We start from the raw sequence: 72,089 nt of genomic DNA, 5'->3' as shown, positions 1-72,089 counted from the left end.
TAGTGATAGTAGTTATCAATGATAAATAAAATGTATATCTCCGTACTATTACTCACAGTGTTGTGATGACGTGCTTGTTCCTCCCGTAGTGTGCCCTGCACACATTCAAACTTACAAATTAGTTCACTTCTCTTTGTTAAATCCTCTCTTGGTTCAATTCACTTCGAATGAATTTTGCACATGTTAGTAGGCATAAAATGCAAATTCTAAAAATATCCGAGGGTTCAGCACGCAAAACGGAGAAACCTGTATTTTCCCACATGTGCCGCACGTGCGGCGGGGATCCTCGCACGTGCGGCGGCTGGTCCCGCACGTGCCTTTTAGGCAGAATCAAAACCCCAAATTTGTTCTTCTCCCGCACGTGCGGCGATTGGCTCCCGCACGTGCGGCGCACATGCGGCTATTCTGCAATTTCAGTCCGAATTTTGCTTCAAAACCACACTCTTTTGGGACACTTCCACAAGGCTCAAATTAACATGTTTAATGAATAAAACATAACCTAAAACTCATGTTAATAGGATCTCCAAATACATACATATCAATCTAGACATAAACTAGATTCTTGATTCTCAAACATAACTAAACTTTCTTATGCATTCAACATCACATATATATACTCTTCATGACTTTCATGAGTAAATAAGACATAAAACTAGTTCCTCCACAAACATGCATAAACAACTCAATTAAACATCAATCAATTGAGGAAATTACTTTCATCTCTACACACTCTAATTTACCCAATCATTCAAAAAGAGATAATTTGAGAGAGAACTCAGCAAGAGAGGGATTCCAGCAACATACATACCTTGAATCTTGAATTTTACAATCCCTCACAAGATTCTAATCTTCTCTTCTTGAGGATTTCCCCTTCCTCTCTAGTTTCTCCTTTCCAACAATATTTGAGATAATCACTAGGGCTAAAATAATTGTCTAAGGAGGAAGCATACATATATAAATATAGGTGAATAAGGACGAAATTCAATCGTTTAAGCATTCCAAATTGAAATTTCACAAAAATGCCTAATATTACATAAAAATTATGCTGATCACATATATGAAATCATTTTCAAATAATTAAGCCCTTAAGGCCTCCAATTTCTTATTCAAACCTTCTAATGTAACAGATACTTTTCTTGTTGAACAGATAGACATCCTTAAACATATGGTTCACTTACTTAACTTTAATTTCTCATAGGATTTCACAATAAGCATTCGAAATCATAAAAGAGGATCCGAAAACATAAAAGAGAACATGTACGAGGGTCGGGTTATTACATGGTTAGTAGAGGCCGATCTTTGATCGGGCGAGCGGGGGTGCTCATAGCAGACCTTCCCCAATCATACCTAAGTTCCCGAGCCGAGGCAACTTTGGTGATGACGGACACGTGTCCTGAGGCAACGAGTCAAGGTTTCCTAAATTCCCCCAAAATAAATATTTAGGTGGCGACTCTATATCTGGTAAAGCAGTCTATGTTTGGTACTTCTTTCTTAAAAATCTGTTTTCCAAAACGATTTGTCGGATTTGGAATTTTTGGTGATATATCACTCTCACATCGCACATTGTGAGATTAGATTCAGAACCGTGACATATTGAGTCTGAACTGTGGAAAAACATAAAGCCCTCGAGGGCGCGTCCACATCTATCTAGTTTGATTTCATTACGGATGAATTACAAATTGTTGACAAACAAATGTATGGACTATATTATGATAAGGATCGCATGTGGATTGCCAGCAACAGACATGAAGACTACTAAGAACCAACATTCAACTATGGGGCAGGTATGTAGTATAGATGAAGTCGGTTATGTGGGATGTCAATTGATGATTTACCAATTTGCAACTTCTGTGTTACCGTGTTTCGACTTGATGCTACAGGAATTGTTAATCGTGAAGTCTTTGATTATGTACACTACTTGGGAGAAACCTTATGTTTTGTACTTAACTCAGTATTAGCATACCTTATAATTGATACTATGGGATTGTGAGAATTATACATGTCATGTGATTGATTGTTTTGATGTTATCCTTGCTAACTTGGGAATGTGTGTGAACAGGGTGAGAGATCAACAAGATTATGATTTGTGAAGTGTAGGAAGACTTGAATTAGAATTGAACCCCTTATGGTTGTTTAATTGATTATTGGTACAGTTGTAACTCCTTTACTTGGGCCGTTGAAACTTAATCTGGAGTTATTAAAATCAGTGGAATGGAAATGCTTCGATTTGCCTCGACCAATAGTAGACAACCATACTACCTATGGTCAAACATTTGCATAATGATTAATTCAGGAACCGTTCTTTCGTTTCGAACCATTGGGTTATAAATGAGTTGACCGTTGGCTTAATGTAAAGTGTTTCTTGGTCATCCGGAAGGTCTACATTATTAGGAAATGTTATACCATGAATTGGACTCAATGCTTTTAATGTAGATTATTAGAATCTAACTTGCCTTCCATCAGCAACCTGGTCATGACACTGACCATTGTTTTCTCCATCTCCATGAAGTTTGACAACAAATTCATCACCTTACAGGTCCTACAAAGTCTATCGGCACTGGATCAATGAACTTGAGGGATAATGTGGCTGGTCCTGTGATCGGGCATGAACCACCTGCTGATGGCGCTCATTTTACTCTAGACATGGTGGATGGCATGCACTGATTCAGGCAACTTGAGATTGTTGTTTTTTTACTTTCTGATTTGGGTGTTAAGTCAGTCGTATTGTGTCGGTGTGGGTGATTTCGGGGGTGTTAACCTGGACATCACTGTCTTGTTTTTGTTTGTCTTTTTTTCTATCTTTTGAGTATGGTTCTATCTTTGAGCCAGTTGTGCCAGAAGTTCTGAATGAGAGTGCAATAATTTTCACCTACTTCTATACACTTTTAAATCATTACATTGACCAAAGTTTTGCAAAACTTTTTTTCCAAAACTATGGTGAAAACAAAGAGAGAGGAATTCCTCGGGATTTGTAAAAATTGATCGACTAAGAGGAATAGAGGCATGATAAGCCCTTAATGAATGAGGTCATGTCTGTTAATGTGGGTATTGAGAAGGATCCTAGCTTGGTCCAAATTGGTTTTACATTGTCTTCGAAGAAGCATGAGCGACTAGTCGCTTTATTAAAAGATTTCAAAAATATTTTTGTCTGGTCCCACGAAGACATGCTCAAACGTGATCTTGAGATTGTATAGCATAGAATCACTCTCGACCTTGAGACTCGATCCCTTAGCTTTTAAACCTTGATCCAAAATGTTCAACGAAAAATATGAAGCTCACATGGCCGCATGGGAAGCAACCCTTGAACTAGGGGCAATAAGGTCGGATGTAATCGAAGGAAGCTTGCATAGCTGGATTAGAAACAATCCTAGAACTAGGGGCAAAAAAGGTCAAATGTGCTCAAAGATTCAAAACTGGGTCATTTCTCAAGCCAATGGAGACTAGCAAGAAAGCCAAATCCCAAAATTGGATAGAAGAAAAATTTTTGCTGAAGGACAATCAAGTTCCTATCCACGACACTAGGGGAAAGTTCAAACCCAATTGGATGGGCCCTTATATCATCAGAGACTATTTGATCAGGAACAACAACCATTCTCGTGGATTTAGATGGCTTAGAGATTTCACAACCAATTAGCATAGACCAGTTAAAATTTCTATCCTTGAGAGGCTCACTGGGCCAAGAATCTGGAAGGGCGACCCAAGAAAAAGTTAGAGCAAGAAAAAGAAAAAAGAACAAAGAATAAAAAAAGAAAATAAAAAATAAAAAGAAAAGAAGAAGAAAGAGAAATGAAAAGAAAAAATATAGAGCTCGCAAGGTTGAAAACCCGGAAGGGTGGCTTTGGCGAAAGTTAGAACGCAAAAGGAGAGTGTTAATACCCGAGTGCACCTTAACCCATGAATTACGTGAGGCCAAATTCCCATCTTTGGGATATGTAGGCAACCTCATCCTAAAGTTCAGCTCCAACCATTTTCACCCTACTTGTCTCATCCATATTGATCGGCTGATCCTTATTCAACTTGGCTATCCTATTCATGTCTAATTGGCTCATCTTCGCTAAAATTCGATTGTTCTATTCCATTAAAAGATTCAGCTGCAACACAAATCAAGTTCAAATTTGAGGTTGTGCATCTCAAGAGTTAATTTCGCGTTGGTCGGGTAGTTGCCATCTACAAAAATAGTTTGGAGGATTTTTAGTGAATTTGACTAAATTTCTCAAAAATTGTTTCATTTTTCCAAAACTGGACCATTTCTCTGACCCAAAAAAGGAAAAATTGCAGTGCTCACAACCTGATTTACATGATTTCAAATAAGAAAGTCAAACAAGCATGCTAATCTAAACTCTCATGTTGGTCAAAATTGTTTTAGCAGAAAGCTGAAAACAAAAAAACAAAAAAAAAATATGGTCAAAATGTTGAACTAGGGGCACAGTTGAGTTAGATTTTCTATCTTTTCTCCATTATCAGCACACTCACCAGAAAGGGCACAACTGAAGCTAACAACAGGGGCCAAAAACTCTCTCCTCCTCCAAGTAATAAGGTATCAAGCCAAGTGAGAAGCGCGAACAAGAAATAGAGTTGGACATTCGACCCCCCTCGTAGGGTTCCCAACCATACCTAGGATGGGATAAAAAAATTAGAGAGATTAAATAAAAAAAGAGATTTGCGCTGAGAGAAAAAGTAAGAAAAGAGCTTTGAGAGAAAATAGAGATTGAGTGTCAGAGTGATGTGAGAATCATAAATAAGAACGGGTGGGAAACAGTACCTGGAGAAGTAGTGGGCTCCTCATGAATCGAGAGGTCTCCCACTGGTGGAAAGCAAATATCCAAGTGCTGTATTTGTTGTTGTTGTTTGTCTTAGGTCGTTTTGATTTCAGTTAGGTAATTTTTATGATGTTTTCTCTTTGTTGAGTCGTTTTGCACTTCAGTCAGTCATAGGCTCAATACCCGGTTAAGAACTCATTCCCAAAAATAAATCATTTTGTGATTAGATTGTCGTGCCATTCCTAGCGTGATGTGCAAAATAGAATTCTTTCATAAACTGTAGGGTCTAATCCCAATCAAAAGAGAGAGCAGCCGAACGAGGACCTATCTGAAGATACATAGGTTCCGGAGTGCAAAAGGGAAAATTGGAGCATCTTAGTTTGTTTCAACTTCAAGAAAATTTCGAGATTGCATTCTGGATGCACCTTCTCAGATCTTGTCATTTCTTCGGAGTATGAGTGTACCTCGACCTCAAGATCAAGCCTGCTTAGTCAAAATAGCAATCAAAAGTAGTCTCCCTGAACACAATTCCCCACCAGAGGCGTCTTGGCTATGTTTACAATGAGTTCCTAGGAGACCAACTGCGATGGTGGAAACTAAAGTTCGAATGGCGATGCCTAGAACATAAAGGTTCGGAATTTTCGAGACTAAAGTCTGGTTTAAATACCCAGGGGTGTATCCTCAACTTGAAATATATATGGCAGCCCCATAGGTTGAGGTAGCGTATATGCACCTCAATTTTGGATACTGAATCAACCTAGTCTGTCACCCCATTGGAGAAAACGGAAAGTTATAAGTACGATCAGGGAAAAAAGAGGCGTCCATGGCTTCCGCATGCAGAGTTTACCCCTTATCAGCATTTGAGGACCCTTGAACTGTGAGTTGAAGGTAAGATTTTGAAAAACACAAATGGAAGCTCCCCGTCAGAGTATGGCAGTTCATCGCCACTCGTCCCATAAGGTGCTTTCTAAAGAGCTGCTTTGTTTGTTTATTGCACCATCCAGTGCATTACTTGTTACACATACCACATCGTGCAGCTATCGCATGATCATACCACTGTAGACACCCCATTTTTGACCGACCTTAAGACTCAAACGTCACCGATTGAGTGCTTGGTGATATTACATAATGTGCTCGTTCAGAAGTTTCAGAGTCGCGGCCGTGAGCTCTGCCTACGGACTTCCGAACCCTCTTTTGTGCCTTGCCTCGGTTTGCGAACCAGACTCGGTCTTCTCTGTTTCTTTTCCTGAGGGGAGGGAGAGGTCCCGTAGACCATCTCTCAGTAGCCGTGGGCTACATTTTGTGGCTGTAGGCCATTTTTCCCATTTCGGAGCCCGGTTCCCGGTTTTCGGAACCGTCAGGCCGTGTGCCTCTGTTCAGGACCGCTTAACCATCTCCATTTGCTCTGATTTTCGGCATACATCTTATTTTTTCCCTTTTGAGGGACACTGGGGTCTGAGAAACCCACTTCGTGGCCGAATGCCACTTTTGGTGCTTAACAGCCCATTTTCGGGACCCCAAACTGCCCGTTTTGGCCCCCGAACATTCGTTTTGCAACGGTTTTCGTTCATTTTTGGCAGGTACCTCTGTTTTATAACTGGGAAGGCCGTAGAAGGGTGGGAGGCCAGTAATTGTTGCAGCAACCAGTTATATATCCTCTGACGCCCTCCGATGCCCGTTTTTCACACTTCCGGGCTAATGTTGAACACCTTGGGGCCACTTTCTTGAACTTTGGACCACATATTTGTGATGTACACACTTGGGAGGATCCTAAAAGTTAGTGGCCGGCCAGTAATGTTGCTTGACCCTTTTGAACCCCTCCTTCCGGGCTAATGTTGAACAGCCTAGGCCCTTTTTCTTGAATTTTGAGCCATAGGGTTGTGTTGTACACACATGGGAGGACCCTAAAAAGTGGTGGCCGGCCACTATTTCAACTTGACCCTTTTGACCCCTAGCCGGCCGGCTAGGGGAGGTGGCCGGCCTGCCACGTGGAGCTCCAAAAACCAGCCGGCCATGATCCTTACAACATCCACTTTACAGCTGTATAGCTGTTTCCCCCAGAAAATATCCCAATCCGGGGGATATTTTGTGGGGGAAAACTTGCCTAGTTTTCCCCCACCTTTGCCCCTCCTCTACTCCCCCTTTTTTGTCCATATAATCAGCAGGCAACATAGAGTTAAAGGGTTAGAAAAATTGTCTTCAAGTCTTGCATCCAAATCCCCCCTCTATCTCTCTCATTTTCTCAAAACATCCAAGTTCTACACCTCATTTCTTCATCACCACCAAGCACCACCACCACCACTCCATTTCCAGCAACAAGGAGGGCTTCTCAGAGGCTAAAGGTGCTGCAACTTGGTCCAAGAAGCAACCAAAGATTGGTCTACAAGGGTGAGTTGCCATTTCTCCCTTTTTGGTCCATTTCTTGCACCATTTATAAGCCATATATGCTTTTTTCTTTGAGCTCCGGCCATAACTGAAAGTGGCCTTATTTTGAGCTCTTTTTCACTTTTTCTTAAGGGATCAACCCTGTTTGAGCCCCCCATCTTGCACTTGCTTCAATATCTTCCTTGAATGCTATTTTTTTTGCATGCTTTGGCAGCCCATTATGCTTCCATTTTTGTGCGTTTTACAGTACTATAAAAAGTCTTATTTTGGTCCATTCTTCATGTTTCATTAAGGGTCTTTGGCTTTTTGATGAATAGTTTGTATACTTTGTGTTATAGCCACTTTTGAGCCTCATTTTGCATTACATTTCTAGCATGTTTGTATACTGTTTTTGGGTTTTTACAGTTCTGTAAATAGTCATATTTTTGGTCCCTCTTCAATGTTGTAGAAGGGAATTTTTCAGTTTGGGCTTTGCATATACCACTTGCCTCTTTGGCCACCTTTTGGCCCCTTTTCTTGCATAAGAGCTTAGCCATATCTATGTTTGTTTTTAGGGTTTTTACAGTTCTGTAAATGTGCTTATTTTGGGCCCCTCTTCAATGTTGTTGAAGGGCCCTAACCCATTTGCAGTTAGCAGCTGTGAGTTGCTTCATAACCTCATGTTTAGGGCCATTTTTGCATGCCATTGTTGCCCTATCCTTGCTTGCTGTTTGGTCATTATTTGTACTGTAAAAATGCTTATTTTGAGGCTGCCTTGCTTCTGTCTTTTCATCTCATGTACCAATTATGCATGCTTTGTATAGCTGTAGTTCATTCTATGCGCCTAATTTGCATTTCGGGAGAAATTCCATGCATTGGGTATCATTTCGCCTCGTTTCGGGGCTGTTTTGCCCCTCATTTTGCTACTGAAAATTGCATTTTTGCATATCACTTTCCATGTCTTTGCCATGTCTCATTAGAGTGGCATTTCGGTGCCTGAGGGTCGGTCCTCGGTTTGCGTGCACGCGTGCACGCATTTCGAGTTGTTTTGTTTTCATCTGCCGGCCTCTTATGTGAGTGTGGCTGAGGCTCTCTCATGTTAGTATAAGTCCATGTTACATGCTATAAGCCATTTTTGCCAGATTGCATTGCGTATGCCATTGCCTCGGTTTGCGTGCCCGTGTGCACGCATTTCGAGGCCCTCCATTTTCATCCACCAGCCTCTTATGTGATTGTGGCTGACGCTCTCTCATGTTAGTATAAGTCCATGCTGCATTTTATATGCCATTTTAGCCATATTGCATTGCGTATGCCATCGCCTCGGTTTGCGTGCCCGTGTGCACGCATTTCGAGGCATCTCATTTTCACAGCATAGTGCATACTAGGTTGTATCTTAGATCGCATTCATGCATTTTCTCAGTTTGCGTGCCCGTGTGCACGCATCTCGAGGCATCTCATTTTCACAGCATAGTGCATACTAGGTTGTATCTTAGATCGCATTCATGCATTTCCTCGGTTTGCGTGCCCGTGTGCACGCATTTCGAGGCATGTCATTCCATAGCATTGTGTATGTTAGGATTGTATCTTAGTTGCATTTCATGCATGTCATGCATATTGCATCGTGTTCGGAATAGGAGTTAGCCCGGGCACGGGAAACGAGGTGCATTTCGTACTCCGAGTGACGGAATGTGTCTCAATTCCCCAGTCACCGACACTCCGGATCATCCATGATGGAGTTAGGTCTTGTTGTGTTTTCATGTGCATTCATTCTATATTGAGTTGTGCAATTCGACTCCTCGGCCATCATGCCTCGGTATGCGTGATTGGTGGCACGAGGATCAAGGCATGCATATATTTGTAAAAATACATTGCTATGCCCCTTTCCTGCTCTCTATTGCAGCAAAATGAAGAATCAGCAGTCTTCCGGGGCTTGGCGCGCTTTCCAAGAATAAACTTCTAAACATAGGCTAATTGGGGCATCTCGGTGGATTTCCGCGCAAGACAACCCGGATTGCATCATCCATCAGAAGCAAGGCAGTCCCTGGCTTGCATGCCAGTTTTATTTATTTTCTTAGTTGATTTGTTAATTAATTAGGAATTTGTATATTATTTGGACTGTAATATTTGGACTGTAATATTCTTTTATTCGGAACTGTATTATTTATTCGGACCCTCTGCGCGAGGGCACAACTGTAATAAGTGTGCGTGTGTGTGTTGTATGTCTTCCAACCCCACGTCTTTCTCCCATTTATTTACCTGCTTATGATGGTTAGATTAGGGCATGTTTAGATTAGCATACAGTATGACAGCATGTTTGCATCATTCATCTGTATTGCATGCACCGGGCTCGGCGCATCGTACTAACTGCATTGTACTTTCAATTCCAAATTGAATACGTGATAGTTGTAGCATTTCATATGCCATCTTAGAATAGCCGAGCCTGCTATAGTTGCATTTTGCATGTGTTGCATTAGGCATTTCTGTATACTTAGGATCATGCATGATTTCTAATGTAAATTCTGTTTTGGCTTGGAGTACCCGGTGAGTTTTATGCTTTAGCATCCTTGCATGCGTGTGAGTGACTGCCATGATAGCATGCTTACCATGAGGCTATTTGCTTATGTGATATAACTGCCTGAATGCCTGTGGGTGAAGGTTGGGTTATTTGGATTGGAATAAATCATCAACTATTTGTTTTAAGCCCACTAGATAGTGGCAAAACCATCTTTTCTAAGCCCACCCGAGGGTGGCAAAATCTGGATTTTTAGCCTACTTGCGAGTAGCAAACCACCTTTCAAATAAGCAAACATGAGATGTTTTGTTCCAATCCAAGCGACCTGGTCTATACTTGTATGCTGTGTGCATCACATAGTAATCTAGGCTAAAAACCGGAATAAGAACACACAATGTTTTCAAAAATAGATATCATGGTTAGTAGAGGCCGGTCTCTGACCGGGCGAGCGGGGGTGCTCACGAAGTGACCTTCCCCAATCGCACCCAAGTTCCCGAGCCGAGGCAACTTTGGTGATGACGGACACGTGGCCTTAGGCAACGAGTCAGGGTTTCCTAAATTTCCCAAAATAAAATATTTAGGTGGCGACTCTGTATCTGGCAAAGCAGTCCATGTTTGGCACTTCTTTCAAAAATCTGTTTTCTCAAAACGATTTGCCGGATTTGGACTCTTTGGTTCAGATTAAGAACCGTGACACGAATCGAGTCCGAGCTGTAGCGAGGTCCCCCGCGGGCTTGTTACAACCACATCGTCCATCTATCGCACGATCAGATCATTCATGTGCATTTACTGCACAATCTCATCATGCTCTTTGCATCTATTGCATCAACACATCATCTCAAGACCTCTTCTCATGATTTCAGCATAGTTAGAGTGTTCTTCCTTCCTCACATAATCTTAGCATGTTTGGAATTCATCTCGGGGCATGTAAGAACGCGACCTTGAGCTGTTTTCTCAGGACCTCTTCTCACGATTTCAGCGTGGTTAGAGTGTTCTTCCTTCCTCTTCTCACGATTTCAGCATGGTTAGAGTATCTCAGGGCGTGCAGGAACATGACCCTATGCGGTTTTTCTCTTCCTCTTCTCACAATTTCAGTGTGGTTAGAGTATCTCAGGGCATGCAGGAACACGACACTGAGTGGTTTTTCTCTTCCTCTTTTCACAATTTCAGCGTGGTTAGAGTATCTCAGGGCATGCAGGAACACGACCCTGAGTGGGTTTTCTTCTCCTCTTCTCACAATTTCAATGTGGTTAGAGTATCTCAGGGCATGCAGGAACACGACCCTAGGTGGTTTTTTTCTTCCTCTTCTCATGATTTCGGTGTGGTTAGAATATGTCTTTCCTTCTTTCACGTGAAAGGTGTTTGGAATAGGCATTTGCTTACTTCTTTCCGTGAGAAACATGGTTGGACCTATTTTGATTTAAGCTTGAAGCTTGTTGCATATGCTGTCTTTTTGTTATTACTCATTGCATTGTCTTGCATGATCATGGATTTTCAAAAATAACTGACTTCGCAAAGCGTGTAAGTCCAGCTTTCAAGTGTATTCTTGTGCATATCATTTGCATCTTGCCCATGAACTACACTGGTTTGATTCCTTACAAAGGGATATGTAGGCAACTTTCAAGTTCAACCAAATTGCATTTACATTTTGATTGCTTGCCCAAGTCTTATGGCCTTGTCAAATGGGTCGTCTTCAGACTTTGACATTCACTCTCGTCATTTCATGACTTTGAGCTCTGTCAAAGAGAGGCAATTGTAGACACCCCATTTTTTTATTGCCCTTAAGATTTGGGCGCCTTATGTTGAACACTTGATGATAAATTATTACGCCGCATAGTCGTTCAATTTCTTCATCAAAAGGCTTCGGTTTTAAATTTCAAAACCTAAAACCTTGCACCTCCTTTGGGCTAAATCTAATTTTTTCTAGCCTGACCACTCAGAGGCTTGTTAGCCAACAAATGGCCAGCAGGCCAGCCATGTTCAACGCCAGGCACATATTTTGCAGCCAGCTGTCCCCCCATGTGCATGCCTTGCACTAACTGGCTCAACACAAATATTTTCGACAAGGGAGCCTGTTTTTCTATAAATAGATGATCACCCCTCATGGTTTGGGGTTAGAAAATTTTGTCAAGAGCCCAAAGCTTGCCAAACACTCTTCCTCTCTCTCTTGCAATATACATACACTCTATATACACTTCCTAAATTAAAAAATTTGAGGCTTCTTGCTGAGATTATTGAACATAAATTTCAACTCTTGAGGGTGATCACTTTATGGTTTGTGAATTAAAGAGCATCCTCTCTTCACGAGGTATAGCCTTTACCATCTCTTTCCTTCTTTACACTACTCTTTTCCTCTCATTTTATTATTGTTATACACTATTTTGGACTAATTTTAAGTGTTGAAACATGTGATTAAAAAGCTACCAATGATGAAGGGGGTTAATCACCCTTTCTTGAACCTTATTCCATAGCTTATATCCTTATTCTTCACACTTGTTTCTTTGATTTATATACTATTTGTCAGAGTGTTCAAAAGCTAAAATATGTGATTTAAAGGTCCAAAAAATGGAGCGATTAGCCAACCTTCCCTAGGCTTGTCTACTAGCTTTGTTCTCTTCTATTTTTGTTTATATTTTCTACTATTTTTAAACTGATTTCAGCACTATTTTGTGCTATTTAAGGGTTGTTTAGTGTGTTTATCTAGTTTATGCTTTGAATTCTATGCTTGTATTGTTGTAAGTCCTCATAGATTTGGTTGTTCAAGCCATAGACACCAATCGATTTGAGTTGATAGCTCTCTTTACATAGTTTTCATACATATATTCAGACTTGTAACAATCACCTTTGCATAATCATCTCTGTAACCTCCCTCCTTTCTTTGCTTTCTTTGATTAAGAGTTGTCTCAAACACTATGTTGTTGCTAAAGGAATGAGAAAGAGACTTTTCATGTCTAATGGTTTAATCTCTTCGGAGGTTTATTACCACGGCATTACATCTCTCTCATGTTAAGCACAATTTCTTATTTGACACTTCACTTTATTGCTTTTTTTGCACTTAGTGGACGTAATTATCACTCTTGGACAAAATGAAGAAAAGATAAGAAAATGGAAAGGTAATGCAAAATAGGCTAATAAAATTTGAGTAAAATAAATTGAGTTGGGTTCAATCGGACGTTATATTGAACCTATTGAGTCTTGAATCACTATATGCTTCGCAGTTATGTTTAGTGATTCAAAAATCAATGTCTACCGCCTCCCTTGAGATGACTCTATGATAGGGAGGAGGTATTGTTAATCTTTCATTTCTTTTATTGAACCGTTATCCTATCCGTACATAGATCATCACGCAACAAACGTGTGAATATTGATGATTTGTGAACCGAATCTACTCCTCCCTTGATCATCTTCATGATAGGGAGAGGCAAAAAGAATAAACATCTCTTGGCAACACTCTGTTTTTGCTCTGTTTCAATTCTGTGGCAGTAGGGCAAAACCCAAAAACAGTAACCGCCCGGCCACCTTTCTGTCCAGCCGACCACTGCTCAAGCCCAACTGGCCACCTTTTGTTATGCAGGCAGTGGCATTTTCATGGAAGAACAAAGCAGAAGCTAGGGCAAAAATAGATTAATTTTCTGAATACAAACAGAACAGAATCTGGAAGCAAAACAGAGAGGTTTCTAGGAGGATATTCTCATTTGTGCGCGTGCAACTCTTCACTTCTCGTAGACCTTTCAATTTAGTGCTTTAATATTAGTGTGTTGTAAATTAATTAGTTAGCTTAATTCGGTGTTGTAATATTTAGCAAAATAGGACATTTATTTGAACCCTCTTGTATGAGGGCACACTTGTAATAATGTGTATGTCTTCCAACCTCAATTTTTTCTCCCTTTTGTGAGTTCCAAAGTGGGAGAAATAGTCTATATTTGTGTGCCTCACATAGTAATGTTAGCATATTAATAATCAGAACAAGAGCAAATAATGTAAATAAAAATCACATCATGATTAGTAGATTCCGATCTTTGATCAGGTGAGTGGGGTGCTAAATCCATGACCTTCCCCTCTCATACCTAAGTTCATGAGCCAAGACACTTTGGTTATGACGGACAAGTAGCCTTTGGCACGATTCATAGGTTTCCTAAATTTCCTAAAAATATTTAGGTAGTGACTCTGAAATCTGGCAATGCAGTCCATTTTTGCAATTTCTAATTATAAATCGATTTTCAAAAATTTTCCGGATTTCGACTCTTATTTATGTTTTTCTGTTTCATATTGCATTTGTGAAACTAGATTCAGAACCGCAGTAGTCCGAACTGTAGGGCTATCATATCCGATGAGACTTAACCCCTCCGAGGTGCACGAGAAATCAGCCACACTACTGTCCCTCACGTCCATTGACAATGTCAAGATACTCCTATTTCGATTAATCGAGAAATTTTAGGGACATATTGGAGGAGCAAACATGCTAGTGAGAGGCTCAAAGGGTGCTGGCATTGCAGCGGCTAGCCCCCGGACATCGTGCCAGTGAGTAGGTCATAATGCCACCACCATACCTGGCAACGCACGTACTAGTAGATAAAGACTTGGCGAGGCTGAGCGCCACCCTCTTTTCCCTCGAGATAGAGAAAACGCCGCCCGTCGTCAGCTTCCACCAGCTAAAATTCAAGCTCTATGACAGAAAAACAAATCCGTACATGCACGTGATCCACTTCCGACTAATGGTTGGCCACAAACATAACGATGCATTGATGTGCCTCACTTTCCCATCATGTTGGGCGAATTAGACCTAAAGTGGTTCAAAAGGCTGCCAGAGAAGAGTATCGACAGGTGGCAGTAGTTAGTGGAGTCATTCGTCAACCAATTCCAGACAACTACCAAAACACCCAAGGAGGTCGACCATCTTTTGGGAATCAAGATGGAGTCGGGTGACTCGTTAAAGCCATAAAACGCTAAGTATTGGGAAACATTCAATGAGATTCTTCATTTCCCGGTGAACCTAGAAATCACCCAATACAAGCACTGTCTTCCAGTCGGACATAGACTCAGAGACTCGCTTACCATGAACCAACCTTCTATCATGGAGTTGCTCATGCAACGCATTAATGAGCACATCTGAGTCGAGAATGACGCGACTCTAGCTACCATTAAGGCAAATTTGGCAGTAGCGGATAAGAGAATTATAGGGAAAGTTCATGCAGTTAGACATGAGTGAAACCGTCTGAACAATTGTGGAAGAGAATAGAGCTATGAAAACAATCGCAATAATAAGAACCGCAACTCTGACCAAGCAAACTACCCCTGCGATACTGCGGAGGATGCTAAGAGAAAGTTGAACGCCTGAACAAGCATCACCACGATCTTCAAAATTCCAATCTACCACATCCTTAGTGAGATCCGCGATGAGACATACATTCGGTGGTTGGCTAAGCTAGGAGATGTCCAAAGAGGCTTTAATCCGCGATACCGCTTCACCTTCCATGACGAGCACAGGCACCACACAGAAGATTGCGTGCCTTTGAAGTAGCACTTATAAGAATTGGTGGCAATTGGGCGTTTGGACCGGTACATCGAAGGAGGCGTTAAGGCTGCGCCTCAAGGCCAAGATGAACCTAACAGCTTACATGCCTTAGACGCTCCTCTCCAAGGTGTGATCAACGTGATCTATGGGATCATCAAACCAGTGCAGGTATGCTAGCTTAGAGGCTGATTAAGAAGGCCGAACACATGAGAGAAGTTCTGTCTGTCGATCCTGCCATGAAGAAGGGAAAGATCGAAGTAAAAGATGTCCTCACTTTCTCCTATGGAGATCTGAAACAAATCCAAATCACACATAACAACACGCTGGTCATCACGTTGCGCGTCAAAGACTCTGACATCGAATGTATTTTGATCAACCAAGGATGCTCAATTGAAATAATTTACTCTGACGCTTTCAAGAAACTTCAGCTAGAGGACAAAGACCTAGCTCTAGCAACTTCGCCGCTGGTTGGTTTTAACTCACAACCAGAATGTCAGTTGGGAAGATCATCCTACCAATCAAAGCGGGGTCTGTCATGAAGCAAGTAGAATTTTGGGTATTGAAGGTACCCTTGACTTAGAAATTGATCCTAGGCAGTGAATGGCTTCATGCTATACAAGTGGCAGCATCAACTTACCACCAAATGATGATGTTTCCCTCTGTCACTGGGATGATAGAGGAAGTATGTGTAGACACCCCATTTTTGACCGCCCTTAAGACTTGGGCGCCTCAGGTTGATCACTCGATGATAAAAGTTATGTTGTACAAATGTTCGATTTCTTCAGCAAGAAGAGCTTCTAAATCTCAACCTTACACCCCTTTTTTTTACCAAACTATTTTAGACCTTAAAACCCTGGTTTTCCAAAATAATTTTCCAAATGCTTCTACGATGTTCCGAGGCTCACATTGCGTTGAAAAAGTTACACTTTTCGGTAAACTGAGTAAAGACAATGGAAATAAAGGAAAGGGAGGTAAAATCTTTGAAAAACCTTCAAAAACTTCATATTTATAGGTTTGAAGTTGAAGAAAATAGGAGTGGAGGAAAGAAAACTAGTTGGGGAAAAAGTTAGGCATCAATCTGTTAGGATAAAAATGAGCAGCCTTTACTAAATTGGGTATATCTCTTTGCACACTTAGAAGTTAGAACACCTTCATTGGAAATTAGACTTCAGGGGCGTCAATTTAGACTTAAGAATGACCTGAAACCGAGTCCAGATGAATGAGATATGCCCGTTTGAAGTCAGCCCTGAAAGCAGATTTTTGTCTGGCTGGCCACTAGTGACCTGCTGCCCCTTTTTAGTGGCCTGTCGGCCACTTGTGTCAAAAAATAGATTTTTGCAAATATTTGTGCCAGGTGTCCCCCACAAGTGCATGCCCGGCACCAACTGTCTATAGACAAATATTTCTGAGATAGTAACATGTTTTTCTATATATACTTGACCTTCCCTCTTGGTTTTAGGTTAGAAAAAATTCCTTAAGAACCAAAACTTGCATAGCACTCTCTCTCTCTAGCTTGCAATCTACACACTCTCTTTCTACACTTCCTAAACCAAAAATTTAGTTGTTCTTGCTGATGTTCTTAAGCTCAAATCTCAACCCTTGAAAGTGAGAACTTGCGGGTTTGTTAACAAAAGAGATACCTTGCCTCAAGAGGTATAATTTTGAGCATCTCTAAACTATTTCTCTCCTATCTTTTCTTGTTGTTTTTGAACTATTTTTACACTATTTTTATGGGCTGAAACTTGTGGTTTAAGGCTATTAAAGGTAGAGGGGTTAATCACCATTTTTTGAACCTTGCCTCATCAGCCTTTACACTTGTGTTTCCCTTCTTTTTCTCAACTTTTTTAAGCTTTTTACCACAGATTTTTAGAGGTTTTCAAAGGCTAAAAAAGTGATTTTGAAGTCCCAAAAATGGAGGGGTTAGCCACCCCTCCTTTGGCTTGTTTACTAGCTCAAGTTCTCTATTATTTTAGCTTACTCTTTTAGCTTTTTGTACATTAATTTCAGCACTGTTTTTGACTATTTTATGGCTGTTTTAGGTTGTTTATTTCGTTTATGCTTTGTATTGCATGCTTGTAGTGTAATGGTTTAGGCATTAGACGCCAACCTATTCGAGTTGATAGCTTTTATTTCAAGTTTCCCATACTTGTGTTCATCTCTAATCACTTCTGCAACCTCCCTCCTTTCTTGGCTTTTTTCCCTTGCTTTGAGAGTCGTTTCAAACTGATTGTTTATTTAAGCTTGAGATAGAGATCGTTGTGCTTAATGGTTTAATCTCTTCAAAGGTTCATTACCAACGACATGGCATCTCTCTCATGCCCAAAACAACCCTTTGTTTGATACTTCCCCCCTTTAGTGGACTTAATGCTCATTTTAGACTAAAATGACTAGTAAATGGAAAGGTAATTAAAAGAGGTGTTAAAATTGGAATAAAATGGAGCAAGATAATAAAATGGTTTGGATTTCAATCGGACGCTAATTGAACCCGTTGAGTCTTGAAGCATTTCATACTAACTAGTGATGAAAATGGTTCAAGTTTCAACCTCAACCGCTTCCCTTGATCAATATCATGATAGGGAGGGGGTTTGTGAGTCTTTAATTGTGCATTTATTGAAACTGTATCCCTTGGTTCATAAGTCATCACGCAATGAATTTGCGTCGATTGATGGGTTACGAATCAAGCCTACCACTCCTTTGAACTATTCGATGATAAGGAGGGGTAGGGTGGACAAACATCTCCTAAGGATGCTCTGTTTGTGCTTTGTTAGAGTAGCTAGTTGATTTAATCTTGTGTTGTAACTATTTAATTAGCTAGAATAGTTAGTTAAATGTGTTATTGTAATGATTAGTTAAGTAGCTTAGCTAATTCTTTCATTCAGACCCTCATGCGCGAGGGCAAACTTGTAATAATGCGTTTATGTCTTCCAACCTCACGTCTTTCTCCCTTTTATTTACCCGCTTATGATGGATAGTTTTGAGCATCATGTTTCGTTTAGCATTTCCCATGTATAAAGCATTCATTTGTCTTGCATGCATTAAGCTCGGTGCATCATTCTAACAAACCATTGTTATTTATTACTTCTTTGAAAACATGCTTAAACTGCATGCTATCATATTGATTCACATGCCATACTAGTAGCCGAGCCTATTAATTGCATATTGCATGTGCTGCATTAGGCATATTTCATTAGTTTGGATCATACATTTTTCTAACTATTTTCTCTGTTTTGGATCACCTCGGGAATTGGGGTAAGCTTTATTGCTTTGGAATATTTCATAAGTGTGATTGTTGCCATGTCGAGCATGATTACCATGAGGCTAAGTGCTTAAGTGCTGTATCTGTTTGAATGCCTCTGGATTAAGGCTAATTGCTTGAATTGGGATAATTTGAGTAATGTACATATGAGATCACTTTTCCAAGTGGTACATATTCGAAACAATTTTCAAACAAACATGAGATCAAAGCGTTCCAATTTTTGCAAATTAGTCTGTACTTCTGTGCAATGCATAGTAATGTTAGCCTAATAACCAGATCAACAGCATATAATGTAAATAAGATTCACATTATGATTAGTAGAGGCCGATCTTTGATCGGGCGAGTGGGGTGCTCAATTCATGACCTTCTCCTCTCGTACCTAAGTTCCCGAGCCGAGACACTTTGGTGATGATGGATAAGTGGACTTTGGCATGAGTCCCGAGTTTTCTAAATTTTTCAAAAATATTTAGGTGGCGACTCTGTATCTGGTGAAGTAGTCCATTTTTGGCATTTTGATTCAAAATTGGTTTTCCAAAATATTTGCCAGATTTGGACTCTTTTGTGTTTATCTTATTCACATTGCACTTGTGAGATCAGATTCAGAACCACGAGAGTCCGAACTGTAGGGCTAATCGTATCTGAAAGGAGCACGAAAAGTCAAGCTACAGTTTCTGGCGACTCTGTTGGGGACATTAGAGAACTTGACTCGAACTTCATGATGTGAAATTTTATCTACACTTATATGTTCTTTGCATTACATTTATATTGGAGCGCATAAGTCACTGTGTTTGCTATCTGCTATTCCTGGACAGTTTTTCAGAGGCTTGCCCAAAAGCTTGCCAAAAGGTTGACCGGTCGTAGGCTCTACCATATTGGGAACACAACCCTTGGATCTGGACTACCGATGTACCATTTGATCCTCCTTTCACTTCTCAGTGTTAAGTGTGAGAGGTATATTAGGTAGTCTTGCTAAGGTACCCCTATTTTGACCATTTGGCCTAGTTGCATGTAGAAAAGCCATAGAGACTGTGCCAAACTAGGACAGAATGCTCACCCTTATTCAAGATTACATGAAAACCGCTTGCTTGAAATAGTGAATCCTAGTTCATGACGAAACTAGGACGGGGTGACCCTATCCCCTCATAGGGGTGTTTTGGCTCTCTCTTAAACTGGTATGTGCTTTACAGTGAAACTATACAGGAATGTGCATATCAGTTGCAAGGTTAGTATCTATTTTGGGGCGGAAGTTAGTGTGGAGTACAGTCACTCAGCTGTGATCATATCTGTTCCAGTGAAATTGGGTTGAGGTGCTATCTGTTTTCTCTTTTGCTAGGTAATCCTAGAACCATAGCTTCAGAAGGCTCTGATATGCCCTGGGTACTCTAGACTTGTGTCGATAGACTGCGTAAGGTCAGGGACCTAGTTCAGGGGCAACCAGTGTTTGCTTCACTACCGCCGATTACAAGGCGAAGAAGGATTAGATAGAATTCACCAGTCTAGTTCCTACAACAGTCACCCATCGGTTCACCTGTGTCCAGTTTAGTTCAGGAACAAACATCTACTTCCAGCCTAGCACATGACTAGTCACCTATTCCAGTGGTGCAGTATCCCCCAGCCAGTATGGAGGAACTAATACATCATTTGCAACAGACGATCGAGACACTACAGCGTGACGCAGTCCATGATGCCGAGGTTATGGCCCGTCAGGCCGAGGTTATAACCAGGCTACAGCAACCGCAGCCAACAGTGGCCTTTATATCACATGTACCCACCGCAGCTATCCCTGTGCCTGGAGCCACTGCTAATACTGCCAATGTCCAAGAAAACCAAGGCAATCCAACAGAGCTAAGCCCAACACAAGCTTTCACAGCTCCGGTTCATCGGATCAAGGCACTATTTGAATTTGAAGTCAATGAAACTGCACCCAAAGTCAACATATTAGAGAAGTTGTTCAAGAGAACACAAGGGGTTAGCTCCATCCTGGACATAAAAGATAGATACATTGATTCTACAGTTACATTACCGGATCGGTTTAAGATGCCGCACATTAATCATTTTGACGACTCTGGGGATTCAGTGGTCCACCTGCGATTGTTTTCTGATACCTTACAGCCGATGGATTTAACTAGACCACAGAAGCTATCTCTCTTTGATCGCACCATGACGAGTATAGCGGCCATTTGGTATGCTAAGTTGGAAGATTCCATAATTGGGAGGAGATGGCAGAAGTCTTCATTGCTCAATACTCTTACAATACACAGATTGAGGTCACAACTCGTGATCTTGAGGTAACACGACAAGAGCCGAAGGAGGGTTTCTTTGAATTTGTGACAAGATGGAGGGCCAAAACCTCGATGATGTCCATGAGACATTCCGAGAAGGATCAGATAAGAATGGTTGTTCGGAATCTGCATGGAAAATTGCTGTAGAAAATGATTGTTCGACCTCTATTTACCTTTACAGAACTTCATAAAATGCGGGTTCAAATTGAGGATGCTAACAAACAAGGGATCATCGTAGAAGATAATGAGCCTTTGAAGAAGAATGTTTTTTGCAGTTCCAATGCTACTACTAGTGGTAGCACAACTGTGAAATGCTCAGAAATAAACACTGTCACCACTCCCATCAATAGCCAAAAACTAACCACTTCAACTCTGCCCCATGCTTGAAATTTTTATCCTCTTTACATGAGTCTCTCTCAAGCCTTGAAAATTGTGCTAGAAAAAGGGCACCTAGAGCTTCTAGAACCCTGACCCCTCCCAAATCCTCTTCCACCAAGACAAGACCCCGCTAAATACTGTGCTTATCATCAACAACATAGTCATGATACAAATCGTTGCATTTGCCTTTGTCATAAGATTCAAGATCTTATTGACAAAGAGATCATAGCTCCACAGAAAAGACTTCATGCCACCGTTCACCCATTACCTCCACACCTCAACCTAATCCATACACTGCCATCCATCTACAACCCCAACATATACATCATCCCAGTCCATCTACCCATGCTTGAGGTGTTCATTCCAGAAAGCACATACTTGTGTATGATGGATGCACTTGAACTCCAATCATTTCAAACCCCATCAAATACACCGCGGGCACCAATGGCCGAACCCACTACTTCTAAGCTAATGAGCATGATTGAAGATTTGCAGAGAACTGTGGCAGATTTAGCCTTTGGGATTTTGGCTCCATCATCGACCACATCACATGCTAGAAATTTTATGCCAAAAGGCTCCCCAATCTTGGGACGAGTTGCATTTGAAGAAGGCCAACCCAAAGCCATCTCAACTTGGGTGATGACATGTCGACAACAACCGGCCTCCACTCTAATATAGCGACCTAATCCCTTGGAAAAGTGGAGGCAAGGGGCAAGAACAAGGTCGGGGCAAGCATCGATCCCTATGAACATCTTCAGTGGGCTACTAAGGCTTTGATGGTCAAAAGGTTGAACAAATAACAAGTGCTTGTAGTTATTGCAAAGACTGTGGATGACACTTTTATAGTTCAGGTTGGAGGCATTTTGAATCCAAGGATAAACCATGAAAAGGGTTGTCGTACCAAAAACATCCATTTCAGCTCCAATCCTACACTCGTAAGAGATCATCAAACCCAGGCAACACCTGCCGACCCCTCCGTCAATCCGGTCAGGATTGATAACCGCACCTTCTATCCCCTTTACATAACCTTATCCAAAGCTCTCCAAATCCTCATAGGATAAGGCCATCTTAAACCCCTTGACCCTCGGCTTCTCCCTAATCCCGTTCCAGCCAAGTATAATGTTGTTAAGTACTGCAATTCTATCAACAAACCGGCCATGACACTGACTGTTGTTTTCGTCTTCGCCATGAAGTTCAACATCTGATCAACAATAAGGTCATCACTCCATCGAGTCCTACAAAGTCTATCGGCACTGGATCGATGAACATGGTGGATATTATGACTATGTGATCGGGGATGAACCACCTACTGATGGTACTCATTTTAATCCAGATGTGGTGGATGACACGCACTATTTTAGCACTTTGAAAATGTTGTTTATTTTACTTTCGAACTTGGGTATTGAGCCAGTCTTGTTATAATGAGTCAGTCTTGTTGTGTTAGGGTTAGGGTTAGGTGATTTCGGGCATGTTAACTCGGACATCACTTCCTTGTTTGTTTTTATTTGTCTTTTCACTCTTTTTTTTGAGTCTGTTTCTATCATTGAGCCAGTTGAACCAGAAGATCTGTATGAACGGAAGTAATTTTCACCTACTTTTTCTGTGCCTTTAAATCATTACATCGACCAAAGTTTTTCAAAACCATTTCTAACACTGTGATGAAAACAAAGAGGGAGGAATTCCTCGAGATTTGCAAAAATTTGATCAACTGAGAGGAAGAGAGGCCTGCTAAGCCCTTAATGAATGAGATCATGTCTGTTAATATGAGTACTGAGAAAGATCCTGGCTTGATCCAGATTGGTTCTACATTGTCTTCAGAAGAGCACGAGCGACTAGTCGCTTTATTAAAAGATTTCAAAAACTGTTTTGCATGATCCCATGAAGACATTTCTAGAATTGATCTTGAGATCGTACAGCGTAGGATAACTCTCGACCTCAAGACTCGCCCCCATTGCTTTCAAACTTTGATTCAGAATGTTCAACGATCAACCAAAATATGAGGCTTTTATGGCCAAATTTGATGCATCCCTTGAACTAGGGGCAATAAGGTCGTATGTCATCAAAGGAAGCGTGCATAGCTAGATTAGAAGCAACCCTTGAACTAGGGGCAATAAGGTCGGATGTGATCGAAGGAAGCGTGCATGGCTGGATGAGAAGCAGCCCTTGAACTAGGGGCAAAAAAGGTTAGATACGCTCGAAGAGTCAAAACTGGGTCATTTCTCAAGCCAATGGAGATCAGCAAGAAAGCCAAATCACAGAATCTAAAAGAAGAAAATTTATTACTGAAAGGAGTGACACTAAGGGCAAATTCAGACCCAATTGGATGGGCCCTTAAATCATCAAGACTATTTAATCAGGAACAGGAGTCATTCTTGTGGATTCAGATGGCTTAGAGATCCTATGCCCAATCAACATGGACAAGTTAAACTTTTCTATCCTTGAGAGGCTCGGTGGGCTGAAAACCCGAAAGAGTGACCCAGGCAAAAGGTAAAGCAAAAAGAGCAAAAGTTAGAGCAAAAAGAAAAAAAAAGAAAAGAAAAAAAAAAGAAGAAGAAATAGAGAAAAATGAAAAAAGAAAAAAGAAGAAAGAAAGAGAAATATAGCTTGCAAGGTTGAAAACCCGAAAGGGCGGCTTTGGCAAAAGTTAGAGCGCAAAAAGACAGTGTTAATACTCGAGTGCACGTTAACCTGAGATCTACGTACGGCCTGATTCCCATCTTTAGGATACGTAGGCAACTTCATTCTAAAGTTCGGCCCCAACCATTTTAAACCTGCTTGTCTCATCCATGTTGGTTGGCTTATCCTTATTCAAACTCGGTTATCCTATCCATGTGCAAATTGGCTCATCTTCGTTCAAAATCAGTTGTCCTATTCTGTTAGAAGATTCAGCTGCAAGACAAATCAAGTTCAAATCTGAGGTTGTGCATCTCAAGAGCTAATTCCTTATTGGTAGAGTAATGGCCATTTGCAAACACAGTTTTTTAGGGTTTTTAATGAGGTTGAATAATTTTCTTGAAAATTATTCTTTCTTTTTTTTTTTCCAAAACTGGACCATTTCTTGGACCAAAAAAAGGAAAATTTTCAATGCTTATAGCCTGCCTTACATGATTTCAAAGTAGAAAGTCGAATAAGCATGTTAATCTAACTCTCATGTTGGTCAAAATTCTTTTAGCGGAAGCCAAAAAACAAAAAAAATGGTCAAAGTAATGAACTAGGGGCACAGTTGAGTCAAGTTTCCTATCTTTTCCCCAGTGTCAACATACTCGCCAGAAAGGGCATAACTGAAGCTAGCAACAAGGGCCAAAAAACTCTCTTATTCTCCAAGCAGTGGGGTGTCAAACTTAGTGTGAAGCACAAACTACAAATGGAGCAGCATATTCGCCCCCCTTCATAAGGTCCACAACTTCCAGCTTATCCATCAACCACACCTGGGAAGGGATAAAAAATAAGAGAGATTGAAGAATAGAGAGATGTGCGCTGAGAGAAAAAGTAAGGATAGGGTTTTTCAGAGAAAATAGAGTTTGAGTGCCAAAGTGATGTGAGAATCACAAATGAGAAAGGATGGGAAACAATACCTGGAGAAGTAGTAGGCTCCCCGTGAATTGTGAGGTCTCCCACCGATGGAAAACATTCAAGTGTTGTGTTTGTTGTTTTTGTTTGTCTCGATTCTTGTTTTGAGTCGTTGTGAGTGTAAATAGACATGTTTAGATTGTTTTTACTTTGTTTTTCTTTTGTTGAGTTGTTTTGACTGTGGTCAGTCTTAGGCTCAATACCTGGTTAAGAACTCATTCTCAATTCGAAGTTCAAAAAATAAATCGTTTTATGCTCAGAGTGCTGTGTCATTCCCAACATGGTGTGTAAAATAGGATTCTTTCTTTCATAAACTGCAAGGTCCAACCTCAATCAAAAGAGGGAGCAATAGAACAAGAACCAATCTGAAGCTGCATAGGTTCCAGACTGTAGAGAAAAACAAAAGAGGAAAAATTGGAGCATCTGAGTTTGTTTCAACTTCAGCAAATTCCGAGATTGCATTTCGGATGCACCTTCTCAAGCCTTGTCATTTCTCTGAAGCATGAGTGTACCTCGACCTCAAGCTCAAAACTTGCTTTAAGTCAAAATGGTGATCAAAGTGCTCTCCCTGAGCACCATTCCCTGCCAAAGGCGTCTTGGCTGTGTTTCCAATAACTTCCTAGGAGACCAACTGCGACGGTGGAAACTAGAGTTCAAATGGCGATGCCTAGTGTAATGCCCCAAATTTTTAGCCCAAATGATAATGCAACAATCATGGCTCTCTTAAAGGAAAACCAAATATAACTTCTCATACTTGCATTACATAATAATAATAGTTCCTCATGCGATATTACATTGATTCAACAACAAGTAAATAACCAAATAAGCACCCCCAAGGGTTTACAATCTCCCAAGGCTTAAGCCCGGTGCACAAAATGGTTATTCAAACCCACACATACATAGCCCTTGGCTTACAAATAGGATCACAGCAAATGAGGAATTTAGTGCTCTTAACACACACATTTCCACGCCCTCAATTAGGCGGATTCACCACGTCTTTTCCTGCACAAAAATCTGGTAGGGTGAGCATAAAACCCAGTAGAAAATCCTTAACAAAGTATATACATTTTATACAAGTCTCAAGAGATGAATGCACATGCCATGCCATGCCTTTTTGAAAATAAAACACATTTTCATCTTTTGAAAACCATCATGCTCAATGATGTTATGCAACTTCAACTATTCAAAATTTATCAATTTAATTAAAGGGGACGGTAAATATAACTCTAGTAATCCCTAGGTCGTTGTCTGCAAGTAGACTATACGAGTACTACCAATTGTCATTTTTACCGGTATTAACAAGAAGACTCGACACCTATCCGCGCGACTTTCTGGTCTTTCACCAAGGACACTCAGGCCAACTTAAACAATTTCATCTACACCACCTATCAAGACTTACCATCGTATTTACCCCAAAACCATTTCATGAAAACCCATTTCCCAACATCCTTTTCTCAATGCAAATTTTCAAAGCTTAACATAGTCCAATGAATTGAAATTCCAATGTATGCTTAATAATGCAGTGCAACATTACTTCCATATTCAATTGTTCCACACAATATGCCATTGTAATCAAAATTCCCAATCCTCTTTTCAACACAATTCCACAAGATGAAAATATATGTACATACTTTTATATCCAATTCATTCAAGAGAATAACGTAATTCCCACATTTCGAGTAATCTCAACAATTTAGTCAATTCATGACTAAATCAACATTTTGACAACAATTTCCAAAATAAACAACATTTCTGATTTTTTTTTTCCACAAAATTCGTCATTTATATATAAATAAACAATTTTCAAAACATCCATTTATTTTGGTACACAAAATAAATATAACATCTTCCAAGGATTTTCAACATCTTTCAAAGAAAAGACCCAATTTCTAGGTTTTTTCACCAAAACCATTCATCTCCAAGATATTTAGAAGAATCTCCCCAAAATCATCTTTCTTAGATCAATATGGTTCAAAACCTTCAATTTCTATTTTAAAAGGAAAAAAAATTAAACCCTCTTTCAAAATCACTAATCTTCTTGAAATCAACAATCAATTTCTCAAAGCTAATCAAAAGATGATTTCGAAAATCATCTAGATCTTGCAAAAACATATATATAACTCTAAGAAAATCCCTACCTCAAGTTTTGAAGAAGAAATGAGATGAGACCCCAAAAATCAACGATGTCGAAACTCGATTTTCACCGCACACAACGAAGCCCTCGAGATGATAACCAACTTTGGTGAAGAACTTAGGTTTAAATCCCAATGGATTTGGAGAAATCAAAGAGAGAAGATGACTTCCAGAGAGAGAAACTCCCGATCTTGAATTCTAGAGAGTTTTAAAGAGAGAGAGAGAGAGAGGACTGAAAAAAGTGATATGAAATATCAAATTCACGAACTAATATAACATGGTCCGCTCGAGTGTAGAATGCCCCGCTCGAGCGTTAAATACACTAACCCAGTACTTTTGCAGGCAGGTCAAACTTCTGAAACCAAACATTCTTCGCTCGATCACATAAAAGGCCGCTCGAGCGGGCAAGCAACTTCAAATGCATTTTGCATTTTTGTTTTAGGGGCGCTGCCCTAGGACCCGCCAAGGGACACTGCCTCCTTAGACCCCCGCGAGCTGACCGAGTAGCTCAACCCCCGACCAGCCAGTCGAAGTGGCAAATCATGAAAGAGGGATCGAAACCAGGATTGCTACACCTAGAACACAAAGGTTTGGAATTTCCGAGACTAAAGTATGGTTTAAAAACCCAAGGGTGTATCCCCGGCTTGAAATCTATATGGTAGCCCCATAGCTTGAGATAGCATGTGTGCGCCTCAATTTTGGATACCGAACCAACCTAGTCTATCACCCCGTTAGAGAATAGGAAAAGTTGTGAATGTGATCAGGAAGAAAAGCAGCATCCGTGGTTTTTACATGCAGAAGTTACCCCTTATCAGCATTTGAGGGCCTTTGAACTATGAGTTGAAGGTAAGAGTTCGAAGAACACAAGGGGGAGATCCCCGTCAGAGTAGAGCGGTTCATTGCCACTCGCCCCGTAAAGTGCTTTCTAAAGGGCCACTTTGATTGTTTGCTACATTTTCTCAGCATCACCCACTACATTGCTTGTCACAGATATCATGTGCATCTATCGTACAAACTCATCATACTCGGTGTATCTATTGCACTTGTTCACTTTGTGCATCTATCACACTTGTTTACTTTGTGCATCTATCGCACCCACTCACTCTGTGCATCTATCACACCTACTCAATTTGTGCTTTTATCATATAATCTAATACTTTTTACATCTATCTGAGGATGCGTGAAACACGAGTGTAGCTCCCCTTTTTTGCACCCTTTTTCGAAAGGTTTGAAAAGAAAGGCCTCACAGTTCGAACTCCAGCGGTTCTGAATCTAATCTCACAAGTGCAATGTGAAATTGATAAACACCAAAGAGTCCAAATCCGACAAATCATTTTGGAAAATTGATTTTGGATCAAAAATGCCAAAATTGGGCTGCTTTGCCAGATACAGAGTCCCCACCTAAATATTTTTTATTTTGGGAAAATTTAGGAAACCGATGACTCGTGCCAAAGGCCACATGTCCGTCATCATTAAAGTTGCCTCGGCTCAGTGTAGACACCCCATTTTTGACCGTCCTCAAGACTTGGACGTCACCGTTTGAACACTCTGTGATCATCCATGATCATGTTCGTTTGGAGTTCCCAGAAATCTCGGCTCGCGCGCCCCGCCTCAGGATCTCCGAACTTGACCGTTTAGTGTCTGGTTTTGCACCGAACACTTATGTTTTGCCTTGGAAGGGCAGGGAATGCCTTATGAGGCATCCCCACACACCACCGGCAGTGGCTGGAGGCCACCGGATGGTCTTTTTCTGCCATCGGCACTTTTATTTGCCGGTCGGCATACTTTATTGCCGGTCGGCATAATTTGTTGCCGGTCGGCACTGTTTTTTGCCGGAATAGCATTTTTGGGCAGCCGACCACTGTTCATCCACTTTATGGAGATATTTTGTGCCAGCTGTGATAGCTGGCACCAACTCTTCCCCCCACCATACACGTGTATGGAGGGATCTCCCTCTAAGCAAGCTTGTTGAATAAGCTTTGCAAGAGGGAGTCTTATAAGAGGAGGGCCTTCCTCTTTGATCTAGGTTAGCTTCTTGCAACCAAAAACCAGACCTTTGAGATATAGATACATATTATCTCTATACCTCCCCCTCTCTCTTCCTTTGTGTGTGTTTCTTAGCTCAAAAGGTGGTTTTTACCTTACTTTTGCACCATTACACACACCATTGCACCTTACTCCGAGATTGAGGGACTTGGGGGGTTGTTTCTTGAGTTTTTGGACTGGTTTTGATCCAAAGAAGGAGGCTAGACCATTTGTTCTTCAAAGGTTCTTCAAGGGTGAGCATCTTGATTTATATTCCCCAAACTTGCAATAGTTTTTTACCTATCTAGCTTGCTGTTTTAGCTCTTGTGTATAACATAAAAAGGGCTTGTATTTTCCTGCTCTAGCACTTTCATTAAGGTCATTTTGTGGTTTGAGTGCAAACTCCCCCTTCTAAGCCTTGTCTGATCCATTTTGGTGCTTCTTTCATAAGGTTTTGTTCACTTAAGTGTTTTGGTCCTTTGACCACTGAAAATCAGTGTATTTTAGTGTCAAAAAAAAGATGGTTTAAAGTCTTGCATAGGGGAGGGACACCCCTCTCCCTTCATGGTTTGTTTCCATGCTTTTTGGGCTCAAAAGGGTAGCATGTGTGCTTGATGATCCTTGGCCTCATTTCAGATTTTTTTTAGGTATTTTAGGTCATATGCAACCTCTGTTTTTGGCCGGATTTGTGCCTCCTTGTATGCTTGTAATACTTGCTTTGTATTGCTCCATTTTACTTAGAAGTACATCTCATGATTAGGCCATGATTCTTGTGTATGTTGGCTTAGTTCCATGAAGCTTTTAGTATTGTCTTTCCATGCTTAAAGTTTGTTGGTTATCCATTTGATCATGCTTGACATGTTTGTTAGGGTTGCTTTGTATTTTGGCTTGAAAGCTTTGAGCATGTTGACTTCTAGCATGCATGTTTGTGATTACCCTCATGATTTTAACATCACCAAGGACCACATTTTAGCCCAAGACTGATGTTTGCATGTGTGCATGCATGACCTCTTTCATGCCTTGAGGGTGTGTCCTCTTATGCCCAAGAGTGAGCCTTAGTGCATTTGTTTCATGGGAGGTACTTTAGCTGTCATATTAGGAGGTTTTGAGGTCCCATTTTGCATGTAAAAATTCTGTTTTTACTTGTTTTAACCATGCCATGAGTGGTCATGTTGATGAGAGTGAAATGTTTCCCTTTTGTGCCTTAACCATAGGACTTTTGGCTTGCATGTTGGCATGAACATTGGTCCATCTATCGGACACTTTTGGCCACTGTTTTGAGGAGAGTGAGGGTCTGCCCCTTTGCCATTTTAAGCCATCTTTGCATGATTGCTTCATGATTGATGCATGGTTGCTTCACATGTTGTTGTAGCATGATAATTCTATTGCTCAAAGCGTCCATGTTTATATCACATTTGTGTCTTGTATGTCTAATATTGCATGCTTGCCATACTAGTTGCATGATCCTTGGCATACCTTGCACATTGATATCATGTTGCATTTTGAGCCATGTTTTGCATAACATGCATTGCATTACTTGGTTTGGGGTGTCAAACCAAGTGTGAGAGTTGAGGGGCGTTCATACCACAAGTGATGTAACGCGCCCTAACTTTCGGTCCCCGAGGCCTTTGACTTCGCCATGATAAGGTTTCGGAGTTCATTGTGTTTGTTGCATACATCCTTACATTAAGTGGCAAATTTGATCCCTTGAGTCATCATGCACCATTGATGGCTCAAAGATCGAAGGTCATGTTTCTTTGAGTTCAAAACATGATAAGAAGCACAACCATGCTCACATGTACCTGAAAACTCCATGTCATGCACTGACTGTTCTCTGTTTGCTGTCGAATTGTCTTCTGCAGGAAGTTTCTGCCGACTGGCAGAACTTGGTGCCGACCGGCAATCTCTGGAGTGCCGATGAATCCAATAAAATGCCGATGAAAATTCTGGAGTGCCGGTAAGAATTCTGCCTGGCCGGTGGTGTTCTGCAGTGTGTAAGGGACCTGCTCCAGGACTTTGGAAATTTTCAGAAAGACAAGGCAGTACAAACAGAGGCGGCAGGAGTACAATACGGGTTTTCCGGGCGAGACGGATTCGAGCATGCATCATTCGCGCATCCCGAGGCAGAGGCTGCGGCTACCCTCTTCTTTCCTTTGCCACCTTTTCTTTTAAATTAAATTAGAAATTTTTGTAATAATTTTATTTGTTTATTATTTGGGACTGTAATATTCATTCGGACCCTCTGAGTGAGGGTAAACATGTAATAAGTGTGGGTGAGTGTGTGTATGTCTTCCAATCCCCATTTCTTTCTTCCCTTTTATTTATCTGCTTATGATGGTAGATTAGGGCATTTTTGAAATTAGCATACCTTATGATATGCATGCGTGCATTCATGCATTTGTGGACATGCGCCAGGCTCGGTACATCATACTAACCGCATTCGTTTTTTTTAAATTCCAAAATTGAATACATGAATCAGTTGGTTGCATATCGTATGCCATTTTTAGATAACCGAGCCTAACTAAAATTGCATCTTGTATGTGTTGCATTAGGCAAAATAACATGAACTAGGACATGCATATTTGCTAACTAGTTTATTGTTTTGGCACGGAGTACAATGTAAGTAGTTATGCTTTAGCATCCAGCATGCGTGTGAATGTTGCCATAACAGTATGCTTGCCATGCGGCTAAGTGCTTACATGAGATAAACTGCTTGAATGCCTGTGGGTGGAGGTCAAATTGCTTAAATTGGGATAAGGCGTTAAAACTGCGATTTTTTAAGCCCACTGGATAGTGGCAAAACCATCTTTTCCAAAAGCCCACTTGAGGGTGGCAAAATCTGTATTTTAGCCTACTTGCGAGTAGAAAACCATTTTCAAAACAGACATGAAATGTTTTATTCCAATTTGGGCGATTTGGTCTATACTTGTTTGCTGCGCGCATAACATAGTAATTCTAGGCTAACAATCGGTTTAAGAACATATAAAGTTTTCAAAAATGGATATCGCGGTTAGTAGAGGCCGGTCTTCGGACCGGGCGAAAGGGGGTGCTCATAGCTGACCTTCCCCGATCGTACCCAAGCTCCCGAGCCGAGACAACTCCGGTGATGACGGACATGTGGCCTTCGGCATCGAGTCAGGGTTTCCTAAATTCTCCCATAAAAAATATTTAGGTGGCGACTCTGTATCTGGCAAAGCAGTCCATGTTTGGCACTACTTTTCAAAAAACTGTTTCTCAAAACGATTTGCCAGGTTTGGACTTTTTGGTTCAGGTTAAGAATCGTGACACAAGTCGAGTCCGAACTGTAGTAACCCCAAATGAACAGAACGGGACTAACCCTCCCGGGGCGTTCGGGGGACGTCTACACTCAGGAACTTAGGTACGAGAGAGGAAGGTCATGAATTGAGCACATCCGCTCGCCCGATCAAAGATCAGCCTCTACTAATCATGATATTATTTTTTATAAATATTATGTGCTCTTATTCCGGTTATTAAACTAGTTTTACTATGTGATGCGCACAAATAAGTATAGACTAGTTTGCTCAATTTTGAACAATTCAACTTATGTTTGTTTGCGAAAATGGTTTGAATTTGCCACCTCAAGTGGGCTTAAAGATTGGGGATTTGTCACCAAACATAGTGGGCTTAAAATATGATTCGCCACTCAACAAAGTGGGCTTAAAATATATATTTGTTGAATCATTCCAATTCAAACAACAAACCTTCATCCACAGGCATTCAAACAGTTTAGCATTTAAGCATATAGCCTCATGGCAACATTCACACTTATGCAAGTATGCTAAAGCGCAGAAACTCACCTAGTGCTCCGAGCTAGGAAACTATGAGTTAGTGAAATATGTATGATTCCTAACTATGTTAAGTGTCTAATGCAACACATGCGAAAAATGCAATTAATAGGCTCGGCTACTAATATGGCATATGGATCGATTTGAACAACATGCAATAAACACATATTCAAATAAGATATTAAAATGGCAATGCAATTTGAATGATGCGCTGAGCCTCAGTGCATGCAATACAAATGAATGGATGCAAGCATGCGATATGCTAACTTGAAATATGTCCCTAATCTAACCATCAAAAGTGAATAAATAAAAGAGAGAAAGACGTGGGGTTGGAAAACATACACACACACACGCACACTTATTACAATATTACCCCCTCACGAAGGAGTGTCCGAATCAATAAGCTAACCAACTAGCTACGCTAATTAAGCTAACTAATTATTACAAAACTCGAAACCAATTAACTATTCTAGTTAACTAATTATTACAAACCAAAATCAAATAACTAGTTAAACTAACAAATTATTTATAACTCTTAATTAGCTACAACTAATTAATTACAATGCATATTTGATCTATTTCTAATTAAACTAATTAGCTTATCTCGGGAAGCGAGGGATGCATGCATGCATGCTTGATTCTTCACCCGAAAAGCCATTGCCTTGCTGTTGAATGCCTCTGTTTGCACATATGAACACCAACAAAGCTGCCCACTCCCAGAACACCTCTGCTCCACCTTACCAATACACTGTGCAAATTTCATTGGTGTCCGATGGGGGACTGGTCTGCTACCATTAGTGGCCGGTCAGCTACTGGTTTGAACTTCCTTGCTGCAACAGAGAGCAAAAAATAGAAAAATAGTGTATTTCTCAAGGGTTGTTTGCACACTGTGCCTCTCCTTTTCATAGGGAAATCAAAGGAGAGACAAGCTTTGGTTCACAAACCATAAATCAAGAAATCTCATTGCATGATGGCTTGTGAAACCAATTATGCAAGTTTATAAATGCAAAATGAGACCAAAATGACCATCACCCTATCATGCATGATCAAGGGCAATGGAGACCAAGGAAAGTGGCACATTTCATCACTTTTGAGTATGAAATGTCCCATTTTCCTTGTGTTCAAACTAACGTCCGATTTGAACACATGCAATGCAACACAAAGAATGTTTATCTTACCTCTTTTACTTGCTAAATTTTGTATACTCATTTTAATTAACAAATCATTCACTAATCCATTAAGTCCATTGGTGAGTGTCCTCTAATGAAAGGAGGGCACAAACCATAAGTTGCTTTGGGCATGAAAAAGGCATTACACTATTGGTAATGAACCCCCTAAGGGATTAAACCATTACGTGTAGCACCTCCATTTCACACTTAGGCAAACAAGTGATTTGAAACCACTTTCAAAGCAAAACCAAAAGGTGAAGAAATGAGGGAGATTGCAGAGATTATAAGTGCTGAGATAAAGTAGAAAAAGCACTAAAACATGCAATCAACTCACACCAATGATGGTTAAAGCCTTAAAACACTAACCTAGTGAAAGGGGTTACACTACAACTATGCAAAACAAGACTCAAATGAACTAACCAGCTCAAAACAAAGCTAGAACATGTTATTTTAGAGGCTAAAACATGTTGGACTTGAGCTAAGTTACGCTAGAAAAATATGCTAACATGTGAAGCTAACTAGGCATGCAAACAAGACACAAGAAGGGGAGGCTAACCCCTCCAAATTTGGACCTCAAAATAATTTTTTTGCCACTGAAAAACCTTTGAAATTCAGCGGTTAAAAGGCCCAAAAAATTTGATTTGAAAGTGATGAATAAATGCACAAAAGCTATACAAACTAATAAGCAAAAAGCGTGGTCCACCCCCTAGCTAAAAAATGGCTCAAACCAGCACTTTTAGGCCACAAAAACAAAGTTTTTTTTCAGTTCAAAACCAGCCCCAAAATAGTAAGAAAAGATGGTAAAACAAGCTTGTAAAACAAGTGTATAAAGCAAGTGTATAAAGCAGTGAGCTACCTCTTGAACCAAAGGGCAATTCTCGGCACAAAACCAAGGTAAAACCACCTTCAAGAGCTCTAAGAAGACCCAAAGTAACCTCAGCTCAAAGGTAAGAGGATTTGATTTAGGATGTGTATGCAAAAGTGTAGAGAAACTAAGCAAGTAGGCACAAAATTGTAAGAGAGAGAGAGAGAGAGAGAGAGAGAGAGAGAGAGAGAGACATATTTTTGGTCTAAATTTTCTAACCCTCAAAAATGGGGGAAGAACCCCCCTATATATAGAAAAACAAGTCTTGAGCTTAGAAACATCCTACCATACACGTATAGGGAGATGCAGCTTAATGTGCAAACAACTGGCACAGCTGTCAACAAATATCTGGAAAAAGAGACTGGTGGCTGACAGGCCACACCAATGGCCGACAAGCAAGGGCCATGGCCAACAGCCTCAGGTGGGGGCCGACAGGTCACCACAAGTTTCAGGCACCAAGTTTTGATCCAAAACAAGGCACAGAAAGGACAAGGTCTAAAGGCTCAAAGACAGGGCGTTCCGCCGAGGGCTTCGAGCACTCAAAATGAACACATGCAACCATAATCATCAAATGCACAAGTGATGACGTCCAAGTCTTGAGGACGATCAAAAATGGGGTGTCTATAGTTGCCCCTCTTTGACAGAACTCGGAAGTCATAAAATGATGGGAGTGAATGTCAAAGCCCAAAGATGACCCGTTTTGACAAGGCTGAAGACTTGGACAAACAAACAAGCAAGACAAAAACCGTTGTGCCCGCAGGCTACCTACGTATCCCTTTGCAAGGAATCAAATCAGTGTAGTTCTAGAGCAAGATACAAGCGATATGCATGATGCAGGAACATAACTTATTGTGGACTCGCCTTTTTCTGCGCCCCACCTTTCGGAAAGGGTTGAAAGAAAAGGCCTCACAATTGGGACTCCCGCAGCTCTGAATCTAGTTTGACAAGTGCAATGTGAAACTGATAAACACCAAAGAGTCCAATCTGGCAAATCATTTTGGAAAATCGATTTTAAATCAAATAATGCCAAAATTGGACTGCTTTCCAGATACAAAGTCGCCACCTAAATATTTTGTTTTGGGGGAAATTTAGGAAACCCTGACACGTGCCAAAGGCCACGTGTCCATCATCACCAAAGTTGTCTCGGCTCGGGAACTTGGGTATGAGGGGGGAAGGTCATGAATTGAGCACCCACGCTCGCCCGATCAAAGATCGGCCTCTACTAATCGTGATATGTTATTTTATAAACCTTATGTGTTCTTGTTCTAATTATTAGCTAACATTACTATGTGACACGCACAAGCAAGCATAGACTAAATCGCAAGAATTGGAACATTTCAAGTCATGTTTGTTTGTGAAAATAGTTTGATTTTGCCACCCTCAAGTGGGCTTAAAGATGCGGATTTGCCACCAAACATAGTGGGCTTAAAACATGATTTGCCACCCAACAAAATTGGCTTAAAACACACATTCATTAAATTGTTCCAATTCAAACAATCAAGCCTTCACCCACAAGCATTCATGCAGTTAAGCATTTAAGCACATAGCCACAAGGCAAGCATGCGAATCATGGCAATATGGCAATCACAGTCATGCAAGTATGCTAAAGCATAAAGACTTACCGAGTACTCCAAGCCGAAATAGAAACTAGTTAGAAAATAATGCATGATTTCTAACTGTACAAGATGTCTAATGCAACACATGCGATAATGTAATTAATAGGCTTGGAGCAACGAAGTATTGACATTACAATGCAGTTTGAATGATGCAACACATGCAACACATGCGATAATGCAACACAATGAAGTATTGGCATAACAATGCAGTTTGAATGATGTGCTGAGCGTTGGTGCATGCAAGACAAATGAATGGATGCAAACATGCAAGCATCAGGTATGCCAATTGAAAATGTCCCTAATCTAACCATCGAAAACAATTAAATAAAAGGGAGAAAGGCGTGTGATTGGAAGACATACACACACGCATGCACATTTATTACAACATTATGCCCCCGCGAATGAGGGTCCGAATGAACTAGCTAAGCTAACTAGCTATGTTAATTAAGCTAACTAATTACAACAAAATTGAAACGAATTAACTAACTATTCTAAGCTAATTAAATATTACAAAATGAATTAATTAGCTAAACATTTTAACTAACTAATTACAAAGCAAGAAAATTAGCTACCACTAATTAACTAAATAAAGCAGTTAAATGGCCTCCAGGGGCGAGGGATGCATGCATGCTCGTCTTCTTCGCCCAAAAATGCCGCCGCCTTGCCATTACAACCTATGTTTCCACATCTCTGACCACTAAAAATTGTGCCAACTCCCAGAACACTTCTAATCCCCTTTTCCAGCACTCTGAGCAACTTTTTCATTGATGGCCGGTCGGCTACCAATGGTGGCCATCGGTTATTGCCAGTGACCGTCGGCCACTGTAGACACCCCATTTTTGACCGACCCTAAGACTCAGATGTCATCGATTGAGCGCTCGGTGATTGCGCATGTTGTGCTCGTTTCGAGGTTTCAGAGTTCTTGGCTGAGAGCCTCACCTCCGGACCTCGGGACTCTTTATACTTTGACTCGATCTGCAAACTAAGTCTTGTTTTCTCTTTCCGGAGGGAGGGAGAGGTCTTGTAGACCATCTCTCAGTGGTCGTAGATTACTTTTCATGGTCGTAGACCACTGTTCCCATTTGGAGACTAGTTTCCGATTTTCGGAGCCGTCGGTCATGCGCCTCGGCTCGGGACCACTTAACATTCTCCGTTTGGCACGATTTTTGGAACACGCCTTTTTTCCTCTGTCTAGAGGGACATTGTAGTTTGGGAGACCACTTTTCTAGCCGTACGCCACTTTCTGGGCTCAATAGCCAATTTTCGAGGCCCCCGGTCGCGCGCTTTGCCTCCCAAACTCTCGTTTTGCATCCGTGTTGGTTCATTTTTGGCATGAACCATGTTTTCCTTGTTTGGGAGGTGGTACAAGGGTGGGAGACCACCTTTTCCCCTTGGACACCACTTTCTCCCTGCCAGCCGATTTTCTTGTCGGGAATCTGGTTTTCTTGGTCTTTAGGCCACATTTGCTGGTCTCCCACCACACCACTAGCTTGCTTTCAAAGTGGAGACCCCCAAATGGAGCCACCGACCACTTTTTTCTGTGGGAGACCACCTACCCTGGTCGGCCGACCACCTCTTCTGGTCGGCCAGCTTCCTCATATTTTGTCTATTTGAGTGGGTACCAGCTGTGCCAGCTGGAAGGCACAGACTGTATCCTCCATGCATGTGTATGGAGGATCTTGAGCCTTATTTTTAGCTTCTTGAAGAAGCTTTGGCCTTGTTTGTCTACAAGAGAGGCCCTCCCCCTCCTTGAACCAGGTTCAGAAATTCCTTAAGGCAAAACAATACATATCTCTCTATATCTCTATATTTTGGCTCATAAGCTGCATGGTTCTTGACCCTTTTCAACTACACCTCATAGACATACACTTCCACCATTGATTTGAGGTTCTTGGAGGTTGTTTTTAGAGGTTAAAGAGCTGGTTTTTGGTCCCAAAGTTTGCTGGTTTTGCTGAGCTTCAAGGGTAATCACTTTTCCCTCTTTCAAGCATTATTTTGATCATTCTCTTAGCCTCATTCGTATGTTTATTTGATCTTTGTTGTCAACTGAAAAAAGGTTCATATTTAAGTGATTTTCATGTTTGTTTAAGGCTCTTTTGGTGTTGGGGGTCATCTACCCTCTTGCATGCTCTATTTAGCCTTGTTTTGAGCCATGCCATGAGACCTTTGAGTTGATCTTTGCTTGGCCTTTTGGCCACTGAAATCCAATGGATTTTCAGTGGTTGGCATGTGGCTTTGAGGGCCTAAATCAGAGAGGGCAGACCTTCTCTCTTTTGGTCTTGTTTGCTTGTATTTTTGGCCTATCAAAGGAGCATATGTTTTAATAGTTTCAAGGCTTGGTTCAGGCACTTTTTGGTGACTTTTAGGGCCTGCCTAGACTCTATCTATGGCTGGTTTGGTCACCTTGGGTTTGCCTCTTGCATGTGTAGAGTAATCCCTTTTGTGGCTTATCAAAGTGGCATGTCATTCTTGCATGTATTGGTCATATTTTAGTGGGTTTTTGGCCATCATTTGGCATGACATGACTCTATTTTTGGCTGGTTTGGTAGCCTCTCACATGTTTCATATACTTGTAGTGTAAATCATGTTCACTAGCTTAGAAAGCATGATGTTTTGGCCCTCTATTCTAGCATATTTTGGCCATGCTCCAACCTGGTTCTGTTCATATTTTGGGCTGCCTTAGCTCTTTTTTGAGGCCTCTTGGTCGAAAGATGCATACTCTTTTTTGATGCCTCTTGGTCGAAAGATGCTTTCCATGCATGCTTGTAGTGTAAATCCCTTAAACTAGCTTTATATGCTTCTTGCCTTGACATGTCATTCTAGCTTGTTTTCTTCCCATTTTAGCATGTTTTTGCTAGTGTTTTACCATGTCATGACTCTTTTTTGGTTTGGCTTGGTTGGCCTTTGCATGCTCCATACACTTGCCATGCAATCCCATGAGATAGCCTAACATGCATCATGTTGGCACATGTCTTTTTAGCATGCTTTTGGCTTGACTTCAAGAAGACTTTGTTCATGTTTTTCCATGTTTAAGGTCAGATTTTGGTCATCTTGGTCATCCATGACTTGCTTTGTATTGGTTTTGTTCAACCTAACTTGTTTGCTTTGTGCATCGGGTCCACTAGCATGCATTACTTGGCTCATTTCAATGATTTAGCATCATTAGTTATGCTATTTCAGTCCATGTTTCATGGCCATTCACTTGCATTTGTCACTCAATCAATGGGTTGGAGGGTTCCCCCTTTATGCCTTAACATGAGCCATTGTGTATGCATTCATGCCTTTGCTTGCGAGCCATCATTTCAGTGCTTATTTGGGGTTATTTTGCCATTATATAACTCTAATTTTTATTGGTTGAGTCATCCCATGCTTGGTCCTAATATGTGTAGTGTAATCCACCTTATTTGTGTTGTATGCATTATGCCTCATGCCCCTCATGCTAGCACATTTTGGCTTCCATCCATGCATGTTTTAGTCTCATATTAACATGTACTAAGACTGTTTTTGGTTGCCTTAATCACATGCTTCATGTTTTCTATACTTGTAGTGTAAATGCTCTTGCTTGCCTCAAGTTTTGAGCACCATTGCATGCTTTATTTGTGTTGTGTACTTGATTCGGCATCACTCAACATCACATTTCAGAACATATAGACTTGCCATGTTCTCACTGCATTCATGTTTTGAATGCCTTTGATGGTTATGCATTGTTGCCTAGGTCATGCCTTAGTGTGTATGCTTGCATGCCTAGGACTTTGGGCCCTCATCTTAGCACATTTTGGTCTTTGTTAAGACCTATTTCAACTCTGTCCATGCTTAGTTCATGCATATTGGTCATGCATTGCATGCCTTATATGTGGCCCTCTTTGATAGCTCTCATGCCTTAGGACCCTTGCATGCTCTACTTGCTTTGTTCGAATGATTTTGCATCATTTCTTACTTAATTTCAGTGCACTTAGTGTCTTTACACTTACACATTTGCCACTCTTTGAGCACTCTTGAGAGTTGTGCTCTTGGGCCTCTTGTATTGGCCAATGCATTGTGCATGGATGCTTTGTATTTCGTGCCTTCATTTCATCCCAATGGCCACTGAGTTGGGCATGGCTGAGGCCTGTCCATTGTTGCATTGTGTATGCCACGTCATAATGCGTTGTGCATGTCATGTTATTGTTGCATTGAGCATGCCATGATCATATTGCATTGAGTATGCCATATTGTCCATAGCATTGTGTATGCCATGTAGTTACATTGCATGTTTGCCATGTTACTTGTATTGTGTTCGGAATAGGTGTTAGTCCAAACACGGGAAACGAGGGACATTTCATACTTCAAGTGATGAAACGTGCCTTACTTCCCGGTCAACGACACTCTTGACTACACATGATGGAGTTTAGGCATTTATGTGTTCATATGTGCATTCATTCTATATTAAGTTGTGCAATTCGGTTCCTCGGCCATCATGCATCAAGATGCATGATTGGTGGCCTGAGGATGAAGACCTACACTCCCTTGAGCTTGTACAATGATGGGGAGAGTGGTCGTGCACACAAATGTTGAAAATACCTTGCCATGCCTCTCTCTTGCTCCTTGTTGCAGAAAACCAGAAACCAGAGACAGAAACTGGTCGGCCCACTAGCTTTTCTGGCAGGCCGACCACCCCTTTTGGTTTCTCTCACAAAAAGTGGTTGGCAGGTGGTCTCCAAGGCCAATAGCTGGTCGGCAGCCTTCCCACATATTCCCAGGGTAGAGTTTCAACCTTCTGGTGCTTTGTGCAATGTTGTAGGACCAGTTGCAAATAGAGGTAAGTTGGGACATCGCGATGGATTTCCGAGCGAGGCGATTCGAGCGTGCATGCATCCCTCGTCATGAGGCCATTTCAGCGTTTTGTTAGCTTAGAATGTATATTTGTTTTAATTTTGGTTGTGTAATAATTAATTAGCTAGAATAGTTAGTTAATTAGTCGGCTCTGTATTATTTATTCGGACCCTCCGTCGAGAGGGCGAATTTTGTAATAAGTGTGTGTGTGTGTGCTACATGCCTTCTAACCCCACGTCTTTCTCCCTTTTATTTACCAGCTTACGATGGTTAGTTTTAGGGCATGTTTCAATTAGCATCCTTATGCCTCGCATGTTCGCATTCATTCATCTGTCTTGCATGCACCGAGCTCGGCGCATCATACTAACTGCATTGTATTTCAATTCCTAGTTGAATACATGTTATCTGTAGCATCTCATATGCCATCTTAGAATAGCCGAGCCTATCTTAGTTGCATTTTGCATGTGTTGCATTAGCCATCTTAACATGAAATAGGATCATGCATTGATCACTAACCAGTTTCTGTTTTGGTTTGGAGTACTCGATGAGTGTTTATGCTTTAGCATCTTTGCATGTATCTGAATGACTTCCATGATAGCATGCTTGCCATGAGGCTAACTGCTTATGTGATATACGTGCTTGAATGCCTGTGGGTGAAGGTTGGATTACTTGAATTGGAATAATTCATCGATTGCGAGTTTTAAGCCCACTTGAGAGTGGAAAATCACCCTGTTTTCTAAGCCTGCTTGAGGGTGGCAAATCCACGTCCTAGCCTACTTGCGAGTAGCACCATCAAACCATTTTCAAATAAACAAACATGAAATGTTTTGTTCCAACTCAGGCGATCTAGTCTATACTTGTATGCTGTGCGCATCACGTAGCAATTCAAGGCTAATAAATCGGAATAAGAGCACATGTTTTCAAAAACAAGATATCATGTTTAGTAGTGGCCAATCTTTGATCGGGCGAGCGGGGGTGCTCATTGCATGACCTTCCCCAATCATACCCAAGTTCCCGAGCCGAGGCAACTTTGGTGATGACGGACACGTGGCCTTAGGCACGAGTCAGGGTTTCCTAAATTCCCCCAAAATAAAATATTTAGGTGGCGACTTTGTATGTGGCAAAGCAGTCCATGTTTGGCACTTCTTTCTAAAAATTAGTTTTTCAAAACGATTTGCCGGATTTGGACTCTTTGGTGATTTATCAATCTCGTATTGCACTTTGCGAGATCAGATTAAGAACCGTGACATTGAGTTCGAACCGTAGTGAGCCCAATGAACAAAACGGGATTCTCCCGGGACGTTCGGGCGCGTCTACATTTTTTGGCGACTCTGCTGGGGAGTTAGAGAACTTGACTCGAACTTATGATATCTTGTTTTGACTACACTTATGTGTTTCTTTGCATTGCATGTGCATTGGTATGCCTAGGACACAGTGTTTGCCATCTACTATTCCTGAACGGTTTGTCAGAGGCTCGCTTTGAGAAGCGTGCCATAAGGCTGACCGGTTACGTGCTCTGCCACGATAGGAACACAAACCCCGATTTTTACCGGGGCACCCTTTTGACCATTCGACCTAGTGCATATCGGAATCCATAGTGACTATCCCAAACTAGGACAAGTTACTTACCTGATTATAGGTTGTTTGAAACCGCTGTGTGCATAACCCTAGCTCCTAACAAAATAGGATAGGGAAACCCTGTCCCAACATAGGGATGTTTTGGCTCTCACTTGCTTGCTATGTCCTTTTAGAGTGTGTTTCTACAGGAATGCATGTATCAGTTTGCAAGTCTGGGTATCCGGCCTGTGGGCCTCAGTATCAGTATTTGGGAATCGATTATATCCGCAGGTATCAGATTCAATGTTCGGGCAGTAATTTGGGGAACAGTGATCAGTGGTCGAATACAGTTATTAAGCTATACTTATGTTTGTTTAGGTGAAAATTGGGTTGAGGTGCTGCCTATTTTCTCTTTCAAGGTTCAGAGATTCGGTTCCGAGCAACCAGTGTTTTCCTTCGCTGAGGCAAGGCAAAAAAGGACCAGTCAAGGCTCACCAGTTCATCAGATCCGCCAGCCACCAGTCACATCACCTCTGTTCAGTTCAGCAAACTCGTGATGACACAGAATTCAGAAGAAATTGTGGTCATGACAGTATCACTAAACCAAGGAATCACCATACAGGGTGAGACCGATGTTGAAGTACAACACCCACCCAGGTCACCGGCCGCACGTCCAATCTGGGAACCCCAGTTATTTCAAACCTGTGAGCCCACTACTTTTGAGTTGATCAGAATGATTGGCGATCTCCAGAGATCTATGGCTGATTTAGTCTATGGAATATTGGCTTCACCACCAACTGCATCGTATGCCGGGAATTCCATGCCTGAAGAGTCCCCCGCTATTGGGGCGAATTGTAATTGAGCTCAAACAACCTGAAGCCATCCCAAGTTCCGACAATGGCATGTCAACAACAATCGGGTTCCGCTCTGATGTAGCAACCCAAACCTTCCACCAAGCTGAGGCTAGTGGAATGAACAAGGCGAAGGAAGACACTGATCCCTATAAACAACTTCTGCAGGCTGTTGAGGTTTTGAAAGTCGGGGGACTAAATAAGCAACAGGTACTCGTAGTTGCTGCAAAAACTGTGGATGACACCTTCCCTACTCAGACCGAGGGCAGTTCAAGCCAAGGGGAAAATCGGGAGAAGGACCATCGTACCAGAACTGCTTCTTCCAACCCTAATTCTGCATCCGGGAAAAATCAGCAGACCAAGCCAGTGCCGGCCGACCCTTTTGCTAGTGCGTCCAGCAAAAATCCACAAACCTCGAAGTATCTACCCCGAGGTCGCAGGGTCTTCCATGCCCTCTATATGCCTTTGTCTAAGGCTCTTCAAATCTTTGTTGAGAAAGGCCACCTCAAACCTCTTGAGCCTCACCCCCTCCCGAATCCCCTTCCAGCTAAGCATGATGGTACCCAGTACTGTGCGTACCATCAACAAACCGGTCATACCACTGAAAAGTACTTCCGACTTCGCCACGAAGTACAGGATTTGTTTGATAACGGGGTTGTCCTCCCACCTAGCTCAGTAAAGTCCATCGTCACTGGGTCAGTGAACTTTGAGGATAATACAAGTATGTGATCAGGGAATGAACCACCTGCGGGCGGTGCTCAGTTTGCTTCAGATGTGGCGTGTGGCACGCACTATTTTGAGCATTTGCGAATGCTGGGCTTTGTAGTTTCTGACTTGGGTGTTAAGTCAGTTCTGTGGTCTTGTTTTGACTCTGTCTCTTTGTTTTGAGTCAGTCTTTTTTTTATTAAGGGTCTGTCTTGTTGTATCGAGTCAGTCCTGTTGAACAGAAGTCGGGTGATTCCGGGTGTGTTATTTCGAATGTCACTATTTTGTTTCACGTTTGTCTTTTCGTTTTCTTTTGAGTCTGTTTCTGTCGTGGAGCCACTTACACCAGAAGATCTGAATGAAACAGTAGTAAATTTTCATACTCTTGTGTTTGTTTCTGCCTTATGCCGGTTGTGCTAGAAGTTTGGATGAAACGGCAATGCTTTTCATCTACTTTTTCTGTGCCTCGAAGTCATTACATCAACCCAAGTTTTTCAAAACCTTTTGAACATTGTGGTGAAAACGAAGTGGAAGGAATTCCTCGGGTTTGGCAAAATTTGATCAATTGAGAGAAAAAGAGGCGTGCTAAGCCCTTAATGAATGAGATCATGTTTGTTAATGTGAGTACTGAGAAGGATCCTGGCTTGATCCAGATTGGTTCCGCACTGTCTTCAGCACGAGCAATTAGTCACTTTCTTAAAAGATTTCACAAAATGTTTTGCGCGGTCCTGCGAAGACCAGTATGGAATCGCTCTTGAGATTGTGCAGCTTTAGGATCGCTCTCAGCCCCGAGACTCGACCCCTCACTTTCAAACCTTGAACTTGAATTCAAAATGTTCAACGGTCAACTACAATGTGAGGCCTGTGTGGCCAGATTTGAAGCAGCCCTCGAACTAAGGGCAAGAAGGTCAGACGTCGTCAAAAGAAAGCTTGCGAAGCTAGACCAGAAGCAGCCCTTGAACTAGGGGCAAAAATGTCAGGTGCGCTCGAAGAGCCAAAGATAGATCATTCTACAAACCAATGAAGACTGGCAAGAATGCCAAATCCCAGAAGGGAGGAAAGAAGAAAGTATTGCTGAAGGACAAATGAGTTCCTATCCACAACACTGGGGGCAATTCAGCTCCTATCGGATGGACTTTTACATCATCAGCGAACATCAGCCATTCTCCTGGATTCAGACGGCTTCGAGATCTCAAACCATTTGACATGGACAAAGATACACTTTTTACCCTCGGGAGGCTCGCTGGGTCGAAAACCCGAAAGGGCGACCCAGGCAAAAGTTAGAGTAAGAAAAAAAAAAAGAAGAAGAAGAGAATGAAGAAAAGATGAAAAGAAAATGAAAAAAATGAAAGATGAAAAAAAAGAAGAAAAGAAAAACAAAACTCGCAAGGTTGAAAACCCGGAAGGGCGGCCTTGGCAAAAGTTAGAGCGCAAAAGGAGAGGTTAAATACCCGAGTGTGCCTTACCCCGAACTACGTAAGGCTTGATTCCCATGTTTGGGATACGTAGGCAACTTCATTCTGAAGTCCATCCGTAAAACACTTCAAATTTGACTATGTCCATGTGATGGTTCTGGTCATCTTTGTCTTCTCTGTATCTGAGAAATTGGTCGTAATTGTCACTGTGAGGACTGGTTGCCATATGCTGCGGCGCTATTCAGACAAAGGGAAACTTTCCATTGCCATGCAGTGCTGCGGTGCTATTCAGACTAGGGGCAACTTTCAATTGCCATGCAGTGCCGTCCAGATAAGGGGCAATTTTCCATTTGTTTTGGATCTGAGGTTGTGCATCTCAAGAGTAAATTCTGCACTGGTCAAGCAGTGGCCATTTGCAAAAATAGTTTTTTAGAATTTTTAATGAGGTTGACTAATTCTCTCAGAAATTATTCCATTTTTCTAAAACTGGACCATTTCTTGGACCGAAAGGAAAATTTTCAGTGCTCATATCCTGATTTGCATGATTTCAAATCAAAAAGTTGGACAAGTATGTTAATCTAACTCTCATATTGGTCAAAATTGTTTTAGTAAAAACCAAAACAAAAAAAAATGGTCAAAATAATGAACTAGGGGCACAGTTGAGTCAGGTGTTCTGTCTTTTCCCCGTTGTCAACATACTGCCCAGAAAAGGGCACTCTACTTGCCAGAAAAGGGCATAACTGAAGCTGACAACAAAGGGCTGAAAGCTCCCAACATCCTCCAAGCAACAAGGTATCAAGCCAAGTGCGAAGCATGAACTGGAATGGATCAAGTTATTCCACTCCCTCGTCTGGACACATTTGATCATGTCCAAACTCCCTAGCAGAACATCGTCAACCAATGTCAGCTGCAGATTTACTACACACCCAATTGTAGAGTAACCCCTCTATAGGAACTTTCACTATTGTGAGCAGAAGAAGAGAATCTTACAGAGTGCTAGGGGCAAGTGCCCGCAACTTCCTATTTATCCATCAACCACCCAGGGGAGGGATAAAAAATGAGAGATTGAAGAGTAGAGAGATGTGCGTTGAGAGAAAAAGTGAAGAAAATGGCTTTTTCGGAAAAATAGAGCCTGAGGACCGAGTGATGTGAGAATCACAAATGAGAAAGGGTGGGAAACAATACCCGGAGAAACTGGCTCGCCATGCACTAAGAAGTCTCTTGCCATTGGAAAACGTTTGTGAGTCGTGTCAGTCGTTTTGTTTGTCTCGATTCTTGTTTTGAGTCGTTTCGGGTGTCTATAGATTTGTTTAGGTTGTCTTACCTTGTCTTTCTCTTTGTTGTTGAGTCACGGTGTGCTGTGTCCGATCGTAGGCTCAATACCCAGTTGAGAACTTATTCTCACTCTCAATTTCAAAAAATCATTTTGTGCTCAAAGTGTCGTGCTGTTCTCCACATTTGTGTAAAATAACGTTTTCTTCTTTCATAAACCGCCGGGTCCAACCCAGGTCATGTCAGAACAATGGAACTAGGACCTATCTAAAGCTATGGGTTCCGGATTGTGAAGCAAAGGAAATTAAGGAAAATTTGGAGCATCTGAGTGTGTTTTGACTTCTGCAAGTTCCCTCTTAACATCCCGTGTGTTCAAAATGAACATAATACTGTGTTATGAGCTATGTGTTCAGAGCGAGCAGTGTTCAGAATGGGCGGTATGTTAGAATAAGTTGTGAGCAGAATAAACCAAGTACCGTGTTATGGGCTGTGTGTTTAGAGGGAACAGTGTTCAGAATGGGCTGTATGTTCAAAATAAGCTGTGTGCAGTATACAGAATGTACAGAGAATACAGAATGCTGAGTGCAGAATACTATGTGCAGTATACAGAATGTACAGAGAATACAGAATGCTAAGTGCAGAATCAAAATACAGAATGCTGGGTACAGAGAGCTGAGTGCAGAATATACAGAAAATGCAGAATGCCGAGTGTGGAATGTAGAATGCAGAATGTAATGTGTGTCGTGTGCAGTGTACAGACAGTCGAAAGTAGAACTGTAAATCAAGAGGGCAGAATGTACCTCCCAGGCTCGCCAGTCGCCCCAACTATGGTCCCCCGCTCACGGGATGTTGCGCTCATGTTAGTAAAGGGTAGCAAGGGCAGTGCCACCCCAATCAAAGAGCTGGACCCATGATAGGTCCACCAGAGCACTGAGCAAATAAAGCCCAACTATGTTCCCCCTGTCGGGGAACAGTGTGGTCCCGAAGAGGCACATCAAAAATCCCTGGGCATACTGATGTATGGCCTCAATGGTCTGGGGCATAGTCCTCTGGTACTACTCTGAGAACCAGGTGTACTTGACCCTGCCTGATGATTTGTCGATCGGCGGACGGTCTCCAAGCAGATAAATCCACGCAACCTCCCACTCACCCATATCTGCATCGTATGGAATCGGCCGACCTCCTACGTCAAGGCCCGTCAGTATGGAGAAATCAAATGGGGCCATCATCATGTCCCCCGTAGCCGAAAAATGGAAGGAGTTGGTGGTGTCCCACCATCTCTCTACAAGTGCGCCCAGGAGGGTCCTGCTCGTTGGATGACGTGACCATCCCGCACAGAATGGGCCAAATCCTGCCTCGTCTACAATGTGTCGGATAGTATCCGGGAGCTCCGTGTACCACTCACTCGCAAGGATAGATCCATAACCCCATGTGAAACGGGAGGACACCTGCATTCAGAATGAATAGATGTATTCAATTCAGATTCAGATGAATGAGATACGTGCAGACAAAATGTTTGAGCCGTGTGTTCGAAGTGAAATGAATGAGCTGTGGGCAGATAAAATGTATGGGTAGTATGTTCAAAGTGAAATGAATGAGCTGTGTGTTCAGAATCAACGGTTTGAGCTGCGTGTTCAAAAATTACAAAATTCGTAAGCTGCATGTTCACTTCAAAAAATTCGTGAGCTGCGTGTTCAATTCAAATTTTTGAGCTGCGTGTTCAAAATTTCAAAAAAATGTGAGCTGCGTGTTCAAAATTTCAAAAAGATGTGGGCTGCGTGTTCACCAAAACATTTGACCTGCGTGTTCAAAATTTCAAGATGTGAGCTGCGTGTTCACCAACAAATTTCTGAGTGCGTGTTCACCAACAAATTTCTGAGCTGCGTGTTCAAAGTTTCAAAAATGTGAGCAGCGTGTTCACCAACAAAGTTTGAGCTGCGTGTTCAAATTTCAAAAATGTGAGCTGCGGGTTCACCACAAAAGTCTGAGCTGCGTGTTCAGAGATTCAAAAGAATGAGTTGTGTGTTCAAAATTAAAAGAATATTGTGTTATAAGCCGTGTGTTCAGAATGAGCAGTGTTGTGTTATGAGCTGCGTGTTCAAAAATTGAAATGTGTGAGCTGCATGTTCAAAGTGGAATGTGTGAGCTGCGTGTTCAAAATGAAGTGAATGAACTATGTGTTCAGAAATGAAAATTTATGAGCTGCGAGTTCAGAATTAAGAATGAGTTGCGTACAAATGAAAATGTATGAGCTGCATGTTCAGAATTGAAATGTGTGAGTTGCGTGTTCAAAGTGAAGTGAATGAGCTGTGTGTTCAGAATGAAAAAACGCTGAGCTGGGTGTTCAAAATCGAAAATGAGCCGTGTGCCCGAAATGAGCCGTGTGCCCGAAAAATGAGCTGTGTGCCCGAAATGAGCTGTGTGCCCGAATGAGCTGTGTGCCCAAAAGAGCTGTGTGCCCAGATAAACAGAGTGCTATGTTTCGAGCTGCGTGCCGAATAAACAGAATATTGTGTTGTGAGCCGTGTACCAAACAAACAAAGTGTTGTGTTGTGAGCTGTGTGCCGAATGAATGGAGTGCTGTGTCGTAAGCCGAGTGCCGAGTCTTGCATTGTGCATGCATTTTATCGCGCTATTTTGCGCATTGCACTATTTTGTGCACCTTACCTGCATTGTGCATACATTTCACTCGCACCTTCTTGCGCATCGCACTATCCTGTGCATTTCCTTACGAGCTCTCATCTTACATAGAAAATGCTTGTATCTTTTGCATTGAGCGTGTTCGCGCTTTCTTGCGCACCTTACCTACACTTGTTAGTGCATTACATTGTTCGCGCTTTCTTGCTCATCTTACCTGCACTTGTTAGTGCATTGTATTGTTCGCGCTTTCGTGAGCATCTTACCTACACTTGTTAGTGCATCGCATTACTCACGCTGTCTTGCGCATCCTTTGTCTTAGCACTGTCTCGTGCACACACTTACATCGCACTGTCTTATGCATTCACTCTGTATCTCACTGTCTTGTGCACTCTCTGGTCTAGGAGACCTTAAATCCTCTAAAGATGCAATTCCTTTGGTGTTTGTCGTGCCCGAACGACTTTCAGTGGTCTGGTATAGCCACCTGCCTGTCTTTGCGGTGAGTTCCTAGGAGACCAACTGAGACGGTGGAAACTAGAGTTCGAATGGCTCATGCCTAGAATGCAAAGGTTCGGGATTTCCGAGACTAAAGTCTGGTTCAAATACCCAGAGGTATATCCTCGGCTTGAAATCTGTATGGCAGCCCCATAGATTGAGATAGCATGTGTATGCGCCTCAATTCTGGATACTGAACCAACCTAGTCTGTCACCCTGTTGGAGAATAGGGAAAGCAGCGACCATAGTTAGGGAGAAAAGTAGTACCTGCAGTTCAACCGAGAAGAAGGGGAAGGTCCCCAGTAGCATGAGGTAGGTCGTTGCCAATTGCCCCTGTAAGGTACCTTCACTTCCTAACTACTACATCATCTAGTATGTCCATTGCATTGTACATAGAATACATTGCATGCATTTACTGCATATCCATTATATCACTTGCGCCTTTCCATTTTTAGCTTAGTCTGCCGTGTGCCCATACTTTTCGCGTTAAAGCATGGTTATGTGATTATGTGTATGCGCCTATTCCACTAACGAAATTGTGGTTTGAGGGTGACGGCACCATTTCTGTGTTAGACATGGTTTGTTTGTGTCCATGCCTTTCCTAGGCAAAATGTGGTTTGGCCGCGCGCTTTATTCAATTCATCCATTGCATCCATTTCATCGTATTTTAGTTTGTTACATTCAGCGTTTAGGATCACGATCTTTCCTCAGCAGATCATTCCCCACTTATATCATGCCACCCAATTACTTGTACTTTGTGGTCTCTCTGCGAAACACATAGTTTTGCATGTGCTCACACCCCTTTGATGTTGAAACACGGTTCTGTTATGTGTAAGCATCCATGCTGAGTTGTGGCCAGTACTAGGATGTAGGCACTTAGCTTGTGTTAGGCGTCATTCCGCTCGTGCCCACTACCTTTTCTGTGTTAAAAGTAGTTTGATTTTGCATCTCCATCCCTTTATGATATTTGTGTGGTTTTGTACTGCTTGTGGTTTGATCATCTCACATACATTGCATATCATTTGCATTGCTTCATTACATTGTATATTAATACATTGTTTTCTAATATTGCATATCATTCGCGCTATTTTGCTCCTCGCGCTATCTTACGCATCGCGCTGTTTTGTGCACGGCATCATTCACGCTATCTTACGTACCTCATCTGCACTTGTTAGTGCATTGCATTGTTTTGCATCCATACCGCATTATTATGCGCTACACTTAGGTTGCATTGTTTTGCATCCCTTCCGCATTGTTATGCGTCACACTTAGGTTGTATTGCCTTGCCTCCCTCCGCTCCCGTGGTTACGCACTTTTTACTTCCATTGATATGCACGTTTCTAACGATATTGTACCTGTTGAGTTTCTTTCTTTTACAGGCATGATATTGTATGTATGGTTCATTTAAAGCTGGCGTGACCAGACGAACGGGATGGTATTGTATGTACTCCGTGTGAGGCGTAGTAAGAATTGCATAATTCTCTTACATCCTTTCTGCATGTAATGTAGTTTGGTTTGATTTCATTTGCCTGCTTAAATTGTTGCATTTATTGTGTATAATTGCTTCGTTACATCTTTCTGTGCATGATCATAAGTTATGTTCAACATTATGCATGTCATTTGCATCTTGCCCCTGCCTGCGGGCATATCTCTTTGTTATCTTGCCTGTTTGTCTAAGTCTTCGGCCTTGTCAAAAATGGGTCGTCTCTAGGCTTTGACATTCACTCTCGTCACTTATGAATTTCGAGTTCTGTCAAAGAGGGGCAACTATAGACACCCCATTTTTGACCGACCCTAAGACTCAGACATCATTGATTGAGCGCTTGGTAATTGCGCATGTTATGCACGTTTCGAGGTTTCGGAGTTCTTGGCTGAGAGCCTCACCTCCGGACCTCGGGACTCTTTATACTTTGACTCGGTCTGCGAACTAAGTCCTGTTTTCTCTTCCCGGAGGGAGGGAGAGGTCTTGTAGACCATCTCTTAGTGGTCGTAGACTACTTTTCATGGTCGTAGACCACTGTTCCCATTTGGAGACTAGTTTTCAATTTTCGGAGCCGTCGGTCGTGCGCCTCGGCTCAGGACCGCTTAACATTCTCTGTTTGGCACGGTTTTTGGAACACACCTTGTTTCCTCTATTTAGAGGGACACTGTGGTCCGGGAGACCACTTTTCTGGCCGTACGCCACTTTCTATGCTCAACAGCCAGTTTACGAAGCCCCCGGCCGCGCGCTTTGCCTCCCAAACTCTCGTTTTGCATCCGTGTTGGTTCATTTTTGGCATGAACCTTGTTTTCCTTGTTTGGGAGGTGGTACAAGGGTGGGAGACCACCTTTTCTCCTTGGAGACCACTTTCTCCCCGCCAGCCTGTTTTCTTGTCGGGAAGCTGGTTTTCTTGGTCTTTGGGCCACATTTGCTGGTCTCCCACCACACCACTAGCTTGCTTTCAAAGTGGAGACCACCAAATGGAACCACCGACCACTTTTTTGTGTGGGAGACCACCTACCCTGGTCGGCCGACCAGGGGAAGTGGTCGGCCGACCACCTCTTCTGGTCGACCAGCTTCCTCCTATTTTGTCTGTTTGAGTGGGTGCCAGCTGTGCCAGCTGGAAGGCACAGGCTGTATCCTCCGTACACGTGTATGGAGGATCTTGAGCCTTGTTTTTAGCTTCTTGAAGAAGCTTTGGCCTTGTTTGTCTATAAGAGATGCCCTCCCCCTCATTGAACCAGGCTTAGAAATTCCCTAAGGCAAAACAATACATATCTCTCTATATCTCTATATTTTGGCTCATAAGGTGCATGGTTCTTGACCCTTTTACACTACACCTTAGAGACATACACTTCCACCATTGATTTGAGGTTCTTGGAGGTTGTTTTCAGAGGTTAAAGAGCTGGTTTTTGGTCCCAAAGTTTGCTGGTTTTGCTGAGCTTCAAGGGTAATCACTTTTCCCTCTTTCAAGCATTATTTTGATCATTCTCTTAGCCTCATTCGCATGCTTATTTGAGCTTTGTTGTCAACTGAAAAAAGGTTCATATTTAAGTGATTTTCATGTTTGTTTAAGGCTCTTTTGGTGTTGGGGGTCATCTACCCTCATGCATGCTCTATTTAGCCTTGTTTTGAGCCATGCCATGAGACTTTTGAGTTGATCTTTGCTTGGCCTTTTAGCCACTGAAATCCAGTGTATTTTCAGTAGTTGGCATGTGGTTTTGACGGCCTAAATCAGAGAGGGGAGACCCTCTCTCTTTTGGTCTTGTTTGCTTGTATTTTTAGCCTATCAAAGGAGCATATGTTTTCATACTTTCAAGGCTCGGTTCAGGCACTTTTTGGTGACTTTTAGGGCCTTCCTAGACTCTGCCTATGGCTGGTTTGGTCACCTTGGGTTTGCCTCTTGCATGTGTAGAGTAATCCCTTTTGTGGCGTATCAAAGTGGCATGTCATTCTTGCATGTATTGGTCATATTTCAGTAGGTTTTTGGCCATCATTTGGCATTTCATGACTCTATTTTTGGCTGGTTTGGTAGCCTCTCATATGCTTCATATGCTTGTAGTGTAAATCATGTTCACTAGCTTAGAATGCATGATGTTTTGGCCCTCTATTCTAGCATATTTTGGCCACGCTCCAACCTGGTTTTGTTCATATTTTGGGCTACCTTAGCTCTTTTTTGAGGCCTCTTGGTTGAAAGATGCTTTCCACGCATGCTTGTAGTGTAAATCCCTTAAACTAGCTTTATATGCTTCATGCCTTGACATGTCATTCTAGCTTGTTTTCTTCCCATTTCAGCATTTTTTTGGTGGTATTTTACCATGTCATGACTCTATTTTGGTTTGGTGCGGTTGGCCTTTGCATGCTCCATACACTTGCCATGCAATCCCATGAGATAGCCTAACATGCATCATGTTGGCACATGTCTTTTTAGCATGCTTTTGGCTTGACTTCAAGAAGACTTTGTTCATGTTTTTCCATGTTTAAGGTCTAATTTTGGTCGTCTTGGTCATCCATGACTTACTTCGTATAGCTTTGGTTCAACCTAACTTGTTTGCTTTGTGCATTGGGCCCACTAGCATGCATTACTTGGCTCATTTCAATGATTTAGCATCATTAGTTATGCCATTTCAGTCCATGTTTCATGGCCATTCACTTGCATTTGTCACTCAATCAATGCGTTGGAGGGTTCCCCCTTTATGCCTTAACATGAGCCATTGTGTATGCATTCATGCCTTTGCTTGCGAGCCATCATTTCAGTGCTTATTTAGAGTTATTTTGCCATTATATAACTCTGATTTTTGTTGGTTGAGTCATCCCATGCTTGGTCCTAATAGGTGTAGTGTAATCCACCTTATTTTCCTTGTATGCATTATGCCTCATGCCCATCATGCTAGCACATTTTGGCTTCCATCCATGCATGTTTTAGTCTCATATTAACATATACTAGGACTGTTTTTGGTTGCCTAAATCACGTGCTTCATGTTTTCTATACTTGTAGTGTAAATGCTCTTGCTTGCCTCAAGCTTTGAGCACCATTGCATGCTTTATTTGTGTTGTGTACTTGATTCGGCATCACTCAACATCACATTTCAGAACATATAGACTTGCCATGTTCTCACTGCATTCATGTTTTGAATGCCTTTGATGGTTATGCATTGTTGCCTAGGTCATGCCTTAGTGTGTATGCTTGCATGCCTAGGACTTTGGGCCCTCATCTTAGCACATTTTGGTCTTTGTTAAGACCTATTTCAACTCTGTCCATGCTTAGTTCATGCATATTGGTCATGCATTACATGCCTTATGTGTGGCCCTCTTTGATAGCTCTCATGCCTTAGGACCCTTGCATGCTCTACTTGCTTTGTTCGAATGATTTTGCATCATTTCTTACTTAATTTCAGTGCACTTAGTGTCTTTACACTTACACATTTGTCACTCTTTGAGCACTCTTGAGAGTTGTGCTCTTGGGCCTCCTGTATTGGCCAATGCATCGTGCATGCATGCTTTGTATTTCGTGCCTTCATTTCATCCCAATGGCCACTGAGTTGGGCATGGCTAAGGCCTATCCATCTTGGTTTAAGTCCATTGTTGCATTGTGTATGCCATGTCATAATGCGTTGTGCATGTCATGTTATTGTTGCATTGAGCATGCCATGATCATATTGCATTGAGTATGCCATATTGTCCATAGCATTGTGTATGCCATGTAGTTACATTGCATGTTTGCCGTGTTGCTTGTATTGTGTTTGGAATAGGTGTTAGTCCAAACACGGGAAACGATGGACGTTTTATACTTCAAGTGATGAAACGTGCCTTAATTCCCGGTCGCCGACACTCTTGACTACATATGATGGAGTGTAGGCATGTATGTGTTCATATGTGCATTCATTCTATATTAAGTTGTGCAATTCGGTTCCTCGGCCATCATGCATCGAGATGCGTGATTGGTGACCCGAGGATCGAGACCTACACTCCCTTGAGCTTGTACAATGATGGGTAGAGTGGCCGTGCACACATATGTTGAAAATACCTTGTCATCCTCTCTCTTGCTCCTTGTTGCAGAAAACCAGAAACCAGAGGCAGAAACTGGTCGGCCGAGTAGCTTTTCTGGCAGGCCGACCACCCCTTTTGGTTTCTCCCACAAAAAGTGGTCGGCAGGTAGTCTCCAAGGCCAATAGCTGGTCGGCAGCCTTCCCACAGATTCCCAAGGTGGAGTTTCAGCCTTTTGTAGCTTTGTGTAGTGTTCTGGGACCAGTTGCAAATAGAGGCAAGTTGGGACATCGTGATGGATTTCCGAGTGAGGCGATTCGAGCGTGCATGCATCCCTCGTCATGAGGCCATTTCATTGTTTTGTTAGCTTAGAATGTATATTTGTTTCAATTTTGGTTGTGTAATAATTAATTAGCTAGAATAGTTAGTTAATTAGTCGGTTCTGTATTATTTATTCGAACCCTCCGTCGAGAGGGCGAATTTTGTAATAAGTGTGCGTGTGTGTGCTGCATGTCTTCCAACCTCACATCTTTCTCCCTTTTATTTACCAGCTTATGATGGTTAGTTTTAGGGCATGTTTCAATTAGCATCCTTATGCCTCGCATGTTCGCATTCATTCATCTGTCTTGCATGCACCGAGCTCGGCGCATCATACTAACTGCATTGTATTTCAATTCCGAGTTGAATACATGTTATCTGTAGCATCTCATATGCCATCTTAGAATAGCCGAGCCTATTTTAGTTGCATTTTGCATGTGTTGCATTAGCCATCTTAACATGAAATAGGATCATGCATTGATCACTAACCAATTTATGTTTTGGCTTAGAGTACTCGATGAGTGTTTATGCTTTAGCATCTTTACATGTATGTGAATGACTGCCATGATAGCATGCTTGCCATGAGGCTAACTGCTTATGTGATATACGTGCTTGAATGCCTGTGGGTGAAGGTTGGATTACTTGAATTGGAACAATTCATCGATTGCAAGTTTTAAGCCCACTTGAGAGTGGCAAATCACCCTGTTTTCTAAGCCCGCTTGAGGGTGGCAAATCCACATCTTAGCCTATTTGCAAGTAGCACCATCAAACCATTTTCAAATAAACAAACATGAAATGTTTTGTTCCAACTCAGGCGATCTAGTCTATACTTGTACGCTGTGCGCATCACGTAGCAATTCTAGGCTAATAAACCGAAATAAGAGCAGATGTTTTCAAAAACAAGATATCATGTTTAGTAGTGGCCGATCTTTGATTGGGCGAGCGGGGGTGCTCATTGCATGACCTTCTCCAATCGTACCCAAGTTCCCGAGCCGAGGCAACTTTGGTGATGACGGACACGTGGCCTTAGGCACGAGTCAGGGTTTCCTAAATTTCTCCAAAATAAAATATTTAGGTGGCGACTTTGAATCTGGCAAAGCAGTCCATGTTTGGCACTTCTTTCTAAAAATTAGTTTTTCAAAACGATTTGCCGGATTTGGACTCTTTGGTGATTTATCAATCTCGTATTGCACTTTGTGAGATCAGATTAAGAACCGTGATATTGAGTCTGAACCGTAGTGAGCCCAATGAACAAAACGGGATTCTCTCGGGATGTTCGGGCGCGTCTACAGCCATTACTGGTGGCCGGTCAGCCACCCCTTCCCTAAATTTCTTTTTTTCTGCAACAGAGAGAAAATAGAAGCAAAGCAGTGTATTCTCAAGAAGTGTGAATACTGTTACCCTCCTTATCATTACACAAGTTCAAAGAAGTGTAATGCTTGGCCCTCAAACCATCAACCATGCATTTTTCATGCATGATGGCTAAGGAACCAAGCTTGTACAAGCTTAATGAATACAAAACAAGGCTCAACAAAACCACTACCCTATCATGGATGATCAATGGTGATGGTGACCAAGGAAAGTGGCACGTTTCATCACTTTGAGTATGAAACGTCCCATTTTCCTCGTGTTCAAATTAACGTCCGATCCGAACACATGCAATGCAACACGAAAGATACTTTATCTTGCCTCTATTATTTGTTCATTTTTGTTTACTCATTTTAGTTTACCAATCTATTCTTTAATTGATTAAGTCCAAGGTGAGTGTCCTCTAATGGAAGAGGTGTCAACCAAGGGTTGATTTAAGGCAAGAGAGAGGTTATGCCTTTGGTTAGTAGAAACCCTCAAAAGAGGATTGAAACCATTAAGCACAAACCTCAATCTCAAGCTTAAACACAACCTTAAAGCTAAACAACCCTCAAGGAAAATGAAAAGGTGAAGAAGTGAGAGGGAATTACAGATATTTAGGTGCTGGAATTAGGCATGAAAAACCATTAAAACAGGCATCCAACTCAAAATGATGATGATTAAAGCATTAAAACATCAAACTAGTGAAGGAAATTGCACTACAACCATACAAAGAAAAGCTCGAGGGACTTAACCAGCCCCAAACAGGGCTAAAACAAGTCAAAACAGTAGCAAAAACATGCTCACGTGTTAAGCTATCTAGGCATGCAAACAAGACACAAGGAGGAGATGCTAACCCCTCCAATTTTAGACTTCAAAAGAGGGTTTGTCACTAAAATAACTCTGATTTTCAGTGGTTAAAAGGCCCAAAAAGTTTGATTTAAATCTGAGAAAAGAGGGCACAAAAAGCCTCACAAGCTAAAGAACAGAAGGGGAGGACAACCCCCTAACTCACAAAGACTCAAACTACTATGTTTATGCCTCAAAAACAGAGTTTTTTACACCTCAAAAATAGCCTTAAAATAGCTGAAGAGGATGGCAAATCAAGTATGCACAACAAGCTTAAATGAGGTAAGTTCTATACCTTTGAAGCAAAGGGCAATTCAACCACAAACTCAATGTCACGACCCAAACCCGCCCCTATAGGTTTAGCATCATAACCGGCCAGTAATCCTTGGATTACCGAAGGCCTCTGAACTGATTAACAAAATTATGGGGCTAGCGGAAGCAAATACATAAATATAGTTGTCCAATGAGCTATGTAGACTTACATGTAGCAGAATATTTAAAACTTTAAATACATAACCAAAAATCATTTTCACATTATACCCACACACTTAACTATAACATCTTAAGTACAAAAACAAAACAAGTCTTATATATAGAAACAACCAGAACTTATAACACGTGACATTTCAGGAACCTCCACGTGAGGCACAATGGTTGGCTAACAACAGAACACAGATTCAGACAAAAGCCTTCAAGCTCGAACTCCAGAATGCCCACCTATACATATATATACACACAGTGATCTAAAACCCAGTGAATAACATTAAGGTAAAGAGATTAGTGAACGAAATCCGAACATGTCATAAGCGTAAAACAAATCATAGCATAATCATTCTCGTATCTGAACATAATAATGGTACATCCCATAGAACATATCACATATCGTCTTCCGACTAGAGTAATCGGTTCTGGATACCGATTAAACACATATCACCACAATGAAGTGGCTAACGAGATCTCGTATCACATATATGTCATGGACCCGCATTAACATGTCGTCCCCCATGACTTGGGACTATCTGTGGATGCCATAATAGATTTCAAACATAGGACATTCGTTCACGTAAACAAATATCATTTCAGAAATCATAACTTATCAAATCAAATTTGGAACATAATTCATATGAACATATCTTTACAATAACGTTACTCACAGTGGGCTCCCGTAAACAGTCAATCAATCTCCAGACGTTGACCTACAAACACAAAAGTACATAACGTAAACATATCATATCATCACGGCTTAGCTTTCTTTATGTTGTTTTTCTTATTCAGTCCAATTCTCAACTCATAAACACGTGGATCACATTCTTGAGTCTCGGATTAGTCTTATATTTTCTAATTCAAACACTCATGTTATTTCTTGGCTCATTACTCTTAAATGACTCACAATTCATGCCTAATATGCTCAGAAAAGGATGGGAACAAAAATATGAACACTGAATGCCTTTTGAAAATATGTTGAATTTGGCCTGGCCGCTCGAGCGTGCCTTTGGTCGCTCGAGCGGACTGGTCTGCCTGCAAAAGTACTAGATGGTCTCAATCTACGCTCGAGCCACAACTCCTGTGCTCGAGCGGATCAACAATGTACAAAGGGTTCGCTCGAGCGTCCAATGGTCGCTCGAGCGGGCTGTAATAGCCTGCAAAATTACTGGATGCACGAAATGTCCACTGGAGCGACCTTCAAACATCCTGGGTTTCCAAAAAGAGTTTTGAGCTTCCAAATGCAAATTCAATGGCAAATTCGTGCATGGCTTGTTCATAAACTTGGAAAACTTATTCATAAACATGAGTATATGATTTTCACAAACTCTTTTTACTCAAAACTCATGAATTTACCAAAATTAGACCCAAAACTTTCATACATGTAGAACATGCAGCTCTTATCTTCAAAATCCATGATGTTTGGCTAAATCAAGTTTCAAGGCCCCATGCATGTAGCAAATTCCTGCTCAAAACATGAATTCAAGTGATGAAACATGGTGATTCTAACATGCATGTACCAAATAACTTGCCATTATAATTTAGATGCTCAAAATCAAACTTAACATGTCAAAACTTCATATTTCCATGCATGTATGCCTCAAATTCATTCAAATTCTTTCCTTCCACTTCCAACATATGCAATTGAGCCTCAAACCTTTATGAATTATGTGCGCATGTGACTTCTAGCTTTTAATTTCATCTCTAATGGCATGGATGATGCTCAAACATGAGAGTTCTTGACAAATTCATACATACATGTATGACTTAGCAACATTTCCTTCGTTCTAAGCTTATTTTATGCATTTAAATTCATAATCTTGAAGAAATCTCATGCTAAATGACTGAGATGCACAATCTAGAGGTTGCAATCTTACCTAAAGTCTTCAATTAGCTAGATACTTGTACAATCTTGAAGAATTCAAGCCAAAGCCTTCAATTTCTCTTTAATTCCTGCACTTTATATCTCTAAAAGTGAACTCACTCTCTCTAGAATACAATCTCAGATATTTGCACTCAACAATGGGCAAAGATGAGCTCAAATTATCTTAAGGGCTCATATATATAGTTATGATGCCATATTACATTAATTAAAACATAAGACTTGCCAAACACAACTTAATTAATCAGATTGAATCAATTTTTAATAAAATTTGCCATAACATTCTTAAAATTCTAAACAACATATTCTTGTAACCAATTCTGGTTTCGGACGCCGATAAGGATTTCAATTTTCATATCGAAACGGATTTCATAACAGATATAACTATGATTAACAGATAGAAAATCAAATAGCATACAAAAATACACAATTAACATATAATTATTTTAATCACTTGATTAACGTCTTAATCACGGATTAGTAATTAATTACGGATCGGGGTTGTTACAGTCAAGCTCAAATTTCCTTCCAAGGTTCAAACAAAGCTCCAAAAGACCTCAACTCCAAGGTGGTCAAGTTTGATCAAGGGTCTATGTGCAAAAGTGTAGAGAAAACTACCTACAAAGCATAAAACAAGAAAAGAGAGAGAGAGAGAGAGAGAGAGTGAGAGAGAGAGAGAATTTTGGTCTAAAATGTCTAACCCTCAAAAATGGGGAAGGACACCCCCTATGTATAGAAAATCAAGGTTTAAGTTTGTATTCATCCTATCATACACGTGTATGCAGATGCAGTTCAGTGAGCAACTGCAGGCACAGCTGGCAAACAAATATCTGAAAAAAGAGACCAATGGCCGTCGGCCACCACTAGTGGCCGACAGGCACAACTTGTGGCCGACAAGTCACCTTCACTTCCAAGCAAGAGCCAACAAGCTCTTGGTCCAAAAACATGCACAAAACAACAAAGTTTAGAGGCTCAAAGACAAGGTGTTCCGCCGAGGACTTCGAGCACTCAAAACAAACACAAACGAGGATAATCATCGAGTGTACAAACGATGACGTCCAAGTCATGAAGACGATCAAAAATGGGGTGCCTACACTTATGATCAGGCAATGAGGTTATAATGAAACATTTAAATGCAATCACTATGCAATGAAAACGCCACATTCAAACAAACCGAAACAAGGTACAGCAACCTCAAACACAAAAGTAAGTAAACACGTGGGAATCACAAACTAAACCACATTTCATGCAGAAAAGATGTAAGAAAATTATGCAAACTCAAACACGCAACGCACAACAAAGGTGAAGAGCGATCGTCAGGTGCACCCGAGGTCTCAACTGAGATCCTAATGTGTTACACACAGAAGGAAAAGGGTGGTGTGAACACCGGGACGCACCCGAATGTGTTTAACCAAAAGGAGTGTAAACACCGAGACACACCCGAATGTTTTTAACCAAAACAAGTGGTTTAAACATCGGGACGCACCTGAACATTTTTAACCAAAAGGAGTGTAAATACCGGGACGCACACGAATGTTTTTTAACCAAAAGGAGTGTAAACACCACCCAAATGTTTAACCAAAAGGAGTGGTGTAAACACCGAGATGCACTGTAGACGCGCCCCGAGGGCCTCATGCTACAGTTCGGACTCATTTGTTACGGTTCTTAATCTGATCTTACAATGTGCGATGTGAGATTGATAAATCACCAAAGAGTCCAAATCTGGCAAATCGTTTTGGAAAACTGATTTTTGTAAAGAAGTGCCAAACATGGACTGCATTGCCAGATACAGAGTCGCCACCTAAATATTTTATTTTGGAGAATTTTGGAAACCCTGACTCGTTGCCGAAGGCCACGTGTCCGTCATCACGAAAGTCGCCTCAGCTCAGGAACTTGGGTACGATTGGGGAAGGTTATCTATGAGCACCCCCGCTCGCCCGATCAAAGATCGGCCTGTACTAAAACATAATATTTTGTTTTGAAAAAACTAGGGGTGAAAGTTTAACCGGCACAACCGAACAGACCGACAAAACCGGCCAAAAAAAACAATTCTCGGTCTGTTTAATCCCTTAGAACAGTCGGTGCGGTTTTAATTTTATTAATTTTTTTTTACTCGGTTTGGTTGCGGTTTTCTTATATGAGAGACCGAAACCCACCGAACCGGACCGTTTGTTATTTTACACCCCAACCATCCACACATATCCTAGAAGTAATTTGAGTCGTCCACACATGTAACATATATATCGCCCTCAATCATCACTCACACAGCAGCTAAACCCTTATTGCTCCTCTCTCTCTCTCTCTCTCCAATAGCTTTTTGTAATCACCATCAAAGTCCATAAAGCTTTGGCTCATCGATGTCTTCGATTTACCACTCTCATCCAGGTCTAGCATCTAGTAATCCATGTATATGCTGCATGATAGAGATCCTCATCTTCCTTACCAGATCTGGAAAGTGAATTGAATATCTTCCATGGGTGGTGATTTCTCTCTACTTCTATTACTTCATATCTTTCCGTAGAGCTTTTATTGTTCTGTTTCAAAATTCTATGATTTTGAGTTCTCATCCTTCTCTTCTGCCATGGAAAGTGACCTTTTGGGTCTTCAAATATTTTCTTCTCTCTGTTTGGTTTATGAGAAAATCAAGAAAAACAGAGTAAAATAAATATTTAAACCATCTCCGAATAAATCGAACTGAAACCGACCGTACCGATATAGAACGGTTTGGGACGGTTGAAAGCTTTACTTGGTCGGTGTCGGTGCACCCATATACAAAACCGAAGGGTTCGGTTCGGCGATAATTTTGCTCAATAACCGACCGAACCGAACCGATTTCACCCCTAGAAAAAACACATGTGTTCTTATTCCGATGTATTAGCCTAGAATTACTATGTGATGCACACAGCATACAAGTGTAGACTAGATCGCCTAAGTTGGAACAAAACATCTCATGTTTGTTTTTTAAAGCGGTTTGAAGGTGCTACTTGCAAGTAGGCTAAGACGTGGATTTGCCACCCTCAAGTGGGCTTAGAAAACATGATTTTGCCACAATCAAGTGGGCTTAAAACTCACATTTCAATGAATTGTTCCAATTCAAGTAATGTAACCTCTACCCACAGGCATTCAGGCAGTTATATCACATAAGCAAATAGCCTCATGGCAAGCATGCTATCATGGCAACACTCACACTCATGCAAGGATGCTAAAGCATAAACACTCACCGAGTATTACGAGTCAAAACAAAAACTAGTTAGTAATCAATGCATGATCCTAGTTCATGTTAAGATGGCAAATGCAACACATACAAAATGCAACTAGAATAGGCTCGGCTAATCTAAGAATGTCATGTGAAATGCGACAACTCGATACACATATTCAAGTTGGAATTGAAATACTATGAAATTAGTATGATGTGCCGAGCCCGGTGCGTGCAATACAAATGAATGTATGCAAACATGCTAACAAAAGTATGCTAATTGAAAATGACTTAAAACTAACCATCAAAAGCAGGTAAGTAAAAGGGAGACAGACGTGGGGTTGGAAGACATTCACGCACGCACACACACTTATTACAAATTCGCCCTCTCGACGGAGGGTCCGAATAAATAATACAAAGAATAATAAATCAACTATCCTAGCTAATTAATTATTACAAACTCTTAACTAATTAACAAATTAATTACAAAACAATCTAAGTATGAAACTAAAGAGGCCGTCGCAGCTCCGCCTCGGAATGATTGAATGATGCATGCTCGATTGCCTCGCTCGGAAACCCGTTGCCATGCTGCATGTTGCCTCTGCTTGCACTGTTTTGCATCTTTGAAAATTGTGAAAATCCTTGGGATGCTTCTCAAACACTCCCGGAGCACTGTGGGGGGTAACTAGCCAAGAGATGAAGTCATCGGCCATAAGAAAATGGTCATCGACCAAAAGTGGAGTCTCGGCCAGACTAAGTTAGCCGGTCGGCACTAAAGATGGCCGACCGGCCATCCCTTCCTGCAGAATGTTGTTTTTGCTACAGCAGAGGACAGACAGTGCATGGCAGGGCGTTTACAAGACAATGTGTGCACGACCACCCTCCCTATCATACTATGAACTCAAGGGAGTATGGCTCTCGGCACCCGGACCACTAATCACACATTTCAATGCATGATGGCCAAAGGTGCCAAGTGTGCAAATCAATGTGGAGTGAATGCAACAAAACACATGAATGCCTAGAGCTCTATCATGCTTGATCAAGAGCGTCGGCGACCGAGGATTGAGGTACGTTTCGTCACTTCAAGTACGAACGTCCCTCATTCCTCATGTTTGGTTTGACACCCCAAACTAAACAAAAGCAATGCATGCAACCAAGTACAATGCAATATGGGAGTGTAAGACAATGTAACATAAGCATGCCAAATGCAATGTGATGCAACCTAACATGCAAACAGCATGGCAATGCAACAAGTATGCAATACTACAATGCGACCTAGATATGGAAATACACAAAGTGATAGGCATGCAACAATGACACCAACGATAAGGATGCAACAACTTACAATGCGATAAGCATATAACAATACACAAATGCATGATTCAAGGACTTACACTAAAGATGGATAGACCTCAGCCGTACCAAAAACAGTAGCCAAAGTGCCAAGAAATGATGGACAAAACACACCCAAACATGCACATGTAAGGGTCCAATACTTAGGCATAAAAAAGGTCGACTCTTAAGCACATTTAAAAGAGACAAATATGGAAAAATAACAAGCATGATAAGTTCTGAAAATGTGCAAGGGATGATGCCAAATCAACCAAGCCATGCAAGTAAAGCATACAAAGGAGCCCAAAACTTGAGACTAGCCAAGGGGCTCAAGCCATGGCCATATCAACCACGCCCCAAAGGGCCAAAGTGACCTAAGACAGTCCTAGGGCAGGCCAAAACAAAGCTAGAACATGTATGGAACAAGGCCAAAACATGCTAAAAGATAGGCACAAAACGAAGGGCATGCAAGGCTACAAAGGATGCATTACACTACACCTATCACAACCAAACATGGCATGAATTATGCAATGAAAAACAGAGTTATAATATGCCAAAATAAGCCTCAAAACCCAATGAGACGGCATCCCAAAGACCTAATCATGGAGACATACACAATGACCCAATCATGAGGCACAGCATACCAACTCTTTAAAACATTAAAGGAGTCACAAGTGCAAGCATAGGAGCATACTATATGGACTGAAATAACATGACAAGTGATGCCAAATCACTGAAATGGTCGAAATAGAGCATGCTAATAACTTGAACACTCAAAGCTAACAGGCTAGATTGCATGGTGGCTATACAAAGTATGGCGTATGTGACCCAAGCAACCAAAATCAGACCTCAAGCATGGTAAAACAAAGCTAAAAGCTTCTCAAAGTTAAGCCAAAACATGTAAGCATGGTGGTCTAAACACAAGGTGCATGTTAAGGCAAATGAGGGGATTGCAAAGCAAGTATATGAAGCATGTAAGAGCCAACTAAACCCACCCAAAATAGAGTCATGGCATGCTAAAACAACACCAAAAACCCACTGAAATGAGGTCAATATAGGCTATGCAAACATGCTATTATGGTGAGCCAACAATGCAAGCAAATGAGACACAAAGGGAGGGAGGTGTCCCTCCCCTATTCAAGACTTCAAAACCACTTCTCCACACACTGAAAATCATCTGGATTTCAGTGGTGAGAAGGTCAAAACAAAAAGGGTTCAAAGCTCAAAAAGAAGGTCACAAAATAAGGCCAAACAAGGCCTAAGAGGGGGTAGACAACCCCCAACCCAAAAATAACCTTAAACAAACATATTTAGCATATAAAAACAAAACTTTTTTCAGTTGGACACTAAGCTTAAAACTGTATGCAAGTATTGCGAAAAGCTTAAGAAAAAATGAGGAATAAAACAGTAGTTTCTCACCCTTGAAGAACACTTCAAGAACACCAACTCCAACACCTCCTTTTGATCAAAACCAACTCAAAAACTCTGAAATCAACTCCTTAGCACCTCAGTAACTAAAGGAAAGTGTAACACTAGGTGCCTTAGTGCAAAAATATGAACAAAAACACCCTTTAGAACACTATTACACACAAATATAGAGAGAGAAGAAGATGTAGAGAGAGTGATATATCTCTAATATCTCAGATTGTTCAACCTCTAGAAAGGGAGGGGAGGCACTCCTCTTATAGGAAATCCAATTCCAAGCTTCCAAGGGAAGCTAAGTGTAAGGATGAAATCCCTCCATATACGTGTATGGAGGGCAGAGTTTGCGCTCACCAGCTGGCACAACTGGCATGCACAATGCCTGAAAAAGGCAAAGAAAATGCCTCAGCCAGAAAAAGTGGCCGATCGACCAAGAAAATGGCCAACCGACCAAATACAGTGTCGATCGACCTATACATTTGGCCGGTGGCAAGAAAATAAGGCCGGTGGCTTCAGGTTACGGCTGGTGGGTTAAAGGGATGGCCAACAAGCCACTTCTCACCCTCAGGTGCAAAGACCAAAAGTCCTTGGTCTACAACCAAGCACAAAGCAGTCAAGTTTAGAGATCCTAAGGCAAGGCGCGCAACCGAGACTTTCGAGAACTCAAAACGAACACAAACATGGATGATCATCGAGTGTTCAAACGATGACGTCCAAGTCTTGAGGACGGTCAGAAATGGGGTGTCTACAGTTGCTCCTCTTTGACAGAACTCGAAAGTCATAACAATGACAGGAGTGAATGTCAAAGCCTAGAGACGACCCATTTTTGACAAGGCCAAAGACTTAGACAATGCATACAAAATACAGATAAAGATATGCGCTTGAAGACAGGGGCAAGATGCAAGAACATTGCACAAAGCCGAGCATAACTTATGATCATGCAAAGAAAGCTGTAACGAAGCAAAACATACAACAGTTTTAAGCAGGCATATACAAATCTAACTACATTACATGCAGAAAGGATGTAAGAGAATTATACAATTCTCGCTACGTCTCACGCAGAGAATACAATACCGTGCAGTTCGTCTTGTCTCGCCAGCTTCAAATGAACCGTACATACAATATCATGCCTGAAAAAGAAAGAAAACTTAACAGGTACAATATTGTTAGAAACATGCATAGCAATGCAAGTGAAAAATGCGCGACAACGCGGGTGAAGGGGTGCATGATAACGCAACCTAAGTGTGGCGCATGACAATGCGGAAGGGAGTATGTCAATGCGAGGAGGGCATGCGTGACAACGCAAGCCGAGTAGGATGCATAACAATGCAATTTGAAACAAGCATAACAATGCTAGGAAGGCATGCATGACAATGCAAACCGTGGGATGCATAACAATGCAATTTGAAACAAGCATATCAATGCCAAAAGGGCACAAACACATGTAAGTAAAGCACGCGCGACAACACATACAATGTGTGAAGTAAGAAAAAAAATGTACACATGTAAGTAAAGCATAAGCGACAACATATACAATGTGTAACAACGTGGAAATAAGCATAAACACATGTAAGTAAAACACACACGGCAACGCGAGCAATGTGTATAGTAAGAGGAACTTGAACACATGTAAGTAAAGCACACGCGACAACATGTACAATGTGTGAAATAAGAGAAACTTGAACACATGTAAGAAAAGCACACGCGACAACGTGCACAATGTGTGAAATAAGAGAAACTTGAACACATGTAAGTAAAGTACACGCGACAACATGTACAATGTGTGTAATAAGAGAAACTTGAACACATGTAAGTAAAGCACACGCGACAACGTGTACAATGTGTGTAATAAGAGAAACTTGAACGCATGTAAGTAAAGCACACCCGACAACGTGTACAATGTGTGAAATAAGAGGAACTTGAAACTACAAAGTAAGATGAAGCATGTTAAATGCAAGAACAAAACAAAGTATAACCACTACGCACTTATTATAAACATGACAATATATTGTAATGCAACACATATAAAGCGATTTGCGAAACTCGCAAGATACAAAAGGATACGAAGAAGGATACACATTGCGCAGATTCGAGCATGGCACATAGAAGGCACGGTCCGAGGTCAAAACAGAGGCCGGTTAAGCTTCAAAAATGCATTTTCTTGCACTGTCTTGAGGAATGGAGGTCCCAAACATCATATTTGACCCAAACAAGGGTGTAGGAGGTGCATCAGCCACAAGGGGAGGCCACCGGCCATCCATCGGCCATCAAATGAGACAATCGGCCAAATATTTAGCCGACCAGCCAACAATTTGGCCGACTGGCAAAAAATGGCTGTGTCGGGCAGTTTTGACATTTAGCCACGGGTCTTTAAATATAGAGCCTTAAACCCTATATTTTCAATTCCTCCTAACTCGAAAATCCTTCCTCTCTCTCTAGGTGATTTCCCCACCTTCAATCCTCGTTTTTCCTTGGTTTTCGAGCCCTTTTCGTTGTTTGATTCACGAAACCCTTCCCATTTCGTACACTTTGAACCGAACAAAACTCAGTTTTGGTGACTTTTCCTTGGTTTCCACCACTTGGGGCCTGTTTTCCCCAAGTTTTACTCGGTCTTCGTGCCTTTTCCCACACTCTGACTTTTACTCCCATTTTCCACCCTCTCGGGGTTTGACTTTTCAGTTGACTTTTCGGATTTTTGCTCATTTTACACATTTTCGGCCATTTTCGCACTCTTCCTAAGATGGTTGACAGCATTCCACAGGGTGGGAGTCCTCTAGAGATGGACGTGGACCCCGAGGTCGAGCTCCTACCTCTTCGCATCCGACCATTCGACTCGGCGACCCACAGGTCGACGATTCATGTGCTTCCTCCCGATGGCATCTGCCACTTTAGAAGCTATGCGCGAGGCGCGCCATTGGAGCTTCTACTACGCGAGCCTGAGTCGCATTTGTCCTACAGCGCCGCTGAGGTATATTCTTCCTCTGCTTCATTTTCTGCAATGTAGAACACATAGTCCATTCTGTTATTTAACTGCTTAACTCAGACACACTGATACATCGCATGCCGTAGTTCACTGTGAGCACACCCACACCCGATATCTATGTAGACTCAGACACATACACGCACACTGGATTCTCAATTGAACAATTCAAACATACTGATACATCATATGCTGTAGTTCACTGTGAGCACACCCACACCCAATATTTGTGTAGACTCGGACACATGCACACACACTGCATTTTCATCAATTCTGAGCGCATTCAAAACTGCATTTCTAACACTGCTTCGCAACTGTTTGTTTTGGACACAGGGAGATTCCCATGCCTTCTGAGGGTATGGGAACACTGCCGCCCGAGGTTGGTATATGGAGCTACCCGACGCGGTCCGTCATATTGTCGACCAGGCTGGTTTTGGGACTTTCTACATGGGACTCTCACGCCTCACTGCGAGCAGGCCCCTTCTTGCAGCTTTGGTGGAGAGGTGGTGAGACACCACCAACTCCCTCCACCTTTCTGCCACCGGGGAGATGACGATGACTCCCTTTGACTTCTCCATGCTCACAGGCATCGGAGTAGGGGGTGATCCGATCTCCTTTGATACAGATATGGACGAGTGGGACGCCGCTCAGCTATACTTGCTCGGCACCCAGCCACCTCTTGCCCGGGCAGGGTTTGTGAGGTACTCATGGTTCGAGGATCACTTTCGGATCCAGGCACCTACTACTCGGGAGGAGGAAGAGGAGCAGTATGCCATGGCTTCATTATGTTCCTGCTAGGTACCATACTCTTCGCCGACCGGGTGAACACCATCGCCCTCTACCTGCTAAACGCGTTAGTGGACGTGACACGGATCCGCCACTACGACTGGGGTGGCGCAGGTTTGGCCACTCTTTACGAATATATGAGCTCATCCTCCCGCCTCAACGGGCAGTTGCTTGGAGGCTACTGGCAAGGCTGGGAGGTACATGTTCCCTTTTTTGTCTTTTCAATTCTATTTTTCATAATATGTACATCACACACACTGCGCGCACGCAATCTGCTTCACATTGGTTGTACACTGCACACACTACACAATACACTGCACGTACCGCACTCTGCTTTATCTGTATACTGCTTTGTCTGACGAGCATACTCCTATCTGTTCTGTCACACTATACAGTTGTGGGTGTATGCCTGCTTCCCTAGGCTCGCCCCAGTGCCAGATGAGGAGATTCCTCTTGGTGTTCCATTTTCTCACCGCTTCGATGTGAGATGCGAGCGGAGGCCACGGGAGTCCTTCATATTCTTCCGCCGCTACTTTGACACCATCACCGCAGCCGAGGTATGTCAAACATTTCAGTTTATTTAAGCTTCGCTTTATTTTGTACTCTGAATATTAGTAAATAACAAACTATGTTCTATTTGCAGATCACCTGGCAGCCTTAGGCCCTGTTACCTGACGCAGTTCGGGAGCGGTATGCCGGTGCTCAAGAGACTGCCCATTTCAGAGTTCTGCTAGAGGGCCCAGTCTGCCGCGTTTGGCCCTTGGGTGAGCGCTTCTTGCGGCAGACCCTCGGCTTACCGGAGCAGGTAGTCCCGAGGCCGCCTCTCACCTATATGAGGCATACTGAGAGGTCTACCTTTGAGGAGATGATGGATTACACGATTGGCTGGGACTTTGAGCCTTTTAGGGATGAGGGTGACTACGCCGAGTACATCCAGCCTTATATCATGCGGCCTTTGACTGGTGCTCGTCGAGCTGAGCGAGAGAGGCTAACGGCGCCAGCAGTGGAAGTGGGGGCACCGAGGGCACCTCCAGCCCGAGGTAGGAGTGGATCTCGAAGGGGATGGGGTGCTGAGTGGCCAGCACTACCTATGACGATCACATGCCGAGGGCAGGGTGGGGAGACTTATCAGATCCCTTTCGCTCCTCCTCTTACTGATTACGAGCTTGTCGGAGTCTATGGCTTAACCCCGGTATGTACTGCTAGACTTTGCATTCTGTATAGTCATTTCAATTCATTTGATATCCCACAGAATACTTATGACTTCAACACTTTTGCAGGCTTCCGTCGAGTACACTCGCTAGTCCCTGGAGTTGACAGCCTCAGTGGTAGGGATGCTGCAGCGGTGCATCGACTTGTTGACCATCTACAATATCCCGGTAAGTTCTTTCAACCGCAGTCTCAAACTCTACCTAATATGTTTCATACATAATCTGACGCATCACACTATCAACACAGCACTTGATACACAGCACTCACGGCATTGATACCCTGTAATCCACATACTGCTCACAGTGTTGCTCATGGCGTTCATACACTGTACTCATACACTGCATTCTGTACTGATATACTGCTCATAGCATTCATATATTGTTTTGCGTAGCATGACACTATGTATTCGCTATTTGTCCTTTCCAGGCCTCATTCCAGATTTTGGCTGCGGGAGGTGCTCCAGCTGGACCATCTGTTCCTGCTCGAGGAAAAGAGGGAGCCAGGCGAAGGATGACTATCCACAGCTGAGGCAGACATAGGCGCACCTGTGTTGAGAGCAGTTCACGAGAGCCTTCCCCCGATGATTCTGACGAGGAGGTGGCGGCGTCCCAGGGCGAGGTTGGAGACGGCTCAGATTCAGACGATGGAGCTGGCAGCGGTGATCCTGGACCCTCGTCCAGGAAGAGGACTAGGATGGACTCTCGTGCTCGAGATGACTGATACTGATCCGGACATTTGCTGCTTTTCTTCTCTTTTGTTTTGCTTTATTTTTCTTTTTACTGGTAGTTTGAGCACATTGTACTACCTCAGGCAGGTTTTA

Source organism: Camellia sinensis, chromosome 8, assembly GCF_055761805.1.
Source record: "Camellia sinensis isolate YWXY chromosome 8, ASM5576180v1, whole genome shotgun sequence".
In the NCBI taxonomy this organism is placed as follows: domain Eukaryota; kingdom Viridiplantae; phylum Streptophyta; class Magnoliopsida; order Ericales; family Theaceae; genus Camellia; species Camellia sinensis.
This window is presented reverse-complemented; position numbering follows the sequence as displayed.